The sequence below is a fragment of the Anabrus simplex genome, chromosome 1 (genome assembly GCF_040414725.1).
Source record: "Anabrus simplex isolate iqAnaSimp1 chromosome 1, ASM4041472v1, whole genome shotgun sequence".
In the NCBI taxonomy this organism is placed as follows: domain Eukaryota; kingdom Metazoa; phylum Arthropoda; class Insecta; order Orthoptera; family Tettigoniidae; genus Anabrus; species Anabrus simplex.
The window spans coordinates 742,881,462-742,953,550 of NC_090265.1; the positions used below are offsets into that span (position 1 = coordinate 742,881,462).

The following is a 72,089-nucleotide window of genomic DNA, read 5'->3' on the forward strand; positions in this document are numbered from 1 at the left end:
CTTTTTGACAGCTATCATCGACAACAACGCATCGCTAACCTCAGTACTGCCACCTTGACGGGCCTAAACCTCAGTAGTACCAACGTAACCTAACTAGCGCGAGATAAACAAAGCCACGTGCTTTTTTGACAGCTGTCATCCGCCATCTTTAAACCACAGAGCACTGCGCTGCCCTCTTTATCGCAGTAGCTGCAAATTCGTCACCTGTCATCCACAGTGCTGCCATCTTTGCGAGCCAAAACCTTAGTGCTACCAACTTAACCACACTAGCGTGAGATAAACAAATCCACGTGCTTTTTTGACAGCTGTCATCCGCCATCTTTAAACCACAGAGCACTGTGCTGCCCTCTTTATCGCAGTAGCTGCAAATTCGTCACCTGTCATCCGCAGTGCTGCCATCTTAACGGGCCTAAACATTAGTGCTACCAACTTAACCTCACTAGCGTGAGATAAACAAATCCACGTGTTTCTTTGACAGCTGTCATCCGCCATCTTTGATCTATAGAGCTCAGTGCTGCCCTCTTTAGCTACTTACCTTTGAAATGTGGTGGCGGATAATTTGAAAAATGCTTTTTGACAGCAGCCATCTTTAATCTAGAGAGCACCGTGCTGCCCTCTTTAGCTAGATACCTTTAAAATGTGGTGGCAGGCAATTCCACATGACAGCAGCCATCTTTAATCAAGAAGGCACCGTGCTGCCCTCTATGTGGTGGCGGCAATTTGAAAAATTCTACATGCTTTTGTTTGGAAACAAACTCACGCGCTTTTTTGACAGCCGTCATCCGCCATCTTTAATCAACAGAGCACAGTGCTACCCTCTTTAGCTAGATACCTTTGAAATGTGGTGGCGGCAAATTGAACGTGCTCTTGTTTGGAAACAGAGCTATGTGCTTTTTTGACAGCTGACATCCGCCATCTTTAATCTATAGAGCACAGTGCTGCCCTCTTTAGCTACTTACCTTTGAAATGTGGTACGTCACAGCTGTCATCCGCAGTGCTGCCATCTTAACGGACCTAAACCTTAGTGCTACCAACATAACCTTACTAGCGCGAGATTTGAATCGGTAAACAAATCCACGTGCTTTTTTGACAGCTGTCATCCACCATCTTTAATCCATAGAGAACAGTGCTGCCATCTTTAGCTAGATACCTTTGAAATGTGGTGGCGGCAATTTGAAAAAATTCTATGTGCTCTTGTTTAATAAACAAAGCCACGTGCTTTTTTTGACGGCTGTCATCCACCATTTTTAATCAATAGAGCACTGTGCTGCTATCATGCGGGCAATTTCGTCACCTGTCATCCGCCATCTTTAATCTACAGAGCACCGTGCTGCTCTCTGTAGTAGCGGGCAATTTGAAAAGTTCTGTTAGCTGTCATCCGCCATCTTTAATCAAGAGAGCACCGTGCTGCCATCATTAGCTAGATACCTTTGACATGAGGTGGCGGCAAATTGAAACATTCCACGTGCTCTTGTTTAGTAAACAAACTCACGCGCTTTTTGTCAGCTGTCATCCGCCATCTTTAATCTATAGAGCTCAGTGCTACACTCTTTAGGTACATACCTTTGAAATATGGTGGTGGATAATTTAATAAGAAAAATTCTACATCAGCCATCTCTCGACGCTAATTGCACAAGATGGTGGCTATACATGACTCCTTAAAGGTGCTTATGCAAGATGGCCGCTATACATAGGTTCTTATGAGATGCCCTTGGGATGCTTGCGCAAGATGGCGGTTATATAAGGCTCCTTATGAGACGCCCTAGAGATGCTTGCTCAAGATGGCGGTTGCTCTTATGAGGCGGCTTAAGGGTCCTTGCACAAGATGGCTAGAGATGCCCTAAGGATGCTTGCGCAAGATGGCGGACGCAAGATGGCGGCTATACACGACTCCTTATGAGACGCCTTAAGGGTGCTTGCGCAAGATGGCTGCTGCTCTTATGATGAAAGCTAGCTTAGAGGCTAACGTGTCGTGCTAGTTCGATTCATTAAATTTGGGGCTTAAATGCTTAATGTTAAATATCTCGAAAACGGTGCATCGTAGAGCAAAACGGACAAAATTTTTCTACCCAATACCTCGGTTCGCAGTATGGGGAACATGATATCATAAGAAAAACATAGTCTAATGATGAGATCAACGGTTCGGTTCTAACTTAGGCCCTTTGGCATGAGCTCTGTTTCAGCTTGTAATGAAGCAAGTCTTCGTAACATGATCAGGTCTAGCTATGGTAGAGAGTATAACGTACCGTGCAGGTTCGATTCATTACATTTGGGGCTTAAATGCAAAATGTTAAATATCTCGAAAACGGACAAAATTTTTCTACCTGATACCTAGGTTTGCAGTATCAGGAACATGATAGCATAAGAAAAACATAGTCTAATGATGAGATCGACGGTTCGATTCCTACTTAGGCCCTTTGGCATTGGCAGCTATCTATTTCTAAGATGGCGGCTATACATAGCTTCTTATGAGACAGCTTAAGAGCGCTTGCACAGGATGGCTGCTGCTCTTATGAGACGCCCTAAGGGTGCTTGCGGGAGGTAGCAGCGACAAGACGATGACTATACACAGCTGCTTATGATACGGCCTAGAGGTGCTTACACAAGATGGTGGCTGCTCTGATGAAGAAAGCTATCTTTGCATCGTGTAGGTATTTTTACAGCACTAAACCTCATACCTTTGAAATGTGGTGGCGGGTAATTTGAAAAATTCGACGTGCTTTTTCATAAGCTGTTAAGGCCTCCTCTTATGTCAAGGCATAGCTCTATCGAACAAGTTTAAACCTACATCGGAATAGCTAGAGTAAGCACGTGCTGCACTGATGACGTCATTAAGCATGTTTAGACTTGCAAATCACAGAAGAAACGTAACAAGGCTGGGATCGAAAACTGCACTCTATGCCGTTAACTTTATCATGTGATCGGAACATTGATTGAAGTGTTTAGAACACTAAATAAGTAGAACCGAACACTGTACTCGATACAACATGTGTTTAGAACATGTCAGGGGATACCTTTGTTCTAAGAAGATTAGTTTACCGCACATTCCTTGTAGGGCTAATAGGCTAAGGGGCTAATGGGCAAAAGGGCTAATGGGCAAAAGGTCTAAACGGCTAATGGGCTAAAGGGCTAAAGGGCTAAAGGAGCAACGACCTCATCGATCGCTATCAGCAAGAACGCTTGTACATTGTTAAGTGTAGAAAATTAATCTTTATTTGTGAATGGTTTCATGTTCAGAACATGGAATGGAACCTAGGGGTTACGTCTTACCTAATAAAATCCCCGAGGTGCGATGAGTTACTTTTTTCGAACTAGTGTTTGGAACACTGAACTTTTCAAGATGATAGCAGAGAGTTTAGCAATGTTCTGTTGTTGGATTATAAATTCCGCGCTACAACATGCATAAGGTGGCAGCCTTGAGGTTTACTGCCGTAAAGATGACAAGAGTGAGGTTAACAATGTTCCGTTGTTGGATTTTAAATTCCGCGCTATAACATGCATAAGGTGGCAGCCTTGAGGTTGGGAGGGTAGGCATTGCCTGTTCCTCCGAATTAAAACTGAGGTTGTAAGCCCCAGAGTTTGGTTCTTCCGCCCTCTAAACCATTGCGAGTCTTCCTCTTCTGCTTTAGAGACCGTTGACCGGTTTCTTTTGCCTCAGTTGATCCGCGGGTGTTTATTTGGAGAAAACTTATTCACACCTGTCCTGCATATCTACAGGAACCTCCCCTATCAGCCATAGGGACGCGCCGTGTTGGGGTTGAGGCCCCCCATCCCTATATGTTATGTAAGATCATATCCAACCTCTGCTTAGTTCCTGGAGTATGTTTACTGCCGTACCTCTGGAGGACAGACACCTCACATTGCTTGTCTTAAAGATGGCTGACATTATGGGCCGGCTGTTTGGTCTAAACAACGCCAAGAATTGAAAGTAGAATGCACATCTTCTTGTGGTTTCTATGGTAGTGATGACAAAGAAACAAAATGGGTGCCATTTAGGGCAGATAGTTAAGTCAATTATATCGAGTGACTCTCTAGATTGTGTTATCTATGGAATAAATGAAGCAATGAACAAGATGGCTGACACTTACGGCATAAATATTCATAATAAATATGAACCAAAACACTACGAAACTAGAGTAAATTTACTAGATAACACTACCACAAACTTGGCACTCAAAATGAAGTCACAAATACACCTCGGAAGCCACAAATGAAGCGTAGATCATCTATATATGAGGATATTGGACGCAGCACCATAACACATGATCTCATCCGCTGGGAACGGATGTAAATATCATTAAGAACACAATTGAGCATTTCTTTACACAATTGTACGAACAAACGAATGATGTTCTTCTTGACAGCAACAGCGCCTTTTTTGATTCTGTTCGAGGAAGAATGACACATGTGCAGCAAGACTATCTTATTGAAGAATTGCGGGAGGAAGGCATTTATGAAGCCATACAGTGCAGTCTGCCTAACAAATCCCCTGGATTAGATGGCCTTTGACGAGAATTCTACCTGACATTTTGGCCAGTTCTCAAGGAAGACGTTGCGATAGCCTTAAATGATGTGTTATATTTAAGACCAAATATAAGTCGCCTAAAAGAGGGATTGATTGTACCGGTACCACAAAAGCCTAATCCTAAGAGTATAGATGATTACAGACCAATTACTCTGCTGAATTTCGATTACAAGTTACTCACCCGATGTCTTCAACAGCGAATGACCTTCCTTATGTCCGATGCTTTAGGGGCACTCCAATCGTGTGGATCTCCCGGTAGGAACATTATACACTCAGTATTTGCAATAAGAGACATTATCAGTGATTGTAGGGTGAGAAGGCAGTGTAAACAACTAATATCTTTTGATTTCGATCACGCGTTTGACAGAGTGATTCATACCTATTTAATTGCTGTCCTACGTGCAATGGGACTAGACAACCGCTTTATTAATATCCTACAACATGTTCTTCAGGGAGGATCTACGAAAGTCCAATTTAATGGTTTTTTACTAAGGCAATTAACATAAAAACAGGAGTTCAACAAGGGTGTCCGTTATCGATGTTATTATTTGTGCTATCTCTTGAACCACTATTGAGTAATTTAGCATGTTTACGCGATAGAGATTTGATGGAAATCCTTGCCTTTGCTGATGATGTCACCATCATTACGGACCTAAGAACAAACGCACATGATCTTCAAAAATCTATCAGTGACTACTGCACAACTAAACATTAATAAATCGTGTTTGTTAAAACTAGGAGCAAGCCATATACGTGATAAACCTTTGTTAAACTGGGCAACGGTTCAGGAAGAGGTAAAAATCTTAGGACTTACTTGTTTTAACAGTATTCACCAAATGATCCAGCATAACTGGGGCAAAACAGTGAATGTGATACGCGGACATTTACAGCGAGAAAAATACAGGAATATATCATTAATACAAAGAATTCCGTATATCAATACATATATAATCAGTAAACTGGGATACATGGGTCAAATCCTACCTCTGCCTCGGGTATCCGGTATTATGGCAGATACGGTAGGATAGACATGGTAGGATGGTAGATATTGCAAGGTTCAATCCTAAGGGTGAATCGTGATACTTTAACTCTGTCAAGATCTACTGGTAGATTAGGACTCAAGAATATCCAGAATCATGTGACAGCCTTATTCCTCAATCGACAAATAAAATTCCTTATTGATGAAGGTCATCCGTATTCTCAAAATTTTCTCCAACCGTGGTGCAGTTTACAGCAGATGCCTAACCCTCCCCCTTTCCATGATGTGGATAAATTCGCCCCTCATGCACGGTATTTGAAATATGAAATGAGCTATCTACCACAAACTTTTATGAACAATAACGTGACCTCGAAAAGCATCTATATGTGTCTGCAGCGTAGCCAATATGTAGCTCCCAGGATTCAGCAGTCTACTCTGCTATGCAACTGGAATCGCATCTGGAGGCATATCACGCTTCGGGTTCTTCCTCTTGAACTTCAAGCAAAGTGGTATATAATTGTTCATGACATGGTGCCGACAAATAGTAAACTATATAATATTCGTATGACAGAAAGTTCACTATGTATCGTGTGTCGCAGAGGAGAAGACACTCTTCTCCACCGTCTGCATGATTGTGCCCGTGTTACGCAAGCTTGGCGATATGTGACGTACATCATCAAACGGGCTGCTCGATCCCGACATTTTGAAGTACCACCGGAATGGATTGTCCGCCCCACCTTTGGGACAACTACAGCTCATTTTACATCTGTGCTCGTGTTAGTGATTGCAGTGTACGTGCATAGTGTTAAGAACTCATGGAACTTGGAATTCTCGACACCATAGTTTGTGTCCAGATATTCAAGATGGTCTCGGTCAAGTTTTATCGTCACCAAAAGCCAAATATGTGGGGGGATATAGTACCTTATTGTACTCAATAATGGAAGACTTCCATACTGAAAACAACATAAATAATTAAGAAACATATTTGTTTTTAATGTCTTTTGTAATTCTCCGAAACTTATGGCACTGGTCCAGCTCGGTAAATCCAAAAAGAGTGTGTTGCTATTTTTATTTATTTTTATTTTTAATATATGTATTTATTTTCATTATTTCCAATCTAACGGTTACATAGTAATGCTTCCTAACAAATTTCAATAGTGCCAAATTATGAAGGCGAAGAGGGAGCTTTTAATATTTCAATCTGTATATTTTACTAAGACATTGCTTGCTAATTGTGTAATGTCATCTATGTAATTATTGATGTTGTATTCTGTATGTGTACCAACGGTACCAACTGTGCCGAATGATTAGGCACAAGAACTCTTCATTGTTTTTACCCAACACCAGGTCGTTTACGGTAATCAATTATTGTCATAGCAATGTAAGATCGTTAAAGAACTAACAAGAACCACCAAGGTAGTGGTAGTGGAAAGGACTTACTGTAGACCAGGAGACATGAACTATGTAAACCTACCAACTGTAAAACTTGTAAATATGTATTTTTATCAACAAAAAATGGATTTATAAAAGTACTCAAAGTCAATGTCTTACTATCCCGTTATGTAGATGCTTAAATAGAATAGTTATTTTTACAATGTCAAAAATGTGACATGTTCAGTTATACAACTTGAAGGTAACCGTTTAGTTGTCAATCATTACTCTACATTGGGTATGAATGTTGTATGTTGTGACGTGAATAATCCTGAAATTACGATATATGGTGCTGTGAATTATGAGCATCTATGCGGTCACTAATATGTGTCACAAAGTAAGATTTAGGCATGCATAATGCATGTGACGAGATAGTGTCATTATAAGGAATCTTAATTTAATTTATGGTTCAGATATGTGTTTGAAGGAATCGGGAAGTAATATGTGCGTGATCGTATTCTATGTTAGGAATAATATTCGTGAGTGTGATTGTGATATTGTCGCGATGACATTTTCCTGACGATTGTGTTAAGATGAAAAGTCTTCGTAATATAAAGTGCCTGAGTATATTATAAATGGAATGAGGATTCGTTAAGCATGTCATGTGTATAAAGTAATGATGATAGGTTTATTGTGATAGGGTCGTCGAATAATGTGGTTGATTAATGTTATACGGATCGTCGAAGATTGTTTCATTGGGATTAAGCATTTAATGGAATAATGCGATGTAGAGGTCCTGGTGATATTTATTGGGGTAAAGATTGATTTCGTCATGCGTACGAATTTGATTTACAATAATGAATGGTGATTACTTGGGTGTAGAGGCGGCATTTGCGAAGATGTTTTGATGCGTATCGATGAGAATCGTAGGATGATCGTCAAAGATATCTTAATACTTAATTAAATACAGTATAGGTAATTGCGCACTCCATGGGAAGATGATATAAGATCTTCAATAGTTAATGATACTATGTAGTCGAGAACCATGTCACTAATCGGATGTGTAATCTTCACTGATGTGTAGTGTGTAGATTGATTGTCTTGCTAGCTGAATTCCTTCTTTTAGATCACTGAATTGACGCTTAGAGCTGAAGTAGTTTTCTTTTAGGTTTATTTCACGGAGAACACCAGAGCTGCAGAACCATCATAGATCTTGAACCATTGTAGTTGATGATGATTGCATTTTCAGATATTGTTGTTTAAGTGCAGATGCCGATGGAGCTCAGAAGAGATCAATTTAATTTTATTTGTTCAATGTTAATTTTTGAAAGGTTCTAAATATTGTCCTGTGTATCTTTGATCATTATGTGACATGAACGGTAGTGAAATGCATAGGTTATCGTTGCGTTCAAGTTGTTTAGATAGATTCTTGAGGAATTAAGCGATGTTTAAAAAAATAATAACGGGTTGTTAAGACGTATTTGAGATCAACGAGTAGGTGTGCCAAGTCGAGAGGATTTAGAAATTTTAAACCATCAGTTAAAAGACAGATATGACAATCATGGATTTATTTATAAATTAAGCATTTAGCAATGCGAGGTTGGTTTTCCTTTTGAGTTTAAAGATTAATTTGAAAGTTTATTATTTGATGTTGTGACCAACCTATTATAATTAGATCATGATTATGTGAAACGAACTTTTAACAAGAGTCAATGATTAAGCTTGTTTTCTTTGATTAACGTTATATTCAGTCACTCCTAACATCCATTTTTGTTGTGTTTATGTTATTAAAACTGTAGTTGTCATCTTGAATTTTAGTCATTAAACGGAACATCCTTGCACGAAAAGTCATATCTTCGGTCTTCTGATTTCATATAGTAAGGTATGTTATGATGATTGAAGTTAAGATGAACGTCCTCATATATTGGTCAGATCAATGTAGAGCCAACGATACGATTCTGTGACCCAACTCGATGAACTTTCATGTACCTAGAGTGGAATATTTTTAATCTCCGCATGACACTAGCCGAGGCAGAACGTTTTCAACGAAAACCCAGAATTTAGAGATGCGTGAAGGGTCACAATACATACAAACATACATACATACATACATACATACATACATAAATACATACATACATACATACATACATACATACATACATACATACATACATACATACATACAGTGACCGTTCATCACCATGCTATACGCATGTTAGGAGGTTTTGTCAATTATATATATGCCGTTTTCCGCAACATTCTGCTACATGTAATGTAGTAATTAACAGTCTACATGCCGAACCGGGGTGTAATTTGCGATACCCCAGCCCGAAGGGAGCAGTTTTCTGCACTGTAACGAGAAAAGGATAGCGCATTACCGCTGAACCTTGAAATCGCACTCTCGTTTCGTGAGAGCGAGAAGGAGAGATGACGCTACGCGTGGAAATGCAGGTTGTCGGAGAGTGGGCTGAATTAAGGTGTGGTAACCCCTGAGAAATAAATGTCCTTTACTAATTCAACACCGCATTCATTGGTGCCACTTCACCATAATTTACTAAAAAGAGGAAGAACAAGAACACCTTCATCTGAAATAATTTTTGGAAACTTATGAGTCAGGTCTCATTCGAACCGATGTATTTAATGCTAATTGTTGATGCATATAAATGCAATACTTGAATAGTGGATCGGTAATGACGCCTGTCATACAGTAGTACGCAGATTAAAGATGACTGCTGAAGTCTGACAACGTGTGGAAAAAAGTGGGAAATCTTGCATGATGAACCATGACGCGTGATTTTTTAAAAGGATCTTTTGAGATTGTGAATGATACACTGATCGTTTCAGGTTTATATGAGATCAGTAGCAAGTAGGGGTCACAAGCTATAATTTGATTGTTTTCACGTCGCTGAAAGATTCCGATTACCGGAACTTCATTTCAACCAGGGGCATGATTTACCTCCCCCCCCGCTGACCATTTTTTCCGGATGCTATAAGTAGAACCAGGACTTAGATACAGTATCCCATTGTCATTTGTGTAGCCGCAGTACTCACACGTTAGGAGTGAACTTGGATACCAGTGTATGAAGTGTTGTGTCAAGGAAGAAAAACACATCAGTGCGATGTAAAATATCGCGAAATAAGCTGTGTGGGTCAAGATAATGTACAATGGAGATGAATAGAAGGGTTATCTCAACATTTAATATTTTAAATATCAACGCAGTCAGTTGCGGCTCATGGTGCAATCATCAGTGAAAGGGAAAACGCGTCAGGTTGTTTAGAGGTAGTGAAACAGCTAATTACGTTCAGTAATTAATAGTGACCTATCTAAAGCATTTTAAGAGTGAGTGACGTTCAGTAAGAGTAAATAATTATTCCTGATAAAATTAGCGTTTGCATACTTCATGGACACTCGTGGTGATAGACTGTGTGATTATTGGGGAAATTAACAGTGATTTCTACAAACTTGCCACTATTTGCATTAATTTATTTAAAGTTATTAGTGGATCTTATCACCAGGAGATTCCTTTGAAAGTATATAAACAGTGTTTACTAACTGATTTCCCATTTTGCCTGTATGTTCGTGAGTGGTCGTCGAACCCCGAGATCTGGAGCCTACAAGAATCGCGCCTAAATGCCTGCAGTCATTTCTACAGAGAACGTCCAGAGACTCAACTAAGAAGACCACAGTTCGAGACATCGATCGTGGTAGGATGAAGAGGAACCCAGGACTATCAGAGAGAAGAACACTCGTCATGACGGTGTAAAAATCTAAGGTGTACCTCGAGATGACGGCAAACCATACCCAGCATTCGATTAGTACACCTAATTTGGATACATTAAACCACGAGATTTGCATGCAGTAGCAATTTTTATTTTTGTAAATATTAGAATATTAGGGAACACTATACGCGTGTGACTGGGAAAGGATTATTTATTTTTTAATTAGGATTTTCAAGTGATTTAAGAATAATTATTGATATTTAGCAGGCTTATTTGCATGAATTATTATATAGATCCCATAAATTCTTAGTGTATATGAAGCACATATTTTGAGAAGAATAGCGATCTAGCTAAATTTATAACTTCTGCGTAATGTACCTATCTGGTAAAGATGTTCATAGTAATTTGAATATAAACTATATGTTTGCTTCAAGGTGATTCAGGTATTTATAAATCCCATATAATAATACATGATCATTGTAGATGTTCAAACCGAGGTATTATGTGAATTATATAGATATGCGGAAGAATTAAATAACCTGTAAGAATGGAGTCTTCTCTGTAAATAAATAGAACGGATTTGAGATGCAGTGGTATGATATTGGAGGGTGAAGCTTTCGACATGTTTGAGATGTTGGAATGACAAAAGATTATAATAACTATGGCTCTTGTGATATATTGAATTAGGCTGAATATATAGCCAAATAATGTGTAATAAGAAAAGATGGCTCTCAAATGAATGCGTACTTGATAACGAGGCGAGATGATATAAAGGGAAGAAAGAAAGAAAGAAAGAAAGAAAGCATGAATGAAAGAAAGAAAGAATGATTGAATGAATGAATGAATGAATGAATGAATGAATGAATGAATGAAAGAAAGAAAAAAGAAAGAAAGAAAGAAAGAAATGACGAGTTCAATGAGTTTTTGTAACCACAGAGCTGGACACACAGCTATTGTCATAATTGACAGATTTACGACGTGAGGACTTGTAGGGTCTGAGGGAGACTGTGCTGTTCCCCAACAAGCTTAATGTTTATCTGCAGGATCCCTTTCATTTGCCAATGCATTCGCAATTCCATTCTAATGATACGTTATGAGTAACGCGGATAAATTTCTGATTTTGCGAAGGTTCTACACCTCGTAGAGCCTGTTAGGAGATGCGAGCAGTGTGTGGGCGGGCATTATCCTGCTGAAACAGAGCATTTTTATGCATTAAATTAGCTCGTGATAGGAGTTTCAGATTTTTTACCTCGGGAGCTGGATTACCTGGGTTCGACTCATGTTGGAACGAAGAATTTAACCTGATACTATTGGCTTGATTAAGCCATAATCTTCGAGATGTATTGTGTGCTATATGTTTGATATTTTTTCTAGGTAATGTGTTTACGTGTTTTATTATCCCCAACGTGTTTTAGAGTGATGGGTTCGATTTCAGCGTTGGGTGATATTTCATTGAATATTATTTGTTAGGTAAACCCTGCATACACGTATGTGTTCAGTGTAATATATAACTGTCATGGTCAAATACATCATGTGTTTGATATGCGGCGATGCAATCTCGTGTGTAAAGTAGATGTACCTGTGATACGAATTCATTCCAAATCATGACTAATGATGATTAAATACATGACTAATGATAATTAATTAAAGACATGATTAATGATGACCAATGATAATTAATTAAAGACATGATTAATGATGACTAATGATAATTAATCAACAGGATGGATGCCATTTAATATCCATTTTTGATAAGCTTATTAAAGCAATAGATACCATTTAGTATCACTGTTATAGATAAATAAATCCACGTTTCAGTGTGTATTAATCAAATGATTTGAGGTATGCCAAGGACCAGCGACAACTGTGAATAAACTAAAAGGACGTTAAGGCATACTATATATATATAATTTTTACATTAGTCTTGATTGTTTCTTTGTTTATATGTTGTAGTATGGCACCATCTCGTGTGATTTTATCAGTATAACAAAATGTGTTACAAATATACACTGACTGACAGAGCAAATGCAACACCAAGGAGGAGTGGTTCGAAAGGGATGAAAGTTGGGGAAAAAACAGAGACGGCACGGAGGAATAATTGATGTTATTTCAAACCGATATGCAGGTTACACAATGCGCACGGCATCGACTCAGTAGGATGTAGGACCACCGCGAGCGGCGATGCACGCAGAAACACGTCGAGGTACAGAGTCAATAAGAGTGCGGATGGTGTCCTGAGGGATGGTTCTCCATTCTCTGTCAACCATTTGCCACAGTTGGTCGTCCGTACGAGGCTGGGGCAGAGTTTACAAACGGCGTCCAATGAGATCCCACACGTGTTCGATTGGTGAGAGATCCGGAGAGTACGCTGGCCACGGAAGCATCTGTACACCTCGTAGAGCCTGTTAGGAGATGCGAGCAGTGTGTGGGCGGGCATTATCCTGCTGAAACAGAGCATTGGGCAGCCCCTGAAGGTACGGGAGTGCCACCGGCCGCAGCACATGCTGCACGTAGCGGTGGGCATTTAACGTGCCTTGAATACTCACTAGAGGTGACGTGGAATCATACGCAATAGGGCCCCAAACCATGATGCCGCGTTGTCTAGCGGTAGGGCGCTCCACAGTTACGGCCGGATTTGACCTTTCTCCACGCCGACGCCACACGCGTCTGCGGTGACCATCACTGACAGAACAGAAGCGTGACTCATCGGAGAACACGACGTTCGGCCATTCACTCATCCAAGTCGCTCTAGCCCGGCGCCATGCCAAGCGTGCACGTCTATGCTGTGGAGTCAATGGTAGTCTTCTGAGCGGACGCCGGGAGTGCAGGCCTCCTTCAACCAATCGACGGAAAATTGTTCTGGTCGACATTGGAACAGCCAGGGTGTCTTGCACATGCTGAAGAATGGCGGTTGACGTGGCGTGCGGGGCTGCCACCGCTTGGCGGCGGATGCGCCGATCCTCGCGTGCTGACGTCACTCGGGCTGCGCCTGGACCCCTCGCACGTGCCACATGTCCCTGCGCCAACCATCTTCGCCACAGGCGCTGCACCGTGGACACATCCCTATGGGTATCGACTGCGAGTTGACGAAGCGACCAACCTGTCCTTCTCAGCCCGATCACCATACCCCTCGTAAAGTCGTCTGTCTGCTGGAAATGCCTCCGTTGACGGCGGCCTGGCATTCTTAGCTATACACGTGCCCTGTGGCACACGACAACACGTTCTACAATGACTGTCGGCTGAGAAATCACGGTACGAAGTGGGTCATTCGCCAACGCCGTGTCCCATTTATCGTTCGCTACGTGCGCAGCACAGCGGCGCATTTCACATCATGAGCATACCCCAGTGACGTCAGTCTACCCTGCAATTGGCATAAAGTTCTGACCACTCCTTCTTGGTGTTGCATTTGCTCTGTCAGTCAGTGTATTTCAACGAAGATTCTTCTCATTTAATAATATTAGTGTATTCCTCTCACATTATAGAGAATCCTACTTTCGTTATAATTTATGTAGTGCCTATTTTCTTTTTCGAACATTCCATTGCCCGTATGCTTTATGAGTTCAGCCGGCAACGCAATGAAAGTAGGGAGGAGGAGTCTTCAAGCCTGGTAAGTGACTTCTGGAGGTTCTCATCCAACAATTCCATCTATACATCTGTTTGTGAAACCGAATACATACATACATACATACATACATACATACATACATACATACATACATACATACATACATACATACATACATACATACATACATGTAGCACTTAAACAAGCGCTACGTCATGGATAAAACTTACCGCCGTGTGTTAAGATATCATCAGTCAAGCTTGCAAAAGTGTTATACAGAATTTAATAATCAACTCAGAAATAGGTTAAAAATGATTTCGAATAAGATCTGTATAATTTATTCAATAATGCAATGTTTGGGAAGACAATGAGAAATCTCCGTAAAAGACTTGATATACGTTTGGTTACTGATGCTAAGATGTTAGAGTAACTTACAGCAAAACCTAATTTTATTGACAGAATTGTACGCCTTAGAGATCGATAGAAAAGAAGTACACAAGATTAAAGGTATTGCTGTCAAGAAATGCATAAGTTTCGAACACTACATTAATTGTCTTAAAACCAATGAAGATAAAAGAACACTTATGAACATCATCACAACATAATGTCTCATCCGTTGATAGCGCTATCGCCCTTTGATGATGAAAGAACAATTGCAGATGATGGGATAACTACTTACGCCCATGGCCGTCTCTACACCGAAATGTTGAATATAATTGTCTGTAGAAACTATTTTTGAGAAGCAAAATATGGCAGTCATCTCTCTGTAGTATAATGTATCACTCTAAACACCTTCCTACATTCCCATCTGCCACCATCTCCCTCAAGAAAATCCTCTTTCTGCAACATATGGTGGATCGAGTAGCTATATTGTTACAGACTCTTTCCTAACCTTATGGTGTTAACTCCGCCTCTAGCTGTAGAGCGGGTTTCAAGCCTGGATAAAGGAGGAGAGACACCCTAAATACTAGAGAAGTGAAAACGCAATACCCCTTCGTCAGCTCCAGGAGCCTGGAGTTAATTCAGAAATAAACCACAAATAAGCAGAACTTACGGCATGATAGACTCACCTATACACCCCTTTGTGCCAACAGAGACTGTAGTATTACAAAGCAGTGTTGTGTTCAATGTCGAAGAGTCGAAGCCTGCTCGGGTCGAATATTCCATTAAATGTCAATTGCAACCGCACTGGCAGCTGTGTTCAAGGATGTTCCTTACATAGCATACCGCAGATTCCTGAAGCCCCGTGGCTGTCAGTATGACGTATAATAACGTCATTTGAATGCATGCACGTAATCTCATCTCCTAATTATATCCCAATAAAATTCAGGCGGGCTACCCCACCATACCACACTATACGTGACTAACAAACGTCCAGTCCTCGAGTACGCTGTCTCTATGAGGGTAGACAGTAGCAACAGTGTATAGGGAACCGCTTGTCATTGTACAAGAAGATTATTCTCGAATCAGAAGGGTTAAAATCTACCACCCAGCTAAAGCCTCGTATCCTTTTTAGAGGAAGTCAAACAACTATAATTGATGTCAGACTCAGCTCGAGGTCATCTAGCCGCTAAACCACTCTTGGAAGTTATGAGCGACTTGTACCTTGTCTAGTCGTTTCTTACAGCAGTATTCCATCACTCTGACATACAAAAAAAAAATCTGTACTTATTACATCACTCCACCGAGAGTCTAAAGTTAGGAAGAGCATCCGGTTAGGAGGATGGAACCCCGTATTAGCGCAATACGCGAAAAGCCCTAGCACAGCCCTCACCGGGTTAGTGTTATAAGAGCCCCTGTACCAGACTTCTGGTTAAGAAGGGCATCCGGTTAGCAGGATGGAGCCCCGAATTAGCCAAATGCGCGAAAAGCCCTGGCACAGCCCCCACCGGGTTAGTGCCTTAAGAGCCCATGTATACGCAGGGGCCCATGTACCAGCCGCCATCTTGCCTCAGGGGCCATAGCAGAACCCTGCCGAGTTAGTCCCCTAAGAGCCCGCGTATACACAAGAAGCCCTGGCCCAGCTCATACAAGTATTCACTACTAACGTTGATCACATGAGGTCGGATAGGAAATACGAAAGTGAGAGATATGCAGCTAGAATCAATTCTAGAACTCCCTTGATCGCTCCTGAGTTCGAGTCCCCAGTTTTAAGACAAGCGGGGAATGCCGTGGATGTATTATTAGTTTTCGCCAAGAGGTAATTATGTTTTCAACTTTACTTTCTTTTACCACACTACTGTAAGTGATTTTGCCACCCGAGATATTTCTAAATTACAATGTATTTGTTAGTAATACTACTAGTAGTAATAGTAATCATTAAAGTAGTCAGAGAGACTCTTATTTGTCGGCTTTTCTGTTCTCTTCATACAATCATTTACAAACCGCTCTTCCACGCCCTTGAAGAATGCTTGACAGCGGCACGAAAGTGCTCCAGCCAAATCAAAATATTATACCACAGCAAACGCTTATTGCAGTGTAACAGGCACTTGTGGTAAGGTGTCGGGCCACCCGTATCAATAATAGTGCCACTAACTGATAACTTTGAAGTCCCAGTCGTCTGAGCGACCTCGGCGGTACACAAAAGAAGTGAGAAAGTTTTCTATCGTTTCGTAACAATTATTGAACACATGTTGACGCATTCATCGGTCCTATGAATGAACATAGGAACAAATTCAAAGCGTGAAAAACGTTGGAAATCTGTATATATAAAATAACATGTCCTGACTGACTGACTGACTGACTGACTGACTGACTGACTGACTGACTGACTGACTGACTGACTGACTGACTGACTGACTGACTGACGTATTCATCATCGCCGAGCCCAAACTACTGGAGATAAAGAAATTAAATTTTGGGGATACATTTATATCACATGCAAGTGCTCACAAAGGAAGGATTTTTGGATATTCCGTCGCTACGGGGATGAAAAGGGGGGGGGGGTGAACTGTTTAAATGAGAATATCTATATCTCATAAACTTAGAAGTTTACAGACGTAAAAATTGGTATTTAGAAACTCCTTCAAAAATAAAGTAACACGTACATTTTGTTTTTGGAAAATTCCCTTAATGGGGGTGATAAAAGGTGAAAAAGTGGTTGAATACCTTTTATGAGGATACTTATATCTTATAAACTAAAGATGTTACAGACAAGAAAATTAGTATTTTGAATCTCATTTAAAAACGGAGAAACACTCTTTTTGTTTTTGGAAAAGTGACAAAGTGGGTGAATGTTTAAAAAGCTATATTTACAGCATATCTCAGAAATATAAATTGTTACAGATGTGAAATTTGGTATTTGGAATCTCCTGTAAAAGTAAAGAAACATAGACAATTAATTTTCGGAAAATCCACTTAAGGGGAACTGAAAAAGAGGGTGAATTTTTAAAATGAGAATATCTACAGAACATCTCGTAAATTTAACATGTTACAGGCATGAAATTTGGTATTTTTATTCTCTTTTAAAATGATGAAACATTTATTTTTTGTTTTCGGAAAAAAGAGTTAAAGGGGGTAAAAAGGACTGAAAAGTGGATTGAATTTTTTATTAGGATAGTGATATCTCAAGAACTGAGGATATTACAGCGGTGAATATTGGTATTTGGAGTCTCCTTTAAAATAAAGAAATATACGAATTTCTTTTTTGTCGGAAAATCTACTTAAGGGGGGTGAAAGAATTGAAAAATTAGTTGAATTCTTTGTGCGAGGTTACTTATATCTAAAAACTAAAGGCGTTGCAGACATGAAAAACGGCATTTGGAATCTCCTTTAAAAATAAAGAAACATGTATTCTTTGCTTTAGGAAAATGCACTTAAGGGGGTGAAAGAATTAGTTGAATTATTTGTATGAGGACACACACATATATATATAAAATTAAAGATGTTACAGACGTGAAAACTGATATTTGGAATCTCCTTTAAAAATAAAGAAACACGCATTTTTTGTTTTCGGAAAATTGACTTAAATGGGGGCGGTGAGGGGTGGGCGCGTGTGAAAATAAGTAAATAAAGAGTTGAATTCTGTTTATGAGGATACTTATATCCCAGAAAATGATGTTACAGAGGTGAAAGTTGGTACTTTGAATCTCTAAAAATATAGAAACACGTACTTATTGACTTCGGAAAGGGAGAGAAGTGGGGAAAGAACTGAAGAAGTTGAATTTTTTATGAGGATACTTATATCCCAGAAACTGAAGATCTTACAGACGTGAAAACTGGTATTTGGAATCTCCTTGAATAATAAAGAAGCTAGCATTTTTGTTTTGTTTTCGGAGAATTCACTTAAGTGGGTGAAACAATTGAAAAAGCGGGTGAATTTTTGAAATATATACCGGTATACCTACAGAGGGTGGGGGAAGGACTGATAAAGAGGTTGGATTCTTTTTACGGTGATACTTATATCTCAAAAACTGAAGATGTTACAGATGTGGAAATAGGTATTTGGAATCTCTTTTAAAAATAAAGAAATATTTTTATTTTATTTTTATTTTCGACTTGTGAGAAGACTGTTTATCACATGTACAGTTCTGTCTCACATGGTCATCTTAGCCCCAAAAGGCAATACCACAAACGTGGTGTACAAAGAATTTCTGGGGTCAGTGAAATTCAATTTTTCGGTGAGTTTTTATACTTTGGAGATTTTGAGATAATGTCTTAGTACAGTACTGAAGAACGATTACTTTTAACACATCACGAAATCCACGCGAACGAAGCGACGGGTAATTGCTGGTAGCCGTATGGCCTCAGGATAAGCGTGTCTGTGAGGATGGGAAGTTTAAAATGCCGACCCGGGCGGAAATCGAATACGGGACCCCTTGGATCAAAGGCCAGCATGCTAACAAGTTAGCCATGGAGCTGGATGATGTTTTGATTTAAATATTAACGGCAGAAAGCCTGCTCGGTGCTTGAATGTCAGGTTGATCATTTCTTGTGCATTCTCCCAGGAGCACCTCTCAAAACACTTAGATCTTCTCCAGTCTCATATTTCACCCTCCAACAACAGTCTGGTTCGCCTGTTTCTTGTCCGGCTAACTGGTTACTGTGTTCGAGTCGTGGGTTCTGTTCTCGGCCGGGAACCTCCTGCGACTCGGGGACTGGGTTTTTCTCCCGTCTTCAAAACTAGACTACATTTGAGGTAAGGCCGCATCCTCAACTCGGTAGACGTGCCACACGCCTGTTTATTAATGCAACCTGCACTCTTACGAAAGATACACACAGTCTCCGCTTATCTGCAGTCCCCGATGTCCTTGCCGTGATTGTTATAAGAAAGTAATCGAGCAAGATCACGATCATGTCTTCTTATCAGGATATGGTCTCCGTATAAAAGCCAGAACAGGCAGAAACTTGTTACACTCCTCAATCTTCAGTCATTTGATACAACAGCATAGGAATGAGGACAAAATGTTTGGGAGTTCTGCTCTGGACGCTTCTGCTGCCTGCTTTCGCTATCGAGGTAAGAAGTGAACAACCGAAGAGTGAGGTGAACCCTACAATATTACTGTCCTAATAATAGCATTGTAAAACATTCTAAAATTGGTTGTACTGGCACTATACGATAGTGAGTGCGTCTCCCTTAGTTCCTACAAATAGCAACACATCAACTTTCTAATACAACTTTAGCTACAATTTACGTGGAGAAGTGAGGAAGTTACTGACACTAGTGCTTACAGGAAATACTTACAATTGGATCCAGAAAGTAATTTACGCTATTTAAATGAACTCATAAATATAAAATGGAAACTTCGGCGGTTGTTGGTGTCAAGGTGTTTACAGTAACTATAGAGAGTAGTAGAGAAAGTGTGAACTCTTAGGCCCGGTTTCTCCAACCCCTGTGTTAAATTTTACTTAACAAATGTTAACTAACAACTGTTATTAATTTAACACTTCGATTAAAAGTATCCCTTTTCACGAACACATTTCCAGCATTTGTTACAAAACAATTGTTAAGAAAAATTAATACGTTTCCATGAGATTTCTGAACGCGTTTGGCAATGAGCGTCTTTTGTTTCTTTACATAGAGCGCTCCTATCGGTATGGTGGAATAGTACTTCGTTACACATGGCTGACGTTATTATTGCTTATGGTTAGCGGATATCGATGTGCAATAAGAGGCAACAAAAGCGTTCTTATGATGAATGCGGATCAAATGCAGCTATAGATTTTAATTCGAAAGTGTGCTTAAAAATGAAAGAAAGAACTGTTATATCACAGCATTCATTATATTCTTATATGAGTGCAATCTAAGGCTCCTACATCACCGGAAATTGAGATAATTGATATGTTTTGAAGGATTTTCGGGCATTCCTTTTTTACTGCAGGGAAAATACTGTAATACCTTGTTAATGCTGCAATGGCAACAGGAAGTCTTTGCAGAATTCTACACACTCTTGTCTTGCACTCATCAGCATATTCGCTTACAATTGCATGAAAAGAGTCCGAAGCATAATATCTAAGAACTATAAGCAACCGTTGCACTGGAGAAACTGATAAGTTTCAGTCTGTGGGAAACTCTAACCTATTTTCAATTTCTTCTACTACCTTGTTTATTATGGCTTTGGTAATTACGTATCTTTGTAGGAAACTTCCTTCTGACAACTCTAAAAAGCTTTTCTTAGTAAAGGGCGTCCTTTGACTTCTTCATTTTATAGATAGTCTTCATATAACAGTAAAGTTTTAAAACTTATGTCTTCAACTTGCTACCAAATTGACATTTTAACAGCTGCTGAAATGTTAATTTAAAACAAGTATTAACAATTTGTTATAGTTAGCAATGTTTGATGAGATGACCATTTTGTTAAATTGTGTGTTAAGTCTCCTTAACAGCTGTGTTAACACTTAACATTCGTTGAAGAAACTGGGCCTTAGGTTATTTACTGCGGTGACTCCTCCGCTAGAGGCCATATGAGGGTTGGCGCCTCTAGTTCTAACATGTTTACGTTCAGTAAAGCAACAACCAAAGAGTCGCCTATGATTGTTAAGTGAATTGCCTAGAATACGAAGAAAACTCTCATATGGTGTTAATGTTTGTGCTCCAGTTGCAAAACAAGTTCTTATTTATGCGAGCCGAAATTCCACACATGCTAATGAAATGACGTATGGCTTTTAGTGCCGGGAGTGCCCGAGGACACGTTCGGCTCGCCAGATGCAGGTCTTCTGATTTGACTCCAGTAGGCGACCTGAGTGTCATGGTGAGGATGCAATGATGATGAGGAGGCACATGCACTCAGCCCCCGTGCCAGCGAAATTAACCAATGACGGTTAAGACACTCAGACACCCAGTTTCTTCCTAGCTAATTAAAGCTGTCCACAATTTCCAGACTCTGACTTCCAATTTTTACAATGCGCTTTCCTTGTCTTTCCCCTCTCGACATCACCATAGTCTTGCTTTTATCTGTACTGTTTTCCATGCCATACTTCTGTGTTTTCCTTTCAGTACATCTAGTTATTGCTGCACTTCTTTGCTGTTCTTTCCCCAGTTTACAACATCATCTGCAAATAGCACTATCTTCATCTCCATAAGTTTCCTTTGTTTCCTTTACAATTTCGTCCATGACCATAATAAACAAAAGAGGTGATAGCACACTCCCCTGTCTTAGTCCAGTCTTATTCCTAAACCATTCTGTCTTTCCATCTGGGGTCAGTTGTTGTACATTGCTTGCACCATTTCTCTTTTAAACCATGGTTTCCCTAACCTTCTCTTTGGGGACACTATCATATGCCTTTTCTATATCTATGAAAGTCATGGCCAGACCCTTTCCATATTCCCAGTTCTTTTCCATCAGTTGTCTAATGCTAAAGATTGGGTCCACTGTTGATCTTCCACTCATGAAGCCATATTGTTTCCCTTGTAACTCTCCTTCAATCTTTCTCCTTATTCTTCTTTCTAACGTCCTATCCAGTATTTTAACTACTTGCGATTTAAGTGTGAGTCCTCTATAGTTTCCACAAACTTTCTTGTCCCCATTCTTAAACACTGGCGTTATTATCCCCTTTTGCAGTCTTCTGGTACACATTTGTGTTTTCACATACACTTTAGTAGTCTGTACAAACACTTCATACCAACAGGTCCAGCAGCCTTTAGCATTTCCACACTAATTTCATCCATCCCCGTTGTTTTTCCCATCTTCATCTTTTGTACCACTAACTCCACCTCCAGCATTGTTATATCATCCTCTGTTATCGAGTCCTCACACTGTATTGCTTCTATCTACCTTGTACAGTTGTTCACATTCAATAGCTTATCAAAATACTCCTTCCATCGTCTCTTCATCTCTTCGGGGTGTGTTAACAATTCCCCATCTTCCTTTTTCACTAGCTTTGTGATAATTCTTTCTATCCTCTTCTTATAAGTCCATAGAGAATCGTTTTACTGCCACTTCAATTTTTTGTGTTAATTCTTCCCAGATCTTCTTCTTTCCTTCTCCTACCACCTTCTTACATTTCCGTTTGCTGTTGAGATACTTCCTTTTGCTTTCTTCTGTTTTATCTCGGTTCCATTTTCGCCAGGCTGTCTTCTTTCCTTTCACCACTTTCCCCATTTCCTCATTCCACCACGGTGTCTCCTTTTCTTTCACTCTTGTAGATGTCCTGCCACAATCACTCTCTGCTGCACTAACAAATGTCCACTCCTCGTCTACATATTTCACTTCAGTAACTGGGATTTGTTGCCGGCCTGTACTTATACTTAAGTGCATCAGAAAATCATTCAACGACCAAAGACATGTCTATTACAATGATGGAGGTTTTAAAAATGGATACGTTTGCAGGTTTGTAAGTTTGCCACAAACTAACGTTTGAACATAATAGATTCCAATTCATTTCAGCGCATGAAGGTGAGACATTTTTTTCAGTTACAATAAAAGCTGCCTTTAGCGGAAGCTTTATGAACCGAAAAACTGTCCATGTCAGAAAATTTTCCTGATCCCGTGAATTATGTTTTAATATTCATGTAAGTTTACTGGTATTTAGCGGAACCTGTCTCACGCAGAAACGGAAGAGAATGTTCTTACTAGAACGGAAAAAATATGTAAATTCCCTTCGTAACCCTTTTCAGTACCTACATCCAAGATGGCCGAGATAGCATTCGACAGGAAATGTTCACCTCTGTGTTCGATGCTGTAATTTGGTGAGTGCTTTCATACCCTGACGAAGGAACCATGCTGTGCTACAGCGATCTCTCCAACGGTGCAATTATGGTAATGTCAGTGCCAGTGAGACAGAGGTGGTTAGAAAAACATCGAGAGCTCGTCACGCATCACCTCGAAGAAAAATAATTTCATGGCGATTATGACGAGCACAAAGACAATGAAGAAGATGGCTTATTTAACGTGAAGTTCTAACGACATGTCCTATGAGCCGTAAAGGACATTTATCCCTTTCCTTCTTCTTTATCTGTTTACCCTCCAGGGTCGGTTTTTCCCTACAACACCGCGAGGGATCCCACCTATACCGCCTCAAGGGCAGTGTTCTGGAGCTTCAGACTTTGGGTCGGGGGATACAACTTGTAGAGGGATGGGAAGATTGGATGGGGCAGGTAAGGAAGAGGGAAGGAAGCGGCCTTGGCCTTAAGTTAGGTACCATCCTGGCATTCGTCTGGAGGAGAAGTGGAAAATCACGGAAAACCACTTCTAGGATGGCTGAGGTGGGAATCGAACTCACCTCTACTCAGTTGACCTCCCGAGGCTGAGTGGACCCCGTTCCACCCTTCGTACCACTTTTCAAATTTAGTGGCAGAGCCGGAAATCGAACCCGGACCTCTGAGGGTGGCAGCTAATCACACTAACCACTACACCGCAGAGGCGGACTTATCCCTTTCCGCTAGCGAAAAATGACGCGGAATTGTTCGACATTATTTGCCGTGCCCGTATTTTAAATGAGAACCGTGCTACCAGGGATAGTTGTGCCTCGCATACATTTCTGGATTACTGGAAGAAGTAAATGGCAGTTCTGTACAGTGTTACTTCTATCAAACATGGGATGTGTGTTAAATAATGTGCCACTGTGGACTGTGAGGAAGTTGGTAAGCAAGAACTGATATGTGTTGGAACTAATATGTGTGTGTGTGCTTAGAACATTATTGTATCTACTACCGCACAAAATCATATAAAACACTGCTGGATTATCTAACGGAGGTATGCATTTTTATTTTTTTTATTTTTTTTACAACCTTTACGAAACGGAATTCTGCATATAGCGGAAAACAATCCCGGTCCTTTGGGCTTCCGCCGAGGACAGGTTTTACTACAACTCGTAAAATCTTTCATATGAAGAGATCTGCACTCGAATTATGAGCTTCCCTTATATTAACACCTAGGCGCTTACGCCATTCACCTCCTTAAAACAGTAACTGAAGCTGAGGATGACTCTTCTCTTGACGAAACTTAAAACCTGACATTTACCTGTCCATCTGCTGTACATCTCACAACTTCGTAGGTTTTTTGCAGTCCCTCAGAATCCGATGACTTATTTATTTCTCTATACAGCATGAAATTATCCCCAGAAAGTCTTATGTGTGTTTCAAGTTCTTTAGTTATATCTTACACTAACTCATGTAGTCGTGTTTCGCTACAGAATTCTACGTTCTATGCGGAATTCTAGATGACATAGTCTCTACGTCGTGAGTAAAATTTTATTAAATTGCATATTTCTTAGCGTCACCTCAGAAACACGACGGGGAAATCACCAAGCTTCATTTCTCATGTAAACGCCGGGTTTGGGAGTTTTCATTGTAATGGCAGGCCCCCTTGCTTACTGACAGTCAGAATCGTGTTGGGTAGTTTTTATTGTAATGGTAGGCACTGACTTTGCATCTGCCTTTTTACATCCTCTGAAGGGCTGTATGTGTGGTTTTCCGAAAGTCTTAAATAATACGGCAATGGACAGCAAAGTAACATAACAGCAATAAAGACGCAATAATCCCATTTTAATAGATGTCTACGTAAGTACAAATTCAAAGGAACAATTATTAATGTTTTATTATTGGAATATATATGGAATAATTACCCTGAGTACAGATATGATGTAAAACGGTTCCCTGAAGAGCAGTATGTTTCGAAGACGTATCGCTGACATTTTTCATAACAAATTGGAGAATGTTAAGAATTAGGAAGGAAGTTCACCTGTTCTGTTGCATTGTTTAGTAGAGCGAACTTTTCATGGAGATCATTCAATTCTAAGGGTCTCAAGCGCACGCCTGGTCACATACAAAGATTGAGATTTATTACTTTTTTTGTCATTTTTCCTTAAATCACCGTTCTCACGGGAAGCGTTTAATAATCTGGCATGATGCATAGTCTTTGTTACACGGAATTACATTATTCTTTCAAATGGTGACAGAAATTTCAAAATCATTCCCGTAGCTCCTGAGATTACCCGTTTCATATAAACAAACTCACAGTCTCTCTTTATATATTATACTGCTAATAATAAGAGTTGGTGTCTGACAGGTAAGGTTGGAGGAAGGAGCACTGCACGTGCCATTTCACGATGTTGCCACATTCCAGCATTCCTTTCTACATACTCTTACCCCTCGCTTCCGGCTCACTTGTTCCCTCCTTCATTCTGGCCGCTGTGATCTGTTGTAGACTACCTGGCCAGGCGGTGTCGTCCCATTTGCGATAACTCTTATACAAACAATCAGGTTCTTATCAGTGACAGTGACAGGTTTGGCAACTCCCAGCAAGACGAGCTGCCCTGAAGTGTTATCTCCATGGCAACCGCAGTCGCCCCACCCTCGTTTCCATGGCAACCACACAACCACTCCCTTTATCCCGCCTCGGCAGGCAGTAAACGGCCTCCCTCTAAGAAATGTCAGACACCAACTCTTATTATTAGCAGTATAGTATATATAGAGCGTGATTCGGCCGCCGCTTCCAAGGTACTTTTATGCAACCCACAATACTCGTTCCGTCGTGAAAACATCTGCCCTGCCCGTATGCTCAGAAAACACAACTGGATATCTTGGTATTTACCTCCTCACCATGATAGGATACCGTAATGTTACACTCGTACTAACCATTGGAAGACACGAGGGTGCCTTCTAGATCATATGAGCCTGACACGCCGGCGAAACACTAAATTGATATTTTGACCGCAGTAAACATAATACTTGCTATAAGCTGCGCGGTGTGACGTGTAGAACCGTAGTGTAGTTGGTAAAGCCATGGCAGAGCGGGCGTGCATTGCAGGTGGGAGGTTCGAGTTCGAGGCGAGGATTACAATATTTTGAAATATTTATGTAATACGTACTGCACGCAGTGTAAGTTCAGTACCCGCTTTCATGCGAATTGTGTGTGAATGAATGTGTTTGTGGCCCTAAGAAGTGCCGATTAGTTAGCAGGCCGGACACATACAGTCTAGAATAAATAGGAACACAACTGCCCTGACAATGTTTTATCGAAGCAAATACTCGCCTCTGTGGTGTAGTGGTTAGTGTGATTAGCTGCCACCCCAGGAAGCCCGAGCTCGATTCCCGGCTCTGCCACGAAATTAGAAAAGTTGTAAGGGCTGGAACGGGGTCTACTCAGCCTCGGGAGGTCAAATGAGTAGAGATGGGTTCGATTCCCACCTCAGCCATCCTAGAAGTGGTTTTCCTTGGTTTCTCCAATTCTCCAGGCAAATTCTGGGATGGTACCTAAATAAGGCCGCAGCCGTTTCTTTCCCTCTTCCTTGTCTGTCCCTTTCAATCTTCCCACCCCTCAGCAAGGCCCCTGTTCAGCATAGCAGGTGAGGCCGCCTGGGCGAGGTACTGGTCATTCTGCCCAGTTGTATCCCCGACCCAATGTATCAAGCTCCATGACACTGCCCATGAGACGGTGGAGGTGGGATCCCTCGCTGAGTCCGACGGAAAAACCAACCCTGGAGGGTAAGCAGATTAAGAAAGAAATACTCGATGTGATGACCGTTTTGAATTATGCTCATTCGGGTCCGGTGTCCAATAGATCGTCTTGTGCGCTGAAGCATTCCAGGTGTAATTCCTCGGCAGGAGTCCGTGATGAGTTGCCGGAGCTTGTCGGGGTTTGAGTGTAAAAGATGTTCTTCAAGTGTCCGCACAAGAATACGTCTAACGGTGTTAAACCCGGTGATCTGGCGGGTCATGGAACAGGGCTTCCTCATCCTATACATTTCCCTGCCAGTTCCTTGTTCAGATGGTTACGAACGGGCAAAGTCGAATGTGGTGGAGCTCCATCCTCTTGCAACCACGTCGTCAAACGATCGTGCAAGGGCACATCCTCCAGCAACAGTGGGAATTCCTGACGCAGAAAGAGCAGGTAGCGTGGGCCCGTCCAATGGCCCTCAGAGAAATGAGGTCCAGTCAGGTGATCCCCCGAGATTGCACACCAAACATTCACTCCCCATCGTACTTGATGGACGGCCGGTCGTACCCACTGACGATTGTCCGGACTTCAATAGTGCAATGTTGTGGCGATTGACGTTCCCATTATTGTGGAAGCACGATTTGTCCGAGAACAAGATATGCGATACGAATGCTGCATCATTGTCCAGCCTGCCTAATGGCCACCGACAGAACTCCATTCGAGCTTCGAAATCCCACCCATGGAACTCTTGGTGTACCTGAAAATGGTATGGGTGATAATTATGTTCATGTAGTATTCGTCAGACGGACGGCTGCCTGGTGCAATAGCACTTCCACTGATGTGTGGATTATTACGAGCTGCTTCCAGAACGGCCTCTTCTGTTTCACACGATCGCGGGCTGGTGGCTAGTTGGAAAACACGCCTGTTGTCCCTAGGTGCCTTTCAACACGGCGGAATGTCGTAGCAGCCGACTGTCACCTGTGGGGATACCGTTCTTGGTACAAACGTAGTGCCTCACATGCGTTTTGTCTTGGTTCCCCATTAATCAGGAGCATGTCAACGTATTCCTCTATGGAAAACATGCCGAATGACAGTAGAAATTGGAGCACATATAGGCGCAGGGAACAAGATGAATAACAGCAAAACTCTACTGTTTGAATGTGACAAACGTGGGCCTGTATTTACGTATTCAAACATCATACCGATGAAAAAATATTTCAACGATGGAGGATTCGAACCGCCGCTGGTAAATTTCATCGATTACTATGGCCACACCCGCTACGCTATACTGCTGGAAACTTGCTGGTAATACGACGAGGGCAGAGTACATACGCCATGTGGGTCGAAATACATTAGTTTCTGCACTGTTAGCTAGTTTTATGCATAGATTCCCCTCTTCGTTACACCCGGTCACGAGGCACGGCACATTAACATAGTTACATGTTAAAAGGAAGTTGGTACATGATTTCAAGGTGTCATGTTTTGCGAACGGATGATATAACATTTCGCTGGGTTCAGAATCGTGTGTACAATGTGTTCCCTGAACATTAGCACCATACAGTACGCCTGCAGGGGAATAGCACCCCTATAACCATGTGCACGTTAGTTGAACTGCAGCAAACGATATTGGAAGGGGCTGCTGAATCACACTGTGTAGAAGTGAAACTTTGTTTGTTTGATTGTTTGTCTCGAATAGACTCAAAACTACTGGACCGATTTCGTTGGAAACGTCACTATTTGTTCTTATTACTTCTGAGAAGGTTTAGCAAGTGGTTTGAACGAAATCCGATTGGTAGTTTTTTATGATGAGTAATTTTAGGTAATTAACTAGCAATGTACCCGTGCTGCGCTGCTGTATTCTACATTGTATACGGATATCAAGTAAATTACTGTACATGCAGTGAACAAGATTGTGTTAAATTGCATGTCCCTTAGCGTTATCCAGAAACAGCGGGGGAAGGTTCCCATATGTTGTTTCCAATGAAAAGTGGGAGTTGCGGAGTTGTGATAGTAACGGCAGGCTCACTTCCTTACTGCCATTCACAATCGAGTGAATAAATTTTCATTATAATGGGAGGACCCATTACCTAATGCGCGGCCACAGTCGATTTTGGAGTGTTTTCGTTACAATGGCAGGCGCCCTTTCCTACTTCTAGACAGATTAAAGCTGCGGAGTTGTTATTATAATTGTAGGCACCTTCCCTACTGCCAGTCAAAATTGAGTTGTACTGTTCTCATTATAATGACAGGCCCCTTTTCTTAATGACAGTCACACCGAGTTGATGAGTTTGCATTATAATAGCAAGTCCACTATACTGCACCCGTCCACCTCCCGAGTCCCAGACTAGCATTTATCTTAGGGGTGTCGGTTCATTATTTAAGTCATCAAAAATATAAATATAGAGGCATCAGTGAACACGGGAATGAACGGGGCAACTAAAAGTAAAAATGGGGAAAGCTCGATTGTAACATGAATTTAAGGACTCCATGATAGGACTAGGAATTGACATTTAAATTTAAAGAGGGCATAACATCTAACTACAATAAAAAGATTATGAGAATGGTTTCCTTTGAAAAAATTGCCAGAAGGAGCAGTTTATTGCGCCATCCGGCACACTGAATTTTGATACACTTGATAACAACAATTAATTTGACAACACGATGAATCGAACAAATCACTTGCTTCAGCGCAAGTGGTGACAATATGCTGATGATATTCATCCTGGAAAAGAATTACAGTTGTGGGGTATAATTCACTGATCGATCGCATGAGGATCGAACCTATGCCCGTAGGACTCGAGAGCCCAAGGATAAACCATGTTTATTGTCGGCTTCTCGATTTAAATTAGATGAAGTACCTCCGACTATCTACATTTCCCTGAGGTCGGCACTCTGGATGGGAAATGTTATAATGATTTCGGGAAGTGTAATCACGAACGGGGTCTATTTCATATCCAGCTGATGCCATGCCACTGGAACTAACATCTACAAATTATTTACACACGAGCTGAATACTGCCCAACTCGGCCACATGGTATCAGTAGGTTAGTGTCTCGATGAGATAACGTGGGGAGCAGTGGGGATTACCGGCCGATGACCTCCACTCACCCCGCAGGCGAAAATAAACAAACCAGGTATTACGGCCACTTGACTCACGCATGAGCCAGCTAGTTACGAGAAAACCATGATTATTACTCAGATGAAATCGCAAGCTGAATGATGTCGTCGTCAATACTTTAATTCATTATTATTAAAATATTATTATTATTATTATTATTATTATTATTATTATTATTATTATTATTATTATTATTATTATTATTATTATTATTCGATGATTCCTGACACCGCCACGTTTTATTATGATCCTGATTATTACGGGACGCAAAACACGAATGTTATTACTGTTATTATTATAATACTATCACTCATGTGATTATTAATATTATGGCTTATGAGTTAGTCGCGTCCGCAAACATTTCAATATACCGGTTACCTTTACGAATCTACAGTGATCACCAAACCAAAATGTGATTATTATTATTATTATTATTATTATTATTATTATTATTATTATTATTATTATTATTATCGGTCTCACACCACCAGTTATATTCCTCTTTAATACACCCATCCTCGTTTATGTATTTAACACGGTCCAACTTCTTGATCTGAAATATTTATTATTATTATTATTATTATTATTATTATTATTATTATTATTATTATTACGGTATCATCACTAGTCATTTTTAACTATCACAACATATGATCATTTATGTGGAATCTGAACCTCTCGTTATCTTTAGGTCCGTAGTATTTCAACGAATAGCTGCGCAGTCTATTTACTTCGTACATGCTGTCACGGGTTCGAATCCTGCCCGCTACGTAATTCAGTATTACTCTGTTACATTGCTCGTACTTTTACACTCATTTCTCTGTGTTCATCATTAATTTCATACATTTCCTCGTTTCATATTATTTCAACACAGCTTCATCATAGGCTAAGTGTTTCCTATACTGAATTTATATCTCTTTCTATCTCAACATTATTTTATTCATTTATGTATCACAGAGTTTTTAACTGACTTATATTTCTCATCTATGACATCGTACGACCATTTTATATCCTGACTGCGTGATCTTTATACAGTAATATCTCTCTTCCCATCTGATTTATTTCTGAGGTCATTCTCCACAAATCATCGCAACAACCTGGAATTATATTGCCAACATTTGACAATCATGATCACGTAATTCATAGTCCTACGTGTTCCGGCTAATACTTGCAAATGAAATATCTGACATTTATTTATAAAATATTGGACGGTAATTTAAATAATACGTTTGTTAACATTCGAGGTGTATTAGCACCGATATCATTGCTCGTAATTATTAATTCACAAATTTAGATTATCACACACATCAACTCCGAATTAGAAAAATATACCGGTTATTAACGATTCCTGATAATTTCCACATATCATCGCACAAAATTTACTATCACTCACTGTTCACACGGAAAGACGATATCTCATGAATTATTATTATGATTATTATTAGTGGCATTCCCTCCAAATTTTGACAACGTCAAACGGAGACTATTAACATCACAACATAAACACAGCTGGCCTGACACATGGCTGGATTTTCCCTAAATATTATTAGACAACTTGTCGTCAAATGAATAACATAAAAGCAAACTCCGGGTCGAGTTGAACACTACACAAAATCAAAATTTGTCGAAAAATCTCGGCTATAAAATACTCATAATACATGCATGACTTAACCACTATCCTATACCTACAGAATCATATGTACAACAAAATGAATACATATTTCGACCCGACATTTACGTTAGAATCATTTAGTCCCGTTCGTTATAGAAATTTAGAATGGCATCGAGAAGCGACCCATTTTGTTACGTGAAGTAACCAAGTCAAAATCAACTTACTACCCTCCTTTGTCATAGTAACATTCCCAAATATTATTTATATTTTGGTACTCATCTGGTAGTTGTCATCCTGGCGGCATAGCAGACGAGAGAACCATTCGACCCTCTCTGCTGTTTATCTTTCCATAACGGCTGGTTGCACGTCACATGTAATTTCCTGGCATTCCGCCATATTTATTAAATTATCACACATTTACTATTTCAAATATTAACACTGTTGTATTCACTGAAATACTATCGTAACACTTAATCATCCTAGACCCAAATTAATTTATTTACAGTGTTATCTCTTCGTCCCCTTTCGCACAAAGGACTTAACACAACGGCGGAGTGTCAATATACACGCCCGACGCGCTTTCCGGCCCGTCCGAATCACGTCGCACTCTTGAAGAGTTTATAATGATGACGGTTCGATTCCTACCATACAGGCTCCATTAATTTATTTTATTATTATTATGTACTGTTCGTCACACAGCAGCGTACCTCTGCATTTCCTGTTTTGGGACAAGAAAGTATTTTCTCTCCTTGGAAATACTATCTACTCTTTAGACTTCACAAATTATACATCTCAAATTCTCAAATCGTAACATGATTTGGAATGTTTAACTTTACTCTACTGACTGGAACAAGACTTAAATACTACAAATCACTTCGCCCACACACGAGCACATCATGTAAGTACATGCGGTCGTTCGTACAAATGCAAATTAATTCAGTGTCAAAGTAAAATTTCAGAGTAAGCTTCACGACGAGTTAGCGTCAACCTGAATTCAGAAGTAAGCTCCACGACGAGTAAGCGTCAACATGAATTCAGAAGTAAAAACTGGTGAGTGTTCATTGCGCTCATATTTATCGGTGAATGTCTTCCTCGTGGCTTAGCTGACGCCACGTCTCAGAAAGAGGGGGTGGATTTCTCAAATCGGCACTTACACTCCGAATTGGAAATTATAATTTATATCAAATTAATCCCCTCATTTGGAACGTACACCGGATCGAATATGATCTCCTAACGATCATAGATTTCGGAGATATGGACGGATTTCGTTCCTGACGTTTCGCGGGCTTGAAAGCGTCTCTCCCAGCGTGGTCACCTTCCAGCCAATAGCAATCGAGGTGCTCAAATTCCAAGAAAGTCTGTCTTCAATTTATTTAATTTGCAATATATTACTGATTATTCTTCCATGCATGACATCTAAAAAGCTCCTTAAGTTGATCCAGATAACTGCAATAATTTATTGATGATCACTTCCGAAGCTAACTATTATTTCACCCAGATCTTTCAAAGTAGTATACCTGAGTCGTCAACTAAATTTTGTGATTGGTCTACGAGCGAGCGGTCGATTTGAATTTTCACCTGCAAAAACTTAACCAACGATTGCCGTGGAAACACTGTAATTTTCCATTCTCTGATTCCGAGGATCCGTGACGTAGCGGAAAGTTTGTGCTCACCCAAAATATACCTTCGCAGCGCTCATGTTGCAACCATTCTATTGTTTCTGGCTCGCCTTTCTCTTCTTGTACGAAACATATTTGTGGACATCCGTATCTTCTGGTCGCTAAATTAATAGGCCCCCTGCTGTGCGGCAGCTCTCTACACATAGTGACAAGCTAATCTCCCAGGCTCCAGTCTGTCCCGCCCTTAGCTCATATTTCAACACTACACAGATGAAATATTGTCAACTAAAATTCTGTACTTCAATAAATGTACCCTATTCTCTTTCGTATATCAAATCATGATTAAATTATGACCCCGATCATGCGGGTTCAATACCTAATGCCTGTCACATTTTAGATGGGTAAATGTGTTTATAATGGCGGGCACACATGGCTACTCCCAAATACACTCGATCAGGGGAGTTTTGAACAAAATTGCATGCTCCCTTGGATTCCGCCAAGTCAAATCGAGAAGGATTAATTACCATGGTTGCCCTCCTTACTAACACTAGTAACAAAGGAGTTCGAGAAGGATCGCATTCCTACTGCCAGTCAAAGTCGATGTGGAGAGTAATGATTACAATAGCAGACGCCCTCCTGCTGAGAGTCACTATCGATGTAAAATATTAGTTATAATGGCAAACACACCATTTCCACATCGCTATAGTCAACTTCAATGGATATACGGTATATAGATCGACATACGAAGTATATGCATGTTTGAAATATTGCAAACCTTCATTTACAGATTAAGTGCTGCTAAACGATACATCATATCGACAAACGGATTGTACCATAAGACGCCTCATTTAGCGGTCTAAATGACTGGTCTTAAGGTATTTCAGCCTGTCTCATCTATTTATGGGTTAAGTTGAGTTACAAACGTTGAATAGGGTGAAATGTGGGCAACGTTTTCTCACAGTGCGTTAATTTCGAGTACTAATATAACAGCCACAAACATAGGATTTGGCTCACGTATGGATACTGGGTGGGCGGATGTTCGTGCCGAATTAGATGATTCTATGTTTCGTATAAGTGATTCAAACTACGAATTGTACGTATACAAAGAGCAAAATGTAGGTATAATCGAGAAAAAGATATAAATCTAAATCTAAGACGAAACGTTATAGTACCAAGGTTGTAGATCACTCCAAATTGAACTGAGATTGTGCCATCCGTTTTGTGATACGATTTACCGTTTAGCCAACAAAAACCTCAAGAAGAACGTCTGCACAGTCATTAAGATTGCGTCCATATTTCGATATTTTTTCGGGGGGAAAAGGTAAAAAATTTGAACATTTCCGAATTTCCAATTCAGTTACAGGCTAAAGGCTATAATTTCGCCAAATGTCGATATTCTAGCTCGTCGGGCTGATTGTGCTGCCATCTTGATTTGGGGGGAAGGGGGATAAAATTACGAAATTCCTAAAAATTGTTAAGCCCACTAAACCTATAGGTTGTCGCTTTGGACAGGTTATACGAGAATTTTCGATTTTTCTAGGGATCCTGGGGTCATCAGTTTCTCCGGTACCAAACTTCACATTTTTGAGATTTCTGCAAGTTCCTCATTAATTCAAGTCTATAGTCACGTTTATACCTTTATATAGATCGCTCCAGACCGACTTGCTTTTATATATATAGATGACACATAAGCATGAGCACGTCTAAGGATGCAGACCTCCACTTCGAGATTCACTTCTCCTAAACGGTACATGATATCAACAAACGGTTTACACCATCCGACGCTCCGTGTTTCCTTCTATATGTTTTGTTATAAAATATTTCCTGGTATCTCCCATATTTATGGGTTAAATTAAGTTCGAAAATTTGAATAGGGTGAAATTTGGGTACATTCTTAACGCTTTATATTATTTTTGCATACTTATATATAAGCTAGAATCATGGAATTTGGTCCACATATGACCTCCAATTGCGTGAATGTGTGCAGCAGAAATGATAACTCTACCTTTCCCATAAGTGTGTCAAACAATGAAATTTACGTGTAAAAATCACCAAATTTACGAACACTCCAGAAATACAGTCAAATCTAACGTATAAGGGAGAGAGATACCACAAAAAGTCATCGGACCAAAATTGTAGATCACTCCAAATTGAACCGAGATTGTGCCATCCGTTATGTGATACGACTTACCGTTTAGTCACGAAATACCTCGAAACAAAGCTCTGCATGGTCATTAAAATTGCCTCAATATTTAGAAATTTTTCGGGGATAAAAAATGAAATATTTAAAGATCTTGGAAGCTTTCCGTCGATTACAGGCTAAGACATATCATTTTACCAAATTTCAATTTTTCTAGCTCGTCAGGCAGACTGTGCCTCAATCTTGCTTTGAGAGAGGGGTCAAAAATGAGGACTTTCAGGAAACAAAAGCTAACAAATATGCAGATAGTCATTATTACACTTGAAACGGGTAACTGTACGAAACTTTCGCCAAAATAGTCAATGTAAGACACACGGTCCTTACGATTTTATTTATATACCGGTATATATAAAAAAATCTGCTTTTGGGCTATGCCCGCTGTATATAGCCTGCAAAATCAGCCGTTCATATCATTAATCCTCCTATCGAAAAAATGAACATGAGAAAAAAGGTTTTCGAAATGAATATCCATCAAGGTTGGTGGATTTCCAGTCAGGTTAGTCTTGTATATATTGTGGGAGAGTAAAATCACTATTTCGGTTCCCAATTAACCCCAGTCCATTCGAAGTGGTTTGGACCTCAAAAACTACATTTGGACAGGTGGATGCTAAATATGAAGTTTGGTTGACATATCTCCAGTAGTTTTCAAGTTATAAGAAATACGCTTTACACGCACCCGCTCTTGAGTTAAGTCGGGTGGGACTTGTACCGAAACCGAGCTCCATAGCTGCAGTCGCTTAAGTGCGGCCAGTATCCAGTATTCGGGAGATAGCAGGTTCGAACCCCACTGTCGGCAGCCCTGAAAATGGTTTTCCGTGGTTTCCCATTTTCACACCAGGCAAATGCTGGGGCTGTACCTTAATTAAGGCCACGGCCGCTTCCTTCCCACTCCTAGCCCTTTCCTGACTCATCGTCGCCAAAAGACCTATCTGTGTCGGCGCGACGTAAAAGCAACTAGCAATAAAACTTGTACCGAAAAACGCTCCGTTAATGTTATCTCCCTTATTAGTCCTCATATCGAAATGATGCATATGAGAAAAACGGATTAGACATTGATTTCCATTAAGGCAGGTAGATTTCCATTAAGTTTGGTTTTGTATATTTTGTGGGAGTGCGAAATCACTGTTTCGGTTTCGTATAAACCCCCAGTGAATTCAGTGAGTTAGAAACAATATTGGCCCTAAAACCTACCCAAGGACAGGTGGATTCCAAATATGAAGTTTGGTAGCAATATATCCAATAGTTTTTAAGTGATAGGCAAACAAACAGACACCAAAGCTATAAACATTCATATGGTCATTATTATACCTGAAACGGATAACTGTACGGAAATTTCCCCAAAATAGTCAAATTACAGACACACGGTAGTTACGACTTTATTTACAGTATATAGAATAAGATATAAAAAATCGGCTCTACGTACAACATCTTTTGGGCTATGTCCGCTGTACATAACCTGCAAAGCCAACCGTTCATGATAACTCCATTATTAATCCTCCTATCGAAAAAATGCACATGAGAAAAACGGTTTCCGAAATGAATCTCCGTCAAGGTTGGTCGATTTCCATTCAGGTTAGTCTTGTATATATTGTGGGAGAGTAAAATCACTATTTCGGTTCCCAATTAACCCCCAGTCCATTCGAAATGGTTTAGACTTCAAAAAGTAACTTTGGACAGGTGGATGCTAAATATTAAGTTTGGTTGACATATCTCCAGTAGTTTTCAAGTTATAAGAAATACGCTTTACTCGCACCTGCTCTTGATTTAAGTCCGGTGGGATTTGTACCGAAAAACGGTCCGTTAATTTTATCTCCCTTATTAATCCCCGTATCGAAATGATGCATATGTGAAAAAAGGTTTAGGAATTGATTTCTATTAAGGCAGTTAGATTTCCATTAAGTTCGGTTGTGTATATTTTGTGGGAGTGCAAAATCACGGTTTTAGTTTCATATAGACCCTCAGTGAATTCAGTGATTTAGAAACAATATTGCCCCTAAAACCTACCCAAGGACAGGTGGATTACAAATATGAAGTTTGGTAGAAATATATCCAGTAGTTTTCAGGTTATAGACAAACAGAGAGACAAACAAACAAACAAACAAACAAACAAACAAACAAACAAACAAACAAACAAACAAACAAACACCAAAGCTAAGACATATTCAGACACACGGCAGTTACGATTTTATTTATATAGATGTAATTGCAAAGCCGCAGCAAGACTTATGGACATATTGTAGCTAGGCGATAACAACTTACGCTGTATCATGGTAGTTCTGTAAGAAATGGTCGATGTACCAGGACGGGAATTTGCCACCGTGTTTTCTGAGGTAGGAGTTTCATCATGCCACGATCGACATGTACTTTCAAATCATTTCTTTGTTTTGTAAGAGAAATTACAAGGAAATGTAATGAAAAATTGGCGTAAAGCTGCAACTATTGTAACGGCCGTAGAGTTTCGTAGGCTTGTTTATTAGAAAAAGAAAACAAATATTATGTGGATAGTAAATTTTATTCAATATAACGTTGTACACTCGGAATGTGGGTATGGGTGTGTGATACGAGAAATAGGCTAAGAGACATAATTTAAGAGTAACAGTCAGAGCACATTTGTTGAATCGTAACACTTTTTTCCATTATTAAATTTGTTCTATACAACTGAGCACGATATATCCACAACGACACCTAACCTCAGACTGAGCGCACGAGTCACACAGCGCCATCTTATAACGGAGTATGCGTGTGGCGTCACATACTTAGCACAAATGCTGCCTTACTATGAAGCTATATTTCATGAAAACTACGTTTTAGATTTCAATTACTTTTTACTGCAACAGGTATCCTCCTCTTTCATCTGTCAATTGATGGTGGTGGTGGTGATTATTGTTTTAAGAGGAAGTACAACTATGCAACCATCCTCTATATAACACTAATCGGAGGGAAAATATGGAAGGAATCCGACACTTCGAAAAATGAAGATATCGGCCAAAGGAAGACAAGAGCCACGAAGGGCGTGAAAATGAAAGACTCCCTAGCCCTCGCAAACCTAATAGCGTCGGGGTCGGAAAAGAACAAGAGTTGACCAAGAGAGGTCGGATAGGATAGATGAAAGTGAGGAGCCTGGCACAAGTAAGTGGAAGCAATGTTAGGACTCAGCTAAGGGCCCCATGGTTGCCAACCCACGCTCCAAAGTTCAGAGCACCTCTGGCCCCTTTTAGTCGCCTCTTACGACAGGCAGGGGATACCGTGGGTGTTATTCTACCACCCCCACCCACAGGGGGGTCTGTCAATTGAGACATTAAACATAATCGTAAGTTAAATACTCTTGGCGATATACCCAAGCGTCTTACAATGTTCATGAAGCCGTTGTCGAGGAGCATTAGTCTACGTTAAAACAACCAAGAATAATGAAGAAAAATGTTAATAAAATTACACAAATTAGAATTAATCAAAAACACATCTTATTTGTTAAACGTAGTAGCGCACACCGGCTATCAACTGGTATTATACAAGAAAAATATAACACTGCGTTACAGAAGCCCTTTTTTAATCCCTACAGGATCTACTCCAATTCTCCTAGTTCTATTTATTATTCCATTAGATGGAATTGATAACCCTTGAACTAGGAGTACACAAGATTACTAATGACAACAGTACTATAGAACAGTTCCAAAATAGATGTTAGTATTCTTAGGTGCCTAGCCTCGTTATCACCATCTTCGTCCGGGCTGGAGCGTAATATTGTTTATTAGTGTTCATTGTCAAGGCAACTGACAAAGCGTTAGTAAAGATATGGACAATGTGGGCGAAGATGGTAACAAAATATTAAGATACCGAGCAAGGTTCAATTATAAGATACATTTGTTTTCTTTTTCAGATGAATGAAGACCTGGAAGATGAAGGATCAGATCACAGTAGGATAAAACGCGAAGTCATACTAGAAGATGTTGATGATTTGGACCAAGCTGGACAGGTGGTCATGAAGCGGGTACTGCACTCTCCTATAGCCAGACATGCAGAGTCTTCCAAAAATGTGCTTTATGTATCTCATTATGGTGACGGTAACCAGAATCCTCCCTACGAGGCAGAAGAGGAGATGGAATTCTCCTCGGGACCACTTTCATCATGCACAGCAACTGGCATCAGAAATCAACGTTCCAGACCATTCCGTGCCCTTGTGATTGGCGAGGAGACCGACAAACCCGTCACAGTCGTAGATGGGAAAAAAGTCTATGTCCTGCAACACAAGACTGACAAAGTGACGAGCCGAAGAAGCAACCGACCGAGCGGTACATATAAAATAACAAATAAGGAAGTAAGCAATGTCGATACTGAGCCACTGTACGCTATGCGTTGCACTGACAAAAAGGACGGTGAGGAAATATGCACACTCGAATATCAGTGTGGGAGCGCTTCTGGCAGCAGTTTGGTCCAGAGTGATAGGGCTGCACTTCGCAAAAGTCAACGAAGACAAGCCACTTTGGTAAAATGGAAAGTGGAAGGGAATGGCAACGAAAAGGAACTAGGAACACGTGTGACACCATCAGCAGCTGGAAAACAGGAGGAAAACGAGTCAGAGGAAGAGGAAGTTGGTGCAGAAGAAGAAGATGACAACCAGTATGAGTATCCGGAAGAAGAAGAAGAAGAAGAAGAAGAAGAAGAAGAACAAGAAGGCGAGAACGAGGATGAGGATCCGGAAGTAGTAGTAGGAGAAGAAACAGAAAAGGAAGAAAACGTGAACAAGAGAGAAATCGGGAGGACTTATACTAACAATATTGTCTTCAACTGCAATTGTGGTTACACCGGTGACAAGTCAAAACTAGGAGGTCATATTTGCCAGTATTCATCGAATGATTCGGAAGTGCCGGAAACTCCTTCAAACAGCTCGAGTGTAAACGATAGAAGAGTCGAAGAAACTCCAAGTAACCACTATACGAAAATTGTGTACGTCAAGAAACATCCAGAAGAAGAAGATTATGGTGCTGATGATGATGTTTATGATGGTGATGATGATGATGATGATGATGATGATGATGATGATGATGAAGCCATTGGACGACGTTTAGTGGAAACTCAAAGGGAGATGAATCATCAGAGTGTACGAATAAAAAACAGTAAATCAAGTAGACAAACTGGAAAAATCAGCAGAGCACAAGAAACACAGCCGGAGTCTGTCCGCACTACGGCTGAAGAACATCCCAAGGTGTATTACAAAATCGTTCGTGGAGGGGCTCTAGGGAAATATCCGTGTGGACTTTGTGGCAAAGTTCTAAAGCAGAAAGCTAATGGAGAAAGGGAAGTTATTTACGTGCAAAAGATTCTTAGTGACTTACCCGTAGAGGAAATTTACCTCCGCAAAGGTGACGAGGAAGAGGTACACGCCGAAAGTTTGCCCCGATATGTAGAACTAGAAGAAGGAGAAGAAGGAGGAGGAGACGAAGAAGTAGGAGAAGAAGGAGAAGAGGAGGAAGGACAAGAAAAGGGAGAAGAAGAAGAAGGAGAAAAGGAAGAAGGAGAAGAAGGAACACAAGAAGAAGACGAAGAAGAAGAAGAAGAAGAAGAAGAAGAAGAAGAAGAAGAAGAAAAGAGTTCACATAAATCTTACCACAAAGTGATTTATGTCAGAAAAGTGTCTCCTAGCCAGGCCAAGACTCGTCAAAAGTCAGCAAAGAATTACAAAGTTATTTATGTCCACAAACGCCCGGAAAGTGATTCAGAAAATGAAGAATTAGATGAAGTTAGTGATGGAGAAGAAGGAGAAGAAGACGATGACTTTAGAGACGAAGACCATGCATCTGTTGAAAAGGTGATTTACGTTCGTAAAGTACGTGAAAGCTCTAGCAGTTACGATGCTCCAGAGGATCCCAAAAATCGCGATGGAGGAAATCCAGAAGAACCATCCCAAGTTGAGAGAACTCAACAGCCAACAGCCAGCTGATGTCCAGTATCACCATGAAGGTATCTATCACAGACACATTCGTAACTAACTAGTGACGTGTTCAATTCGCTATAGTACCAGCAGTGTTCTTTTCCACTTAATCGCGCTGACCTTTAGCGCCTAGCGAGAAATATCAAAGAAGTTGCCAGAAAATAAAATCGTGTGGTCATCGATTTCAAAAATTGTTTTCATAACAATGTCGCAATGTAGTCACCAGTTCAACACAGCACATTCTGTTCTCGTGGCTGCTATATGTCGAGGGTCCTGATGTGACTGCTTCCTTAACAACAATGAGCACCATTCTTAGTCGTATAATAATAATAATAATAATAATAATAATAATAATAATAATAATAATAATAATAATAATAATAATAATAATAATAATAATAATGTGGCATCAGCTACCGTGTGGAAGCGTTTTAATTTGACGCCATCTGGATGCCTGCTCGTCAATTGCGACGTTCCGTTTTACTTTACGCCTAATAGACGGCAGAGTAAACGGAATCTCTCCTGGACGTCTATGGCTGACGTGAGTTTTAATGAATATTGCCAGGTAAACACCAAATGTTTTACATGCAGACATGGAGTCCGAATAGACCTTCTCCGCCCTTAAAAAATCCGACTACCTCTGACGGCTTTGAACACAGTATCTTAAGGTCCACTGAGAGGCTCTGCCTGAATGTCAGTGACTGAGGTGAGAGCGATATTATTCATTTGATCGGTTGGTGTAATAGGCTGATATGGATCTATCACCTCACTTTCAATTTCCCCGTATGCTGGATAGTTGGTGGAGGAGACACTGACAGTACACACATAACGGCCAGTATGAAACCTGGAACCTGAATGGTCGGTTCAAAAGGCCCCGGGTTAGATTGCCGCTGTGTGTTCGGGAATTGGGTGTTCGTGTTTAAGTCGCAGAATACATAGAGTTGGCTTCAGGAAGGGTATCCTCACGTAAATCTTCCTCAAATGCTGACCGCAATAAGAAAAACGATGACTTCTGGAATATTGTTCAATGTTGTCTTCTCCTAAGAAAAAGTAAAGGCCGTCGATGTGGATTCAAACGTCTCTTGAGCACACGTGTTTGCTATATATCACCATTATTTTATCACTTTTCACAACAATTCAGCTCCTGGCAACGTTTGTTTTGTTTGATTCATATTATAACAAAGTTTCTCATATTTTAACAACTTGTACAACTTTTTCGTGCCTTTCAAATGCTACAATTCAAGTCGTTCACATTCCTATGTTTTTCACCTGTGTTCACAAAAACTCGATGCACACTGTTTTACTTTAAAACTGTTCGATCTACAGACTACCGCTACACCCACCGACGTTAAGATGTTAAGGGGCCGTAGTCGGCTTCCTACGTTTCGTTCGACACGTCTTATTGACGGAACGCCCTGTGCTCTGTCATGAACTAATACCTCAAACATCGTCTAAGGTATGGGCTCATTTTAGAATTCATAACTGAAAATCAGCAACAATTCTTCATTACAAAACGGACTTTTCAGAAGATCAGGATCATGATCTATAGGCTATGGTGGTTAGCCAGTTGGAGTTCCGTTGTTCGAAGAATGTTGCCCGGCAGGGTGCTGTAGGGAACATGCTGGTATACAGTTTCCAATCACTAGATTGCGTGCCGAAAGCGTGGATTCAATTAAAAAAAGTGTACGCAGTGTTCATATTGAGTGAGAGCATATGGTGCTGTTGATGGTGACTTGTCCGTCTGATGGAGACGTTAAGCCTTGAGCAGACCCCTTGTTGTTTTTAAACAGGAGTAGGCTATGTGCCAACACTGGGTTTTACCCTCTTACTACCTCATTGCCATCGGCATCCCACATCCAGACGTGCAAAGGTCGCCCATGGCCTGCAGCAGTAAATGAATAATGAGGGAATAATAATTGAGAAGCACGCTACTCCTGAGACATCTACATATCCGAGAGACGAGACTGTTTTCCATTATTTTTCAGAGACAGTTTCACTGTTTACGTTGGTAGCATTGTCATAAGCTCTGTGGACTAGAGTGACACACTTGCGGAACGGATTCGCGGTTTAGTAGAGGCCACTCGGTGTCAACATCTCTGGCGAAAACTCGAATAAAATGAAATAAAACATTCACTTAACAAGAGTTACTTTTGTCTGCAACAGCATGGACCTTAGTTTATTATGAAGTATGTATATTCACATAGAAGATGACACCAAACAATCGTCTACTTTCGGCTCTGATTTTTTATTTTACTCTTTCCATATTAATTGCAGGCTGTCAGTGAGTTCTGTGACAAGAGATGATTCTTGTAGTCACAGGCTAACACTGAAACGAGAGCAAATTTTCTTGATCCGGACAGTGATTGGTATAATACAAACTGTTTACACAACACACAACACACACTCTCAGCCAAGCGCTCACAGGTAGCACGTCACGGGGAGTCCAGCACGACCATCGAGTTAGCACCCCGCCTCAGCCAGCTCACCAGCCGCCAAGCGACATCCCAAGCCCCGCTCAGCCTGCCAGCCAATCAGAAGGCAGAACCCAAGCACCGTACACCGAGCGAGCTAGCACCCCGCCAAAAGCCAGCCCGCCGCCGCCAAGAGACACCTCGAACGCACGCTCAGCCTGCCAGCCAATCAGCGGGCAGAATCAAGTCCAGCAAGCCATATCAGCCAGCCAGCCTTACCATTGTGCGGGCAAACAGAGCAATTTATCTAGAACTCAGTGCGGTTATCAGCTCGTGTCTTGTCTTGGCGTGATCCAATTAAAACTAAACCTGACATGACTGCTACCCACTGAGTGCGCCAAATCAGACGCCGGTCCTCAGTTCGAGTTTGACCAGACCTAACCAGTGCTTCACCTTACCTTACACTCACTCACCATGAGTCAACCTCCAACCTTTCAAACCGAGCTAACCGCCAACCGACAAACCTGGCAAGCAGAAATTACTTCCTTCATGGAATCATCTTTCAGTCTTTTAATTCAACTCACTCCATCTCAAATGCCACTAAATACCCCAAGCCCACTACGCCACCACTCTCCATACTACTCCCCCACCTCTCCGTACTCTTTTCCCCCCAACCACTCATCCAATCAACCCCTCATGCAGAAGACGACAGCTACAACTCCGTAGAAGAAGAAGAAGAAACAGAAGACATCACCGAAGACTTCGACTACACAGTCCCACTCTTCTGCGTACGCGGGAACTCCACCTTCCCAGTCTCTCCTAAATGCAAGGTGCTAATATTCAACCTCAGAAACCCAGACCCGGTCCCCATGACCAGGAAAGCAATCATTAGCGGCCTCATGCCCATCTTCGCCGAACATATCGCTGTCATCGAAGAGCCGTACAACAACTTACTGTTGGTCACTCCTTACCGTAATAAATCCATCAACCATATTCTAGAAGTGCTTGAACACGCAAACATCCCTACACCCATCATTATCAATCCTATCAATAACGACGTCAACCAGCAAATCAACCTACCTCCCAAAACCATGAACCAAGAAACCCAAACCCTATCCACCCCCACATTTCAAATCAAGACCGTAACAGCCGAAACCATGACTCAATCAACCATGACTAATGCCAAGAAAACTCAAGATGCCAGCTGTCAAGCCACCGCCAAAGAAGAAGAATGAAGCCAAAATATACACACCCCCCCCCCACCCTACCACAAGCACCCTCATACAAGCCACTCCAACCATCCAACAGCAAGAAACCCAAACAACTCCGGACATCCAAGACAAAACTTAGCAGATCTATCCCATAGCCGCCGATATTCACACTCAAACAATTCCTACCCCCCTCCCCGCTGCCACCCCCTCCGTCAAGCAGCAAATCAACTCAATCAATCCACATTACTACTCAGTCATAAACCTGCCAGACTACAGCCAAAAATACCCAACTCCAGAAGCAAAACCCACAAAAACAGCTAAAGAACGCCAAAGTATCCCCTCCTCCCACACCACATTTGAAATCCACGCCTCAACCCCGCTCACCTCACCCCTCGTTAACCATTCTTTGCTATGATTGTCTTAAAGTGAACCTCCATGCCGCCAAGTGCACTAACGAGACCTGATGCAACAGGTGTGGTGGACCCCACCACCACCCAGAATGTACAGTGCCACGCGACCAGGCGATCTGCCCGAATTGCCACGGCAATCACGCTGCATCGTTCCCTGGCTGCCCGTATTTCAAGAACGCAATCAAGCAAAATCTTCCCAAAACCGCCTACAGAAAAACAATCCGAACACATGCACAACAAAACACCCCCCCCCCCCCTGCCTCTACTCGCCGCCCAGTCAACTCAAACAATAACCTCCTACTGCTTATCCTAAACCTACTCTAACACCAAATTTCCAACTCAGGGCCCCCTCGGTGGATTGAGTAGCTGAGACCCTGACGAACCTAATCAGAAAACTCCCTCCCCCCCACTCCCCCGCCAAGAACGTAAGACCTACCATGCCTAGTTCTCACTTCCTAAACACTGATCCAACAACATTAACAATAACGGAACACAAAATAACAAGCTGAAGCACTGGTTTACGGAGACAAGGCGGTGCACACACCAAAATGCTGCATATAAACGATGCTAAACAAAATTAACACCCGTAAACCCACGACAACGTAAACTCACGTTTAACGAGAGTGGACGTCACTAAGAACAAAATCATTAACAGCCTCATTGTTCACAAACCGGCAACATTGAGCGTGGTCAGCACTTGGATGGGTGACCATCGAGAGCAGCCACTTACTGACACACGTAACTGCTGTGCTAGACATGTTCACTGAATGCACATTGATTCCTAGGCACACCCATTATAAAACATAACACACACAACTGATAAAACTAACAGATACGGAGTTATTCAACATGGAGAGTGGTCACCCAATGGATGGGTGACCAACACATATACTGTCTTACTTACTCACATATACAGACGATAACATACCTTACTGGAAACATTGAAAATTGAAAATCTTATCAATTTAAACCATAAATCACACCACAGTCTAAAAAGCACTAATGACCGCCAGAGGAGCTCCGATGGGAGCACCGGTATTGGTACATAACATACCACCAGTCCAAGACAGGTGGACCATACAGATACCTAGGGGTAGAAGTTCCTGAAGAAATATGGAATGATATCTCCGGCGTCAATCATCCAACTTCCCTTTATAATGTCGAACTTGATTGAAGGGCACTCCGTGGTTTAGTTATTCAGCGTATATACAGTACTAGCAAATGTACCCGTGCTTCGCTACGGTACTCTACATTGTATACGGATATCGAAGTAAATTAGTGCACATTAAGTGAATAAGATTTTTAAATTGGGTTTGTCTTGGCTTTATCCGAGAATCAGTATTGTAAAATCCACAGACGTTGTTTCCAATGAAAGTGTGATTTGCGGAATTGTGATGATAACGGCAAGTCCACTTCTTTACTGCAATTCACAACGAAGAAAGTAATTTTCACTTAACGGCAGACCCCATTGCCTAGTGCGCGGCCAAAATCGATTTGGGGAGGTTTCATTACAATGGCAGACCCCAATTCCTATTTTTAGATAGATTACAGTTGAGGAACTTCTATTATATTTGCAAGGACCTTCCTTAATGCCAGTCAAAAGTGAGTTGCGTTCTTATCTTTATAATGGCAGACGCATTTTCTAATGCCAGTCAGCTTCCTGCCAGTCACACCGAGTTGGTGAGATTCCATTATAACAGCAGGCCACTATGCCTATCGTCAGTCACATTTTAGATGGGTCAATTTGTTCATAATGGAAGACACGCTCCCTAGAGTTCTGCTAGTCGAATCGAGAAGGGAATTATGCATTAAAATAGTGCACAAGAGATGGAGGACGACGCCATTCTTATTGCCTGTCAAAGTCGATGTGGGGAGGACTGAAAACAATAGCAGAAGCCCTCCTTCTGACAGTCACTATCGATTTGCAATGTATTTAATACCAACGGCAGACAAACCCTTTCTAGATTGCTACAAATCGACGTCAATGAAAGAATATAGTCGTCATACGGATGTATAAGGATGTTAACCATCATTTACAGAATAACTGCTGCTAAACGGTACATCAAATCGAAAAACGGATTGTACGATAAGACGCACTTTCTGGCCATATCTTGGGGTCATCAGCTTCTCCCGTACCAAGTTTCAAATTTCTGAGATTTCTGGAAGTGCCTCATTAATTCACGTCTTTTTTCATTTTTAAAAATTTATATGTACATCGCTCCAGCCCGACCTGCTTTTATATTTATAGATGACGGATAAGCACGGGCACGTTGAAAAGTGCAGACTTCCACTTCGAGATTCATATCTCCTAAACGGTTTATGATATTAAGAAACGGTTTGCGGCATCAGACGCCTTATATATCGCTCTACATGTTTGCTTCTAAACCATATCCTCGTATCTCCCATATTAAGGGGGTAAATTGAGTTCAAAGTTTGAATAGGCTGACATTTGGGTACATTTTTAACATTTTACATTACTTTTTGCCTACTTATGTATAAGCTAGAATCATGAAATTTGGTCCACATATGCCCCTTAATCGTGCCAATGTGCGCACCCAACGTGATGATCCTATCATTTTTATAAGTGTGTAAAACAATGAAATATACTTGTAAAAATCACCAAATTTACGAACAATCCAGAAATACGGCCAAATTTAACGTATAAGGGAATGAGATACGACAAAATGTCACAGGACCAAAGTTGTAGATCACTCCGAATTGAAGGGACATTGTGTCATCCGTTTTGTGATACGATTTACCGTTTATCCCAAAAAATAGCTCAAAAGGAATGTCTGCCCAGTCATTAAAATTGCCTCCATATTTCGATATCTTTGGGGGTAAAAAGTGAAAAATTTGAACATCTTGGAATTTTTCCGTCGGTTAGGGACCAAAAGCTATAATTTCACCAAATTTCAATTGTATACCTCGTCTGGCAGGTTGTGCCGCCATCTTGATTTGGGGGGGATGGGGGATAAAAATGAGGAAATTCCCGAAAATTTTTAAGCCCACGAAACCTATAGGTTATCGTTTTGGATATACTATACGACTGTGTTCTTATGCTGAGCCCAAAATTTGAGACCCCCCAGCGTGCCCCCTTCAGGGAATTTTGAGAATTTCCTTTCTTTCTAGGGATCCTGGGGTCATCAGTTTCTCCCGTACCAAGTTTCAAATTTCTGAGATTTCTGGAAGTGCCTCATTAATTCACGTCTTTTTTCATTTTTAAATATTTTTATATACATCGCTCCAGCCTGACTTGCTTTTATATATATATATAGACAGAGAAAAACTCTGCTATTATTATCGTTTAACTCCCACTGGTGTCAAAGCATTGCATCCTCACTGTAGAGACGCAGAGGTGGAGCGCCATTTTCCCTTAAAGAAATCAGCAATTGATCGTTGACTTGGCTCCGTCTTCACGACGGTTGCGAAGAAATCTATGTAAATAAATCAAAACATTCTTCTGTGCTGATTTTTTGTAGGATTTCACTTTTTACACGTTTCAGAATTTAGCAGTCCTTGGTGGATGGCCATGAACGGGAGACATTTGATTTTCGCAAAGAAAAAATTGGCTTTTTTAATATTAAAAAAATAGTTTATTTAAGGGGCTCAAAGTGTTGTTTTCAAGCTTGAAATGAGCTTTACCTAGTCCCACGACAACTTGGATTTTGTACCCCCTTACACCATGGAGTTAACATTTGAATTCGACAATATAATTACTTCTACGACCCGCCCGACTCGCCTCGGGAGAGGTAACAAACAAACTTTTGATTTTTAAGAGCTAGATGTTGCATCAGAAAAACCGCTTTATGAATTAATTTGCTGTACTGTCTATCATAAGATAAATGTAGATAGAATGAAGTTATTTTGAAATCCTCGTCGCCCCTCGCCGACAGCTACAAATATTCCGTATTTTGCTGCGATTGGAACAGTTCGTCAGTGTAGGATCACATTCTCGGTCTATAACAAATAACAGGTGATGTTCTTTTTCTTTTCAGATGACGTCGCTCCTGATATGACTGGTGACGACTGCAACTTTTCTATTTATTGAAACACTCGTTTATTTATTGACATGTAATGTTTATTGTTGATCGTTACATATGTTTTCTCTGAATAAAATTTATTTGTTTTCCCATGAAGTTGTCACTATATTTTTCTCTGCTACTCCAACATACATACACTTTCACCTTTCAGCGTTCAGTCTGCAACTTATGTGGCCTCGTTCAGATCCACACCTGCGACTATCACAACATTCAAACCGGAGTTCAGTCATCGTCCTCTTGGTCTCCCTCTACATAGACCGAGTCCATTATTCTCCTGGGTAACCTATCCTCCTCCATTTGCCTCACATGACCTCAGTTCGATGTAGACATACGTTCGTCCGACTGCTCAACTGTTTCTTACAACGCCGTTGATATGTCACTACACTTGTTTTGCTGCGCCTTGGTTCAATTTCTCTTGGTACGTACCACCCGCGTTCTAAATCCCGTAGTTTTAGTTGAAGACGATCTTCCTATCCATATATTCTATAACTCCAACGAGCAGTTCAGACAGTTGACACACTGACCAGTGCGAGGACCCCGCAGTAGGGAGACTCCTTGATGTGGAGAAGGCGTATGATGAAATACTCACAGAAGGTGCATTGGTCATGTTGAGAGAGTATGGACTTCTGGGTAAGTTGTTAAAGGTAAACCAGTAGATCTCAGTAAGAATTGTAAATGAATCATTTACATAAAGGTAAACTATTTCCCGGAGTAGTAGTAAGTAGTTTCAGCTCTGCCGACAACTTGGTCTTAATCTCGGAGTGTATTTGGAGCTTAATAAGACGTGGTGGTGGTGATTATTGTTTTAAGAGGAAGTACAACTGGGAAATCATCCTCTACGAACACTGTTCAAACGGGAAATTTCGAACAGGTTCGACAGTTCCAAAAATGAAGGTATCAGCCAAAGAAAGACAAGAGGAACGGATGGCATGAAAATGAAGGACTCCCTAGGCCTTGAATACTCTAATAACGTCGGGGTCTGAAAAGAACGAGAGTTGACCAAGGGAGGTAGGAGGGGATAGATGAAAGTTAAGAGTCTGGTCCAGGTTTCAGCTGAGGGCCCCATGGTCGCCAACCGACGTTCCGAGGCAGAAGATGCCACCCCTACCCACAGCGGGGAAATGGATATCTTGGAGCTTCCACTGAATGCTCGATCTCGTTTATGGCTGCGAGGTATGGGCTCACAGCATACTGCAGCATGCCTTGTGTGAGTGGTCCTCCACCACTGCGAACCGGATTTATCCCCCTGTGTGCAGGGATTTATTTCGAGACTAAGGACGGGAACGTGCTTCTTTCAGCATCGTCAGAGTGATTATTGTTTTAATAGGAACTACATGTGGATACCCATCCCTTAGTTAGAGCAGAAATGGAGGACGACCGACCTTTCGAAAGATGAAAGTACCGGCAAAAGAAAGTGAAAGGCCTCGAAGGCCTTTGTGTTACAAAACTTCTACCGTCGGGGTAGAGGAGTGTTGTATGTGAGGAGCCTGGCGCCCTTGCTCCCGTCTCAGTCAGATCTGAACGTGGTCACTCCACTGTCTCTGTCCCTTGAGACCTGGTTGTGTCCTCGGTTCTCTGGGTGATTTCTGGACCGGCCGAGCGATTTTTATCTTAAACGGTTAATTCTCTTCACTTGGGAGCTATGTATTTGTGCTGCACCTCACACATATCAGCTGTGGGTCCCGTGGTCACCACCATATGCTGGAAGAGGAAGACGTCATGTCCCTCATCCTCCACCACTAACACACAGCTTCCCGTATTCCACCTTCTTCGGTGGGTCTGCCTCACAGGGCGGCACCAGGCCACGCGAAATTATTATTATTATTATTAATAATAATAACAATAATAATATCCTACATCTTACATGATCCCGTGTGGATTGGAAGGATCAACCGATAGATAGGACAATCTATTTACACGAGTAAAATTACACAATTCGTTGCACCGTGGTTGCACACTACGACGTTCCTTCCGTTCGGTGATTGGGTATTTAGAAGCGAAATCCGGGTTGTGTGACTGCGGGGAACACTCACAGGTGACCTCGATCCTGTCTAGAAAAACTAACACTAGCTAGAAATGATACAGAGCAAATAGATATACTAAAGCAGGAAGCAGATAAAACTGGACTCTAAGTTTCCTTTGAAAACATCAAACAGCCCCTCATTACTTAAAGACAGATAGAGAGAGTTCACAGCTTCAAGTACCTCGGGGAAATTGTACAGCTGAAAACAAGCGAGAGAGAAGCCAACTACACCAGGCGAGAGAAAATGGCCGCTTGTTTTTGGAGGACACAGGCTTTATATAAGAGAAAACCGTCTCAAGACGAGCTAAAGTAAGACACTATAACAGAGTGATTAAAACCGAATGTGTGTACGCTAGTGGACGCTTCTGAATAAGAGAAAGGTCAGGACTAAACGAAACTGAGAAATTTGAGAAATACGATAAATCCACCGCTAGATAATGAGTTCAAAAGTCGTGGATTGCCAGTATAGGCTACGAGGAAGGGACAATTATACAAGAAGAGCGAAAGATTGAGTCAATGAAGGAAAGAAGACTCAAATTTTATGGACATCTGTTTAGAATGGATGAGAGGAGGCTAAAAAAGTAGATTTAAAAACACGTGTCAGTAGAGATAAAGTTTCCGTCAAATGGTTCAGGGAGGTAAGGACGCATTTGGAGCAGTTTTGATTAAATCTGGAAGACATCCTAAACCGAATAAAGTACTGTACCGTACCCAGGGGTAGGATCCCTCTAGGACGATGCCTCTATTTCCTGACTAAACAACCGACTAACTCAGAGAGTGATTTAAGTTGTCGCAGGTAAATCTAAAAGTCGAAGTTTAAACTTATCTCTAAGTATCATGACAGGAATAATGAAGGTTTATATCGAATGAGAAACAGAGATGTGGGGTATGATAGGTTTATTGCACAAAATAATCCGAACCCTTCTAAAATTCATCTAGAAAAAATCCAATTAAAACGGCTTGAAACAGACATCGAAATGAAATTAACTTCAACAAATTAAAATATAAGAAAAACAAACATTATCAACGCAAAACAAAACAAAATGAGAAAATGTAAATTCAAATTACAAAATTTAATACTGAGAAGTTTCGTTATGAATCACCGTAATAGTCCACATGGAGTGACACCGTCGTATGAATCACAAGTTCACGGATTGGTTTAATTTCTGGAAGGTTGCCGCGATCAGCGCATCTAGACGTGAACTAATTCCGGACGTAGTGGTACATGACGATATGAACTACGAAAAATACTAGTGGCATTCCCCTATTCTATATCTACAATAATCATAACAAGCTAAACTAATCAAAGTATTTACACTGGATCAGGTGAATGGAAAACTTACAAACTATACTGACTCGACCTGTGAAACGCGGTTCACCAAAGATATAGTCGGAACTAGATTAACCTTAATCACCAACTCAGCATTCGTGCTCCCCATTAATCAACAAGACATCAAACCAAAATCACAATGAAATCACACAAATACACAATCCTGTAAAAGAAACAAATATCATAATTCAATAAACACAAGGAAAACAAGGGGCAACAATCCCGTCCATCCTGCTGCATCGGAGCGCAGGCTAGCGCCCTTCGTCAACTACAGATTTCCTGCTAGGCAATCTGCTGAAAGAGATTATTAAAACTCGAGTCTACTCTCGGGAATTGGTCACTGTTTTGACTAGATAACATCACGGAAACTGCTCATCGCTTCACAACTATGGTACTTTTGGCTGATAAACTGACCTTCGTAGCGAGCTAATATTTCAACAACCGCACGGAAACTCGCCTTCAAACGTATACATTACTGGCATGCTATTATATTCCTTTGCACATTATATAATAATCTCTTCGCCTGACATTTACTTCACGGCATCTCTAATTCATAATAATAACCCATAATAGATTCACAGGCCGATTCTCGTTTCACATATTTCTCATAATATTTCCAGGCATGCAAACTGCCCGCATCATTAACTCCACATATATTTCAGCATGCACTCAATTCTCATATATATCCTGTAATATCATCAGCCTATTCATTACCACTCAGGGTTCGATTCTCTTTCTCATCATTGTTAAAAACAGTTTCCATTCCATTTTAAAAGAACCTGTCATAATCAACGGTGTACATACAGCTCCACACGTCTCACAGCACCTGTAATTCATGCAGCAAGCAAACCATCTGTACGCTAATCTGTCAATATAAATTAAAAAGTTAGTCTCGACACTGCGAGTGTGTAACTCGGGAAGTTGATTATTTCAACTATTTAATCCTTCTATCTATATCGAAAAAACACAGCAATAACCTTAAACTAGATAACATGCATAATTCACACCAATAAAAATCAAAATAAAACCTGTCATCTCCCTCGATATCCCATCTAGCTAATTATAAAGTAAAAGAAGGAAAAAGAAAGCATGCAATCCCGACCTGTCCGCTTTTACAATAGCAAAGATATAAAATGAACACATGCCATCAGACTGAAATTAAACGAAAGAAAATCCCTAATCTAAGCCTCACTAGTGTTTATCGTAATTCACAAAGCATGCCATTTAAATATCACATGCAACTCCCAGAATATATTTAGCGGATTACATCCCCGCTTCCATGAGATGTTACTCTATTGACAGCACAGTTTCAACACGTGGATCCAATCTTCTCTCTTCGATGGATAATACCATCCTCTTGAAGCTAGTTCCTGTATAACAACAACACACAAATTTCTTGTCAGTATTTCTTCACCGCTCTTTGTGCACGTTGCACCGAACAAACCCTCTGTTGGCTGTAATTGTAAGCCAACGTGAATAAGTAAACACCCAAGAAATCATTCACAATCCACAGTAAATGTTAGGGGTTCAAGCACTGTCTCTAGGAGCGGCCCGCGGATCGAATCGAATAGTCTCTCGCGATACGCGACAGGCCCGATTCTAATACACGGTAAAGCGTCTCTTGCTCGATTACCAGTCTGCGGCGGAAATTACAGTTTGTTCCACTAATCCACGAATTTGCGGCATAGCGCACTTGGCTAATCATTACTGCACTCACTTTAAATAATACTGTTCACAAGGAAGAAATACACTGTCTTGGGTCGGTACGACCATACAAAGTTAAACATCTGCCCACGTGGCAGCAACCATGCGTCCCGCCTGCACTGAAGTATCACACTACTGCTCACTACCCGACGACACACCAGAGAAAAGGAAAAAAAAGGGGAATGCTTCACCATGTGGTGCGCTTAAATATCTATACAGACGCCGTTATGGCTAGGGTATTCCCCATAGATTCAAATGCTTAGCCAATCAGAGCTATTGTTTCACACTATGTCTTTGTAATTCACTGAAAGTAATATAAAATGCACTTATAATAAAAAGATTACGGCTCGGATAATTTTTCTAATTTATTCCTGAATATTTCCAACTCTCAGACCTGTGGAAAACATCAAATAACAGAACTGACCATTCTCTCTTGCTGAACACACCACACGTAAACAATGTTGGCCAACCTGAAGTTTCAACTCTGCGCGGTCCAGTAACCACAATCGCCACGCCCTTGCTTTCTAATTGGCTCAGCACACCTCGTGACCTAACGATCTCTACACCTGCTCTATGAGTAAAATTGGACGCTTCTCACGGTCACTGGAAAGCTTCGAGAAAAGTGCCCCCGACATTCTGTCTCCTGGACTTCCGGTCTCAGCTGTAATCTCCTACTCTTATAATGCCTAACTACAGTTCACATTTATAATGCAGTTTGATATGTCCAATAATATAATTTAATATTCCAAATGAGCCGTCAGGGTACGCTGCTGTACAGATCAGTGATCAGTGATCGACAACTTCAGAGGCTTCCATGGCGAACAGAAACTGAACAGGGGATGGGGGGAGGAAAAAGGACAGGCTGACGGGATGAGTGGCTCAGACGGCCTTCTGACCCCAACTTGGCAGGTTCGATCCTGGCACAGTCCAGCAGTGGATTTAGTGGCCGAATGTAACAGAGAGAACAGGGTATCAAGCTGTCATCGATAGATTATGATCTGTTACGTACGAAGATGCATATTGAGTAGAACTAGGCACGGGTATGTTAATGCACGTTTCACGCACAAATGTAACGGCAATTTCCTTCATTGTCCTAATTTAGTCCAGTTGCTACCAATTCATGTTCATTGCCATAATATCCGACAGACTATCTCCTTTCACTTACCCAGGTGCAGAACCGAATCACACAGGAACTCTTGGTTTATGTAGAGAAACAGTTACAAAATCTTAGTCAAGAAAAAATTGAAGGGGACTCGAGAGGGTAACGCACTCTATATCCCCGATTTACAGTTTAATATTTTATGAAATTTTACATTAGCAGGAAGAAAGTTTACATTTTAGAAAACAGATGGTTACATAGTTGAAGATTAAGACCTTCCCCTCGGGCAGGTTTGCGGAGATAGCTACAGAGATAGAAAACTGGTGGCCATTACCTGGGCTGATGTTCAAGGTTTGCAACACTCCCTTCTGCCGATGAATGAGGCACGCCGAATCCTGTCTTAACACACACACTCAGAACTTCGACGATCAAAAAAGACAAGGTAGCTCGGAAAAGTCGCAGCGTATATACCCGAGGGGAGGGTTCGAGAAGGCTCTGGACTAAATCCGGACACACCCTCTCATTTTTATTGGCAGAACAAAAAGCAACAAGTAGCCCATAATTGGCTGAAAAATAATTACAGAGAATTTGTCATTGGCCAGTCTCAAAGCTGGCGGGAAGAGAAGGAAGTGTTGCAAACCTTGAAATATTAAAATAAATGAAATGAAGTTGATTTAGTTGAGAAAACATATAAAAACAAAACTTCTTTAAATCACTCATTCTTCCATCCTACACCAGAGTGCATGAACTCAATTTTTGTAGAGACATCTATGGGAAAATGTTCAACCTTCTTGATGTACACCAAAACAAAGAAGAAGGAAAGAAAAAGAAATCCAGTCAGTTTAGGGAACTTTCAAATAACAAACTTCTCAGTTATTCAGTAGTGACATCTTCTGATTAATGTCCCAACTTTTAGGTAAGAGCAGTTTCACGTTTTGTTCTATAGATAGAGTTCCTTAAGGCGCCTCTTTTAAATTTGCGGGGTTGAGGTGTACCTCCCGGTATAGACCTCCCAGCCCCCCAAAGGTCCTTCCCTGCGGTGACAGTAGAACTTTGAAAAGAAGAAATTTTTAACATTGCAATTTATGGATGAAAAATATCGTGCTGAAAGTCTTTTCTAGAAAAAAGTTGGTAAAGTAGTTAGGAAGTCTAGGATATGCCGATTAAGTTTGACGGGGCAAGATCGGCCCCCACTGCTGATACCAAGTCGAGGTCCCTCGGACCCTCCAATGACCCTCAGATACACCTCTCCCACTACTATGAGATGGGTAGTCGTGGTGATGGTCGCCACAGGTCAGATGTAGAATTGCAGTCCCCAGATGGGTTGGCGATAAAGTTACCGCACCTCAGCCCTTGCCGGAAAGATGGAGCTTCGGCGCGCCGCTCAGAAGGAGACCTGACTAGAGTGGAGAGGGCCCTTACCCCACTCCGGTATCGCTCGCCAGATGTTGAGACGCGGCCGTCGCCGGCTGAGAGGGCACTGAAACAATAAGTATCTTGGCGACAGAGATTGTTTTTGATGGAGCTTGTGAGTACAATATTTATTTTGGCAGGTTCTAGGAAAGTGGGCGGCTTTGATAGTGGAGTGTGTGTCAGCAGTACATGGATTTATGGAGACGAGGGCTAGGTAATGGCCACCAAGTAATGGTAAAAGGGAATTTTCTCGGAGGGGAATGTTTCACAATAGTAATCACATTACATAACTTATTACAATAGGGGCAAAAGGCCTCCATATTACCATCTAATAAATTTTAAGGACTAAGACCTTTCTTAAAAGAAAAATAACCTTCGACTCCTACCACGATTTAATGGTTAATGGAAAACAGCAATGAATTTAAACTGGTTTCACTTGGGAGAGGTGAACCCTAAATATCCTCTCCGCGACTGGACTACTGACCAATAAGGTAACCGGGGTTACGAAATCCAAAATGATACACGGCCCATGGAATCTCGGGGCAAGCTTTCCCGCAGGAACAAAATTTTTAACCATGACCTGATCTCCGACTTTCAAATTGGTTGGCCTCCGTCCACGATCATATCTCTCTCTAAACTTTTCATGGGAGGCTTTAAGATTGCTTTTAGCCTTCTTCCATAGATCTCTAAGATTATCGGGATCTATTGTCTCTGGTAATATATCATTAAGTGACCAAAAATTAGAGAGCGGCGTATTGAAATAAAGAAGTGAACTTGAGGGACTCATGAACAGCCGAATTTAGAGCAAAAGCTAAAAAATGCAGGGAAGTATCCCACCTGGAATGATCTTCATGACGGAATACAATCAAGGCAGATCAGAGATTATGATTGACCCGCTCAGCTAGAGATGGTTGAGGGTAATAAGCAGAAATGGTTACGTGTGTGATAGACAGGTCAAAACAGAATATGCGGAATGAGTTAGATGTGAATGCCTTAGGATTATCAGAAACTATGTATTGACAAGGACCAACAGAAACGAATATAATATTCAAATAAGAAGTGGTGGACTGAGCGGTTGCCAGCTTAGTCTGAAATAATCAAGAAAATTTCGTGAAACCGTCTACACGCAACAGAATAAATTTATTTCCTTTCTCCTTTGATTGTGGGAATGGTCCGACGTAGTCTGTATATAGACGTTCCATGGGGCGAGACGCTTGATGCGACGACAAGAGCCCTAGCTTAGCCTGGATCCGCCCAAGATTTTATTTTTTGAGAATCAAGTTGTAACTTTTAGCGCTGGATAATGTGCATGTGAAGATCCCGGAAAAGCTTTCATTTTATTCATTTGGCATGTAACTTCCGAGAAAAGGCCCTTGCCATATATGGCACGCTGGGCGGTAGTGCTATCTTTTGTTTCATATACGGGAGTTTATATGTTATTCCGCATTATACTTATTGATATGCTTTCATCCAGTACCTTCTTTGTAAATTATCAGTATACAAGATTTTCTTCAATATTTGCACATATTACAAAAATAATGTCCTTCCAGAACTATTAAAAATACCTAGATGTTTGATTGTTGGTACTAGGGATGATTTTATAGGGGTTGTAAATGACCTGAGTTGTTAATTTTATGAAGAAATGAACTTATATTTTAAATAATAATGTTAGAATCTCACAGGCTACCCAAAACACTTATTACATTACATCATGAGGCAATCAGTCTGTACGAAGAATTATAGCAGCGGTATGTAGAAAGGTAAGTCACTTGTTCATATAAGTACTGCACTAACGATGATATTCTGAAAGGCAAGTACACACTACTTATTTACTTTGCGCGTATGATAATCGGTAAAACAGTCTACACATAAATCTACATTGCACTTCGTACACTGGGTTCTAGGCCTAGCAAGGCAGTTTTCTGACACGCATCTTCTTCTCTTCGCTCCTGGAATTGTAGAAGGCCAGTGATGCATTCCATCGTACCGAAGTTCCTGCACTGAATTATGTCCAAACCAATGAGATCTGCTGAACAAGGGAGCAGCTTTGTAGCGTGTGAGGTAAGTCTGGACAATTGCTCGTCGAAAATCAAGGTGAGAAATGCCTTCTCCAGACATGTGTTTCAGCTGCCATGCATTATGCATTCCTACATCGACGAGCCAGGCAAATATTGCCCACCATCATTTTTTCCCTCGTATTCCGATTCACACATCTGTCAAGTTACGACCCATACGATCAGTACCTCCCATACCCACATTGTACTGAGAAATCATGTATGGCTGAGACACTCTGACTTTTCCACCTCTAGCCTGTCCTTTTTCTTTCACATAACGAGATACATGTTTTTAAGGGTGCACTCCATAGCATGTAGATGCTACGGTTACTACTGAATTATCCACCCAACAAACCTGAACACCTTCCTCCAAGCTCTTTAGGTAATCATATGTACCCCGCTTTTCCTTCTTCATGGTAGAGGAAGATTTCAGATTACAATCCTTAGGAATGCGATTTTCTCGAAGTGTGCCCGTAGCACCATACCCCCGTGCACCAAGATGTGTTAGCAATCCCATTCCAGTGAAGAGATTGTCGAAGTATAATTTGAAGGGCAAATTTTTCAGGTCCGGTCGAAGATTATCCAGCATTGTTACAAGGGGGGCTGCGCACTTCCCAAATTCTGCTTCATACTGGGTATTCGCTTTAGGATTTTTTCCTTGGTATACTTCAAAATCTACAAGATATCCATGACGAGTGTTTAGACACCATACCTTGAAACCAAAACCAATGGGTTTTCCTCTTATAAATTGTTTGCAGGAATGCCTTCCAAAATATGGCACCATACACTCATCATATGACAAGTGCTCCTCAGCTCGAAAGTTTTCCATGAAACGGGCACGTAGAAGGTCAATCAGAGGTGTCAGCTTCCATATTTTGTCGTTGAAATTTGGTTTCGTGTTATCAGCACAGTGAATGAAACGGCAAATTTCAAGAAACCTGTTTCGCCGCATAGCACTTGCCACCACAGAATGGTGCACATCACACGCGTCCTCCCAATAGGATCTCTTCGATGGCACGGTATTGTATCCAGATAAAATCAAAATTGAAATGAAAACTTTCATTTCTTGCCTAGTAATATTGGGGGAAGGACAGTTCAAAAAGCTGGCATATTTGTTAGATTCAGAAACTAAGTGATCAAAAATGTCATCTGTAAAAATTGACTCGAACAGTTCAACGCACGATTTTTCTCAAAGTTCGGTGAAGTCACTGTTGGGGAATATTCCTGAACGTGCGATAAGGTTTCGCTTTTCCCATTTTGCAGTAATTCAATGTACCTTTCTGGGTCTTACTTGTACCAACTCAGCTTGATCCACTTCAACAGGCACCTCTTGAAAGTCTTGATAGTCAGTTGGAGTTTCACGGGTCACTAATTCTGCGTTCGCTAGAAGCTGGCTACCAGGTAAATTGTCGGCGAAGCCACCTCCATCTTCATTCCCGCTGTCTTCGTCCGACAAAACTGCAGAGTCTGGAGGCTCGATGAATACATTTTCTACGTCGGAAAGTTCATCATTTTCCAACAAGTCGAGTACTTCTTGTAATAAAATTCCCCTAGAAAAATGTACGAACCCATAAATGTGAAGCACGTGAAAAGACAGGACGAATAACTGCATAAGAGATACATTTAAACAAGAAAACCGCAGTGAAGTGTCAATTTTATGTGAAAATGTTACTCTGTGTGATTAAAAATGGTTTAATTTAACCATATAATTGTGCATTGCTAGGTTGATAATGAAGAATGAAATGAACGGAAAGTAACATCAGAAATATAACAATTATAGGCTGAGTTGTGCCGGACAGAAAGACAGATAAGTACCACCAAGTTTCTACTTCAAATGAAAGGACACCAATCATCGCCAAGACATGCCTAAGCTAATCCCCATGCACATAAGCACCTTAGAGAAAAATCTTGCGCAATAGGGTCCATATATATAACTATGGAAGGAAACAGGAATTACTTACTTCAAACGTGCAGCCATAACTGGCACTCGTGAAAACAAGTCTTTTTTTATGAAGCTATACCATACAAATGAGCACAATATACTAAAAACAAGCCACGTAAGATGTTAGGCGGGACTTCTATGAGCACGACAATACCGTAGTAAACAATACAGTGCGCACGGTTTCAATAATAAGAGTCCAAGAAGACTGTGTAGTTTGCCGTGCCATATATGGCACGCTGGGCGGATTCAGGTTAGTGGACAAGGTGGGCTTACTAAGCAAGCAAGATTTACAAGCTTTCACCATTTCTCTCATTTTACCGTCCACACTTTTCCAAATGAACATCTCTCGGATATTTTCCCGAGTTTTGAAGATGCATAAATGCCTCCCTTATGGGGTCTCATGGTAGTATTTGAAGATCATAGGCAGAAGCACAGCTGGAACCACTACTTTCACCTTTTGATCGTACCTCGAAGGGCAACACAAAACCTCGTTCCTCAACACATAAGGGACCACATGTTTCCCAGAAGAAAGGGTTTCCATTATGGGAGCCAGCATTGGATCTTCACCTTGATATTTCTCAATGTCCCGAAGTAACCTAGGGGCATCAGTCAGGATGGCATTAATACCCGAAGGTGTGGGTGTGGGAAGAAAAGAACTATCTTCCTGTTCATTGGTCTCCACTTCATGCGAAAACATGCGGCTTAGTCCATCCGCAATTACATTTTGAGATCCTCTAATATGCCTCACATCAAACTGAAATGCGGAAATATGATGGCCCAGCGGGCTATACGACCTGTACGACGGGGCCTAGCTAATACCCAACTTAAGGCTTGGTTATCCGTTTCTAAGTCAAAATGACATGTTCCAGATAAAGGCGGAAATTCTCTAGTGCAAACAAAACTGCCTAACCCTCAAGTTCATAGAGTGAATATTTGGCCTCTTTTTCCGATAAAGTCCTAGAAGCATAGGCGTTCCGTTTCCTGAAGAAGGACAGCGGAAGCCGCGGATGATGAGGTGTCTGTTTGAACAATGAATTTCTTAGAGAAATCCGGCATGGCTAATACAGGGGGGTTACACAGAGCTAATTTCATATCTCCAAAAGCTGCTTGCTGAGACGGTCCCCATTCAAATTTGATGCTATTCCTCCTCAATAAGTTCAGGGGCGCCGCTCTGTTAGCGAAGTTAGGAATAAATTTCCTGAAGATATTCACCATCCCTATAAACCTGGCAATGCCTTTGATGTCCTTAGGGGGTTTGAAATCACGGATAGCCTGTGTTCTGAAATGATCAATGGAAACACCATCGGGAGACACAATATGCCCTAAAACGACAGGGAATGTTTCGCAAAAGCTACCTTAGATAATTTCACAGTCAACCGAGCCCTACGAAGGCTATTGAGTACTTTCTTTAGAAGATCTATAGAGCGTTCCAACCTTAAATTGCAGTACAGCGTACATGGACCGCGCTGTTGCGAAATCGACTCGTGAAGATCACGCTCGAGTGTGACTCAAACAGTGCGTCACAGTTCCACATTTTTCGTTTGTAATTTTGTAATTTTAAGTTCATTCATTCATAAATTGATATTGATATTTGTAGCATGGTAAAATAAATACAACATACCTTAATCACTGTCGTTGCTCTCAGATAATGGACGTACACCTTATATCATTACTGCAAGGCCTGATGTTCCCGCTTTGGATGAACTGGGTTCGGGAGATGAACTTGAGGATGATCCGGACGATGAAGAAAGTCTTATTAAAAACTGTTCATCGTCGACATCGTCCTGTAATTCGTCTGCTTTCCACAAATCTCCTTCATTTTTCTTTACTTCGTTCACGTAATTTGCCCAGTTGTCTTATGTTTTTATACGCAGCGATTATTACATTTTCCATATCATTTTTCTTGAATGATACGTTATTATACCGTATGTAGTTTTTCACCTGGGACCACACCATCTCAATATGGTTTAACTCGCAGTGATAAGGCGGGAGTCGTAGAACCTGCCGACCTGCCACTTTTTCCATTTCATCCATTTTCTGCTTATCGTACAGAGCCCTATGCTGAGAAGCGATGTGCAACAATTCTCGCTTTAGCATCCCGTCCTCAAAAGATATTTGCTTTTTACGTAACCACTGTACGATGTCATCTTTTCGCCAAGAAGTCACCGGCAATGATCGAATCCGTGAATGATAAGCGGCATTATCCAGCACGATCACGGCACCTTTCTGCCGTCCTTCTCTTTTTTGCTTTCTTTTTTGCTGGAGCTCGCAAAGGACCATGTGTGTGTTCCTTCCTTATAGCATAGATTGTTCTTTCGGAACAACCTGTAGCTTTAGCTGTTTCACTGACTGTACTAGTCACATTCATAGTCTTTAGGAAATAATCCAGGACACTCATTATAATATTGCGTTCCTTTCCCCTGAGTTTACCTACGGAACATTTCTTTTTAATTTGACGATCCATTGTACATCCTTCTGCACTTTTTCTTCGAACTAAGAACCCGCCGCACGAGCACAAGCATGAACTCACAACTTAACAGACTACACAAACACAACAAACACAATCCACTTGTCCTCAAGAACTATACATTTATCACTGATCTTTACTTAATCAATCTTATAATACTAATTAAATGAACACCACTGCACACGGCTGTCAGTATATTTAAAAGCTCAGTGTTTGGGAGATCCAGCCAGCTGAGTCACTCGTGAAACGTAAACAAACGAGACGTTCTCCCTGTCATAAATTAAGAGATAACGAGGTAAGGACTTGAGGTATGATTTGAAAATAACTTCCTATCCGAAGACCGTTTGATTCGCTTTAACCACGCCATGATCCTTCTGCACTTTTTCTTCGAACTACGATCCCCACGCACGAGCACGAACTCCCGAACCACACAAACGAAATACACTTACCCTCAAGAATTGTACATATGCCACTGATATGTATTTAATCACTATTATACACACTACTGACAAAATGAGCACTGCACTGCATGCGACTGTCTGGAAATGTTAAAAGCGCATGTTTGGGAGATCACTACCGGTACTTCAGCCAGCCAGCCAGACAGCCAGCCGAGTCAGGCGCGATACCAAAATTCAAGAAGACATTATTCCTGTCACAAATTAAGAACTAAGCAAGATAAGAACTTCGGGATTGTTTTAAAAATAACTTCCATATCTGAAAAAATAACTTCCATATCTGAAGTCCATTTGCTTCGCTTTGACCCCCCATGCAAATTCAATAGGAAAGACGCTGGCCAGCGACTGACTTTTTCGTGTCTGCACATAAAAATCCCTGAACATGACTGAAAATAAACGCATATACTGCATTTTGTTATCACTTAAATTGAAACATAAACTTATCTACATCGAGCTGAAATGTTTCTTTACAAGCAGTGAAAATATTAGGATAATCGTGAATATAAAATAGGAGTTATGACATGATAAGTTTTATGCAATGAAGATTTTGCGTTTGGCGTAACTTTCCATTATATTACCATTTTCACACTAAATTATTTTTTACATTTTTTTGTTAACGGTATCAAATGCGCCTTAAAATTCTGTACATAACACGATATTCACCCATTTTAACCGATAACATTCTAATTTACGGATATTTGGCAAACCCGCTGCATTAGAGTATTACAGCGCTACCCGCAAAACATGGGAGAAGGAAAGAGACGGAATTATCCCATTACTGCTGTACTGCAATTTAAGGTTGGAACGCTCTATAGGTGTTCTTCAAAGGTCTCAGAAAACACAACATCATCGAGGTAGTGATACAGATATTCAAATTTGATGTTCGAGAAGACCCTATCTAGCAGCCTAGGAAGAAGAGCTGCAACCGTGGGGAGACAAAAGGCACGCGGTTGTACTCATACAGGTTCCAATCCGTGGGGAAAGCTGTAAGATGTTTAGATTCTTCGGCAAGAGGGATCTGATTATATGCCCGATTAAGATCGAGGATGGTAAAGAACTTGGCTTTTTGAAACCATAAAAAACAAGAGTGAAGATCCGGAAAGGCCACAGATTGTAACACCACCTTACGGTTCAAAGCCCTGTAATCAATCACAGGCCTGAAGCCACCTTGAGGTTTCGGCACAAGAAAAATGGGCGATGAATATGCCGACTTAGAAGGTCGAATTATACCATCCTTTAACATCTGATCGATGATTTCCTTAAGAGCATCCATTTTAGGAGAGGACAGTTTATATGGCTGGAACCTAACTGGAATCGAATCCGTTACCTCAATCTTATATTCGATAAGGTCAGTAACGCCAAGAGTATCAGAAAATACATCAAGAAAAGACTGACACAACCTTCGAATACATTCAGCCTGCTCCTCAGGTAGATGTCTGAGATCTAACAACATCTCACCCTGGATAGGCGAAACAGATGAACGTGACGCAGAATTACATTTTAAAAGAGGAATTTTACAGTTACTAGCAAATTTGAAGGTGCACGACTTGCTCTGAATGTCGAGCACCAGACCGGGTGAATACATGAAATCGGCCCCCAATATTACAGGGCAAGAAAATTGCTTAGCGACCAATAATTGCACTTACCAGATACATTTTGAAATACGAATTTTAGCCCAGATGAAACCTGAAATTTCTAATGGAGAGGAATTAGCCGAAACGCATTTAACAGAAGAGGTAGAAGGGTCTGAAAATTTACAAACACTTTTTAATTTAGAATACCATTCTTCCGAAATAATGGAACTCACACTCCCTCAGTCTAATAGAGCACTGACGGGTTCGTTGTTGACTTCAATTCTAAGGAATGGCACAAATGCGGTGGTCTCTGCCGTAATTCTGAGGCACTCTTCGGGCCTTCAAATGATGAATTAGACGCAGCTTCACACTTACCAGAACTTTTACCGGGTTCAACAGCGTCTGAGCGTCTGGAAGGTAAATATACTGACTCAACCGATGACACTAGTCATTTCCTATTATCATGCTTAGCAGTTGAATTGAGCAGGAGGGTGTGCTATTGATATTAGTGCAGTTCTTGGTGAGGTGAGTAAAAGTCACATTTAAAGAAATCTGGAGACGAATCTGCTCCTTTCTTATCCCACTCAATTTTATCAATGGGCACTTATTGCGAAGATGTTCAGTTGAACCACGAGCATAACATTTGCGGGTGGTGAAAATTCGGCGAGGTGGAGGCCGAGAACTATTAGAAGACGGAGGGGGCTCCTTAGCAACTCGTAAGGTGTCGGCGTTCCTTACGCCTTCAGCTGATACAGCTATAGCCTCTAATTCTGAAAAGGTTTGAGGATGAGATGTGAAACATAGATAAGACCTATAGGGCGGAAAGATGCCTTCGACAATAGTTTGCACTATTTGGTCTTCAGAGAAATGAAGAGCGAACACCCTGGTGTAAAATTTAATATCTTGGATAAAGTCTGCAAGATTTTCATCCAACCGCTGTACTCTAAAATAGAACTTTTGTATCAAGGATGACATTGCTCCAGCCGGAATATAGTTAGCCAGTAGGTGGGCGTGGAAGTCTTCTATAAATGATCGATCCGCTATGGCTTTGACTACTTTGTACGATATGACGCCTAAAGAATAAGGATACATTATTTGAAGTATTTGTGAATGAGAGAGGGAAACACAAATGCATGATCTTCAAATTCTACTAAGAACCTTAGAAAGGAAATGACTTCGTTAGTTGAGTTCACTGTAAATTTTGAAATTCCCTTAAGAAACATAGCCAATGGGTGAGGCAGACTACTGAAACCGGGTGACAGGATAAATGACGGCATAGGAGGTTGAGACGTTTCAAACACAGCGTTGGTCAAAAAGAAAGCTGGAATTTGTCTAGGGTGACCGGACTCCGTTTCCAATGGGGCAGATGTTTGTTGAGTTGCCGCAGATTTCCTACTTTCACTAGATTTACTAGGATATTCCTCAGTAGCCAAGTTTATCAAAGGTACTTGGGCGATTCTGGGACCCGCGGCCCTGGACAGCAAGTGACTAACCCTATTAAACATTTCTGAGAGATGTTCAACCTCGTTTGCATGATCCTCTTTTAATTTTAGGTACAATAGGTCCCCAGCCCTATTGTAAAAATGAAACAGTCTAGCCTGTACTCCTTTAAGTTGGTTAGCAGAAGGGTCGCTCACTTCAAAAAAACTAACTACAGACGCAAGCTCGGTGTTATTGTCTGTGATGGTGGATAGAGCCTCATCAATTTCTTTTTCTCCAAAAAACTGGGATACAAATAGGGAGTTCTAAGGACTCTTTAAGTTTGGCAATATCTGCCACAACCCTGCCTGCAGATTGGGCCTTTCCAATGAGGAGCTCATAAAACAATTCCTCCTTGCACAAGTACCCGGGAGTGAGGACATCGCGAGGACAAGACATATTGACAGACAAGTTAATAATTTGGAAAATTCCCAGTAACCGAGAAAATTCTTAGTGTTCGTAGCTGATGCAACATTCATCCGTCAAAATGGCTTAAACCTGACCCATTCAACCACGCTCTGCTACCTCTTGCTACGGAGTTTCCGTGGAATAGAGAGAGATGAAAGAATGTGCGGGCTTGAGTGGGTCTATTACGACACCAAAAAATTAAAGGAAAACTTTAAAAATAAAGTTTATATTTATTTTCAAATCTAAAACTTAACAAGGCTTTTCACTTAGTGAAGTAATAAAATACAGGTACAAAGCAATGTAGATACATGAAATTTATAATTTCTGAGCTTCAAGCTCCAAATTACAAGTTTATAACGCCGCAAATGTAGCGCTTAGATCGACAAGGAGAGAAATCTGCCGAGACAGAGCACTTTGCTCCAACCGCTGCAATTTACAGCCTTACAGGGGCAACCCTCAATGTTACAACAATCTCCGAAAAGAGCTTTCATGCTCTCCAACTTCAACCTAGGGGTCTGTGCTCCCAATTTCGTACAGCCTACTCAAGGCAACATTACACCAAAACCTTACACTTCTGGCCTCTCTAGGCCCAAACTACAATTTACAATTTTTGTATGCAAGGATGTATATTACCCAAACTACTGGGCCTTCGAGGAAAAGATGGACAGATTAAATTACTGGCCCAAACTCAAAGTGTATGGAGGAGTAAACTTGCGCTCCAAGGAAATCAAGTATAAAACCCTACTTGGGCTCGTGGCCCGCTGATGCAGAGGCTAATCCCAAGCTACTGAGGTGACTAGAAGGAAGGTTAATTACGGTTTTACAGGAAGAGAAACAGTTACAAGATAAATTGAAGGGAACTTGAGAGGGTAACGCACTCTCTATCCCTGATTTACAGTTTAAATCTTTATGGAATTTTACATTAGCAGGAAGAAAGTTTACAATTTAGAAAACAGATAGTTACATAGTTGAAGACTAGGACCTTGCCCTCGGGCAAGTTTGCGGAGATAGATACAGAGATGGAAAACTGCCTGCCGATGAATGAGGCACCCCGCCTCCAGTCTTAACACACACACTCAGAACTTCGACGATCAATAAGACAAGGTAGCTCGGAAAAGCAGCAGCTTATGTGCCAGAGGGGAGAGTTCAAGAAGGCTCTGGACTAAATCCGGACACACCCTCTCATATTTATTGGCACAAAAGTGCAACAAGAAGCCTATAATTGGCTGAAAAGTAATTACAGAAAATTTGCGGTTGGCCAGACTCAAAGCTGGCGGGAAGTGAAGGAAGTGTTGCAAACCTTGAACTTTTACAATAAATGAAAGTTAGTTTAGTTAAGAAAACATATAAAAAGAAAACTACTTTAAATCGCTCATTCTTTCATCTTGTACCAGAGTGCATGACCTCAGTTTTGATAGAGACATCTATGAAAATCAATGAAAAAGAAGTCCAGTCAGTTTAGGGAACTTTAAAATAACAACTCAGTTATTCAGTAGTGACATCTTCTGATTTTGCCCCAACTTTTAGGTATTAGCAGTTTCACGTTTTGTTCGATAGATATAGTTCCTTAAGGCGCTTCTTTTAAATATGCGGGGTTGAGGTGAACCTCCCGGTACAACAACAAGAAAAACAAAAACAATAATAATAATAATAATAATAATAATAATAATAATAATAATGTGCCCGTTCGCATCTCGAAGACCAACTACAAAATGGCGGCGTAGGAAGGTATGGCCCATGCGATCTACTAAGGCAATGAACTTCATATTAATGCAGCGTATAGGAGGCTATGTACGTCACGGAACGGATAATTTTCGAAGACACTGCAGAACAGTAGAGGCTCATTTTGAATTGTTTAAAAAAATATAGCAGCGGAAGGATTGTTTAAGAATATACTCAAGAAATAACATTCGCAGAAACAAGACGCAAAAACGAGCGGAGCTACGTATTATAGAATATTCTTGGCTACTGTGAAGAATATTGATTATTTATAATCGGCGATAGCATACGATTAAATTATTCACCGGTGTATGCTAAGAAAAGAGCCAACAAAATATATATATAAATAATTTTTGGTGATATATGATTGACTTGGATTAGTGAGGAGCCACCCTACGATCGAAGGGATAGGAATTCACCATTTTTTCAATATTGATACTTCATACGAGAGGATAGTAACTACCGTAGCAGTAAATCTAATAACTATTTTACGGAGAAAATTTTCAGAGCAAAGAAAAACTTCGACGATATCTATAAATAATTGAAATATGGAATATATCATGACTAATTACTGCGGAAATGGAATTCTTTTCGTTGTCTACAGATTCAAAATGATGACTGTCTGCTAAATTAACAAGATGGACTGAACTGGGGATATGGACCGTCGAGCCAGAGGACCAGCTGTGGATGATTGGACCGGCCAATCAGTGGACATGATGACGTGGATGAGCACCGGCCAGCCAAAGGACCGGACGAGAAGGAGTGGACCGGCGAGCCATGTGACCAGCAGATGACCATGAGTGTGCAATCCAACCAGAGATCCAGATCCGATCTGAGGGTCTAGCCGCAACCGAAGGATGGAGCAACAACCAGATCAGACGTAGCAACTGACGAGCTAAGTCCATACATTTCTTTAGTAGAGTAGTTTCTTGTAATCTGCACCCTCAATCTAACTTGGCATGTGCTGAATATTTGGTGATATTTTTGGAGTAATTAAGAACGCGTGTGTAAAATAAAGTGAAGTGTGAGATATCTAAGATTTTAAGATAAGATGGAAGTGTAGAATTAGAATGCTAATATCACATATACAGGTTACCGCACTTGAAATCTTACAGTGGAAACTAGTTTGGATAAAAGATGGAAGTGTTACTTGTGAATACCTAGAAGCAATGAGTCTAATTTGCTAGTGAAATTTCGATTAATCTCGCTTACCTGAATATAGATTACGTCACGAAGTACCTGCGCGATACAATGATTATTGTCAAATTAAGTATTCCTTTCTTCATAGAAAGAGGGCATTGAACTCGTACTACTGGTGTTAAGATAAAGGTTATTGACTACGTATTTTTACAAGGCATTTCTAGTATATTTAGCATATAGTTTTGGGAGTAATCGCTATATGCATACGGCTATATGAAAGCCAGTGTTATGTTAAAGTGTCTTTGGAATAGTGTTGAAATGTGATTATTTATTGGAGTATATTGATGAATAGTTAAAGTGTAGAGGTTTGTTTATGTTCTACGGGAAGTGTAAGAATTGCCATTCGACGAGATAACGTTATATTAGAATTTTAAGGTGAGTTTCTGTGACCATATTTGAAAGTATATGACAAGGAGAGAACATCGCGCAGATGACCATTTTAAGGTAAGATAGACAAGCATTATGGTAGAATAGTGTATCGTGACAGTTATATTTATGTCTGACATTGGTAAATAACAGGTACTATGAATAAGAGTGTACTTTAATGTACAGTTTACTAGACTCATGACTTAGTATACATATAATATTTCATGGTGCGGTGACGTTACAATAATTTCATTCTATACTATCCATACAAGTTGAATAGCTCGTATATATATGAAGTATTGAGATAGAGCAGAACGCTAGAGCACATTGAGCCATTAATAGAGGAGTGTGTGGATTTGAAACTACTTGAAAAATTTAGTTAGATGTTTATTTCTTTTCATGTAATATGATTTCTATTCGAGTATTTTAAATATGAAGAATATAATAATGGTTAGTTAGGAGCCATATGTCGTAGGCTTTAGGGGGGTATTGTCTTAGCCCGTGAGTTGTTACTTGTGCGTACTCGAAATATGTGACCAAATAATCAGAGTGCAGATCTATGAATGAATAATTTATGAATGAAAGTTGATGAACACTTTTACGATTTAATACTCACACAAGAGTATATTTGGGAAATAATTACGTGAAAATATGAACAGATTCGCGTTTACAATCTTAGTCTTTCCCATGTAATTTTATTACGTTTTTTCAAGTTAACGAATCACTTATTTTATCTCAGCATGACGACTTATTTGTTGTGAGGATAATTTTAATAATTAACGGGACAGTATTCACAATGTATATTTTATTTGATTCCTTGATTGCTCAGTGATCTCGAATATAATTTGTGAAAATGAAATACTTTTCGGAACATGGCTACGAATATTGAGACATGTATTAATATGAATTTGAACATTAGTTATGAGAGAATGTAAGCATCTTTTAAGCTTTAATTATTTTATTTTATTTGAGCCAGCGCTGACTCTAGTCTTTCAATGATTAAATATTAATCAATTAATACTACCCAGATTTCACTTCATCTAACATCAAACATTATTTTAGTCAATAAATAATCTTATATTTTTTTCTTAGTAAGTGACTGTGTTTTAATTTCTGTTCAGGTAACGTCTAGTTGTAAGTTAGTTAATAAGTTTCATAGAAATAAGCAATTGACTAGTTCTACAATCGGAAAGAGTTTCTTTTGAAGTTATTGGTTACTGGTTCGAACTTATGCGTGTAGATACTCCTGTGGTGCGTATTCCAGCGGACAAATTCTCATTCGAAACCACGTAAAATAATTATATATATAAAATCACAGATTTTAT

At 40.7% G+C, this 72,089-nt stretch overlaps 1 protein-coding gene across 1 annotated transcript; it reads left to right on the forward strand.

The window, feature by feature from the left end:
- The first annotated feature begins 19,487 nt into the window (after positions 1-19,487).
- LOC136856888 (glutamic acid-rich protein) lies at positions 19,488-49,627 on the forward strand. Its single transcript, XM_067135113.2, has 3 exons — positions 19,488-19,618; positions 39,408-41,488; positions 49,487-49,627. The coding sequence occupies exons 1-2, from the start codon at positions 19,556-19,558 to the stop codon at positions 41,466-41,468; spliced, it is 2,124 nt and encodes a 707-aa protein (XP_066991214.2). The 5' UTR covers positions 19,488-19,555; the 3' UTR covers positions 41,469-41,488; positions 49,487-49,627.
- Positions 49,628-72,089: the final 22,462 nt, after the last annotated feature.

Excerpts from the sequence above, each read along its gene's own strand:
- LOC136856888 (XM_067135113.2), top strand. The coding sequence starts at position 19,556 with ATGAGGACAAAATGTTTGGGAGTTCTGCTCTGGACGCTTCTGCTGCCT. Across the intron at positions 19,619-39,407 it reads TGCCTGCTTTCGCTATCGAG|ATGAATGAAGACCTGGAAGA; the intron begins GTAAGAAGTGAA and ends TTTCTTTTTCAG.